Raw genomic sequence first — 60,948 nt, 5'->3', positions numbered from 1 at the left:
TATAGAATACTTCACTACCAATAGCAGAATACACATTTCTCTCAAGAGCACATGAAGCATTCCTCAGGATAAAACATATGTGAGAGTGTAAACAAGTCTCAATAAATTTAAAAGGACTGAAATAATAAAAATTATGTTTTCTGACCACAATGTAATGAAATTAGAAATTAACGAGGGAATTTAGAAAATTTACACATATATGGAAATTAAACAATACATTCAAAATAGCCATTGGATTAAAAAAAATCTCATGAGAAATTAGAGCAAAATTGTTTGAAAATAGCATCCCTGGGGGACACACTGCCTAGAAAACCCTGCTGTCAGGGGTCAAGGAGCAGGGGCTTTGCTAAAGTGAGCTTCAAGACAATTCAAGACCTGAGTCCGACACGGAGGCTTCCTCTTTTTATTTTGTGAGGTTTTCTAAGCAGGACCCCAGTGTTGGGGTCCACACACCCCAATAAAGTACCAGCTGCTCAATCATTGTTGTCCACTGGCTAATCAGAGATTGATTTCCTCCCTCACCACATGTATCTCACCTGCCTGGTTCATTTCCCAAATGGAGATGGTGTGGCAGCTTCAGCTTTCAGAGACCTTGCTACTTTATAGGATGAGGGTGGGATTGGAGTAATGCCTAGAGGCTGAGTGAAGGGATAGGGCTCTAGGAAGAGAAGGGATTGGATTACAGGTCCCTTGTTTTCTCTGTGGCAATCCCTTTTCTGTGGTGTGTCTGAAATCCTGACTGCAAATGTCCTCTTGCTTCCTGGATTCTTCTGCTGGTGGTGGTAGTTGTGTGTTTCACATGAGCTCTCTCAGCTCTTAGAAATCTAAGAATTTCAAAATTTGTCTTTATTTAGGTATAAAAAAAATACAGTACATCTCATGCACCAGTGTGGCCAGTATATAGCCATTATCAGTAGAGCAATTACTACAATGATAGGAAATACAAGGTAATAGGAATTTGTTTATCCAACTAAAAAACCTGAATTAAAAGTTAATCTAAATAGCAACCTGCTTACTACACAAAAACCCTTATTCTATGTTTGTGAGAGCTAGAAATGTGTAAGTAGTATTAGTAAAAAAATTATGAAAAACTAGATATTGGTTAAAAAAGTGTTATCTACAATCCCTTGAAGTGTGAAGGGCCTTGCCCAGAGTTGGGAACCTCAGCCCACGACCAAGGGTGAGTTGGAGAGTTTCCTCCTTCCCTGCCCCTTCCTGTTGGGTGATGTCACTTCCCCAAGGTGTGCTGCAGTGCAGCTTTCCATTTGTGGCTGAAGGTGGGAGATGCACAGATGACAGCCGGGGATGTGCTTGGGCAGGGCAGGGGTCTTGTCTTTTGCAGGGTGTGCCCAAGGGATGGGGCCCTGCTGGGGTTCCCTGAGATGTGGCAACAATGAGGTGTAAAGGCACGGCTCTGTTGTGCAGTCAGCTGTTTGGACTTTAGCCAGAGTTGCCTCTAAGTCAAGAGATGAGGAGATGGAGAGAGAGAGAGAAAATAAAGAGAGAAAAGAGGGCATAAATGAATGACCAGACCGGACAGAGATGGGGCGTGGTCTTCTGCTCCAGGAGCATCTGTCCCTCTTCCCTGGCAAAACTGAAGGGGTAAGGATGGGTCTCAAACTGGGGTCTCAGCTACTCTAGGCCCTCTCTGGAGGGTGAGGGTGTGGAGATGGCCCTCACCCTATGATCTGTCACACTTGGTCTCCACTGTCCCTCCAGGATGGATTCACAGTTGCTTCAGAGTTCAACAAGCCATCTCCCTGACTTTGGTTGTTTTCAGTGTTCAGTACAGCACAGTTATCAGCATGGCAGGCCCATGAAGTCACCTCAGGACCCAAGATCTGGTGCTGTCAAGGGGTCCCTTCCTCCCTCTTGACAGGCCTGGGCAGAGGCTGGAGAGTGGTGGGGGATTTCAGACTTCAGAGGGCATGAGGAAGTTGAAGCAGGGCAGGTGTGATGGACCGTCCAGGCTCCCATGGGCCTGGCTGCAGAGAGTCTTGCCCCAGGGGCATGCCAGCCAGCCCCTTGCCTCCAGAACAGACGTACACCTGGACCTCACCAGCTTCACCAGGTGGTGTAGAGACCTCAGCAGAAGCCCTCCTCCCCAAGCTGAACAAAAGCTCTTTTGATGAGCCAGAGAAAGTCTTCCAGCTGGACCCATGGTCCTAGGCCTCAAGGTTTTGGATGTCCAAGCCTAGAGAGAACACTAGCCAGACTCTTCCAGCGTTTAGGAGGCAGCTGTCACTGATATATGTTCCTGGACATTTCAGTGACCTGGAGTTTGCTACCCAAGGTGGTGGGAGGTTGGTCTCTGGGACCTGGGACCCGTGAGGAAGGGTTGCTGGGCTTGGGTGGCAGTGCTACAATTCCAGGGCTCAGTGCCTGGTGTCTGACTGGCCTGAGCTGCAGTGGTTCGGGTCCCCCAGGCCCAGAGGCCCGCGGCCCCTAATACACCAGCTCCTCCCTGGGGTCCGAGCCGTACAGCTCGGCCAGCATCTTGAACCTGGGCCCCCAGTCATTGAGGAAGTCGTAGTCGATGTCCGAGTCAGACGAGTCGGTGCCCAGGGAGCTGAGGGACTCTGCGATGGACTCGGAGCCCTCGTAGCCGTAGATGCGCAGCGTGTCGTAGGGCGGGCCGCCGCCATCGTGGTCCGCCTCATCCTTCTTCACCTCGATCATGGCCGCCATCTCCCCGGGTCCGCCGTGCGCCTGCCGCGGCGGCTTCTGCACATGCGCGTACACAGCCGGCCGCGCTTCTGGCGGGAGCCGCGGGGGCTTGGCCGCGCCGCCGCGCGCGGAGTTGAGCACTGACACGTCGTAGCTGGTGGTGTCCATCTCGCCGCCGCCCTCCTCGTCGTAGGTGACCAGCTGCTCGTGGATCTCGGGCACGCTTTTGCCGTGGGCACGGGCCTGCTTCCGGAGCCGCCGCCTCAGGAAGATGAGCAGGGTGATCACTGCGGGCGAGCAGAGCTGGTCAGACAGGGCCTGCGGCCAGCGCCCCGCCACGAGCTATGGTGCGGGAACTGCTCGGCGGTGGTGCCCGTTCAATAGCTCTTACTGTATATGCGCGAGCACGCTATTGGGCACATTCTTACCTCACTCAAGGTAGGTGGTAGTATCCCCATTTTCCCGTTATGCGAGCTGAGCGCAGACAGGCTGTGTGACTTGCCCAGAGTCACACAGGCCGCGGTGTAGATGCTGACCCCGCCCGCAGCTCCGAGGGCTGTGACTGTGACGGTCTCCAGCCCAGGAGGAGGGTGGACCGTGGGGTGCAGAGAACTCCTAAAACCAGGTTTAGGGCACCCCCCAGGCTCTGTCTTTCTAGATCTGAGTTGCTTAAGCTATTACTAAGATAATAAGAAAAGCCGGGATGCCCTCTACAAGCCTGTGTGCTTTCTTCTTTGTAAAATGGAAATGATAACTTCTCTGCTGTGTTTGTATTTGGTAAGGTAGTTATGAGGTTAAGTGCAAGTCTGTGCGTGGTGGCAAGGTCATTATCATTATTATTACTGATTATTATCAAAAGGAGAATCTGAGTCTGGATTGCCTGCCGCAGAAGCCCCAGGAGGGGAGCACACTCAGGGGTCTCTTAGGGGAGCCACTGGCAGGAAACTCCTGGAGCAGAAAATGTGGGTACCCCACAGTATCCCTGGGTCCTGTCACCGCAGAGCACAGGGTGATCTCTAAGCACCTGAGGGCTTCCTCTGGAGGCCTGGCCGCTGCCCCATCTTATGGTGGGTAAAATGGGAGAACTCAGGATCTGGGAGGAGCCCTCGACTATCAGCTGATGGGAGCTGGTACATCAGCATCAGCTGTGAAGGCCATACCACTTTCTGCTCTCCAGTGGCAGGAACCTTCAGTGACCCACAGGGGTGACTTGCACGACAACGTGCCCTTCTTGGCTGCCTCCCTTCCCTGCCTCACTCTCCTCTCTTCCTTTTGGGGCTTCATGGGAGCACCTGCCGAATAGACCACTGGGACCCCCGTCTTTGTCCCAGGGGCTGGCTCCCGGGGAACCCAAACTTGAAGGCAAGGCCTAAAATGCTCTGAAAATTTCTGAGGCCCAAACAAGAAAAAAAAAAGAGATCAAGGCTTGAGGAGGCCTAAAAAAAGGAAAGAAAGCCCCTAGAGATAATTTAAGTAGAAGTTTTTTAACTTTCCATTGCTTTTCAAAGAACTGGATCCTCTTTTTTCAAAATAGGTTTTATGTCAATAAATGCCTAAAATAGTGCTGGCACATAGTAAATGCTCACAATATGTAAGTTGAATGAGGGAATGTCCTATATAAAATATTTTAAGGTAGGGGAGGGTCCTCGAGCCCCATTTTCCTTGCCCACTGCTTCCCTTAGGCACTCAGGAAGCTTGCCCCACTAGGGACGGTGAGGCCCAGGGTGGGGCTGTTGGCCCACAACTGACCTGTGGGATGGAGGCAGGGTTGGACCTGGATCCCTGACCTCTTCCTCCTCCTGTGCAGTCCCCTCAGTATCCCTTCCCCGACCTCCCAGACACTGACCTGTGATGGTGAGGATGCAGAGAAAGATGGCTACCAGTGCCTGGATGCTGACGCCCACCTGGGGGGCCGCCTCTTCACAGAAGGTGAACTCGCCACGCTCATTGCACTTGCACACGGTCACAGCCAGCGTGTTGGTGCCTGTGAGGCTCGGCCTCCCATTGTCCGAGATGAGCACAGGCAGGTGGTGAACTTTGGCCCGCTCTCGATCAAATTGCCCATACTTGACCGTGATGTTGGCCGTGTTATCTGGAAACACCAAGGCAGCAGAATCAGGCTGTGCTGCCCAGAGTGCCTGTCCCCTTGTCCACACTGATGGTGTGGCCTGCCTCCTCCAGGGAGTCCTCATTGACTGTTTCCTTTGTATCCCCTTTCCTCATGTTTCAGCCATTTGAGCTCTGGTCTGTTACTCTAGAGAGGGGATGTTTTTGGCAGCTGCTCTGACCTAACCTCTAAGAATAGCTTGCCCAAAATTAAAATCTGTGCTTTCTGTTTCTGTGGGCAACTGATATGCCTGGCCCCCACCCCTTTTTATTCCCTAACCCCATTCCAATAACAGGTGACTCTTTTGGCTTAATTAATCAATATATTATTTCAACCTTTGACAAGCAATTAGAGGAAAAATAAAATAAAAAAAATCTTCTAGCATTGGTCTGACTTCTAATGCTGTTTTTACCATCCCTGATAAGGCATTAACAATGTACATGGTCCCTGGGGTACTGGGGGAATGATTACATTCCCTCAGTGTAATTGAGGCTGGAATTGGGAATGTGCGTTGATCCAAATATTGGCTTTACCCTCCCAGCTTCAATCAATGGTTTCCTGTATAGAAGAATCCCCCAGGGAGCTTTTTAAACATGCTGATTTTTCTGACACACCCCTTTCTCTCCCCCATACTCCCATCCTTCCTTTACATATTTCTAATTCAGTGTGGTTCTGGGCAGAGGCCAGATAATTTTCCTTTTGTAGGCTCCTGGGAGGTTGTGATGCGATGATCAGAGGGTCCAGTGACTCCCTGCTCCAGAATTTGCCTAGCCACTCAGGGCTGGCCCACTCAGGAAGCTGGCCAAAGCAAAGGTCATCTTTTAGATTTCAAATGAGAGCCAACCGCATTTCATTATTAAGTAGCCATATCTGTTATAATTAAAAATAATGATGATATGGCCACTGATACTTTATGGGAGAATTAGCGATTTCTCACTAATGTAACATTACAGGAGGACATTGATGCTACCAGTGAATCTGAGACCAACAGGGTTGTCTCCTGGTTGCACATGGGGTGTCTTTGGGGCAGCACTTAAGCTTTCTACCCCATTGCGGATCCCTCTGAGGTGCAGTCGAGGTGGACATGGGGGATGGGGTGACAGATATTTTTGCCACATTATTTACTACTAAAGACAGCTGAGCACTGACTGCCAGTGCGTCACGGCTGCCTTTCCAGTCCCCTAGGAGGCTCCTTGAGGATGGGGTCTGTGGCTCATCCTCTGGGTCTGCCCTCACTCTTTGGGACCCTGCTCTCTGACCTTCTAAAGGTGGCAATGGCTCTATATGTGATCCACATTAACCACAGTTCTGCCAGTCAGGGACAGGCAGGGATTCCACCCTGTGCTGGGTGAAAGATTGCTCTATTTAGACCCAATGGGAATTTTCTCTATTTCCTCAGGAAGCTGCTGAAGCCATGGAAACCCGTCTACTTTTGGCTGGAATTCAGTCAACTTAGCATCATCACTCTCAGAAGCACATTCTCATCTGATTGGCCATTACTGACATCACAGGACTCTCTGGGCTGTGATGGGTGGGCCAGATCCTGTCCTGGCCTGCCTGGTGGTAAGCAGTCACTGTAGATGAACTAAAACAAAGTTCAGTGTATCCTTGGCATTTCTGATTTCTTATTTTCAGTTTTGACTCTGGGAGTGACCTCAAAGTTCCATGTCATAAAGCAGTTTACACTTGTGCTGATCATAGAGATGGGGTGTGAGAAGTAATCCCTTGGCTGGTTCCCGAACTGAGCTGACTACCTGTGCCCCTTGTCTGTTCTGCATTCCTCACTGACCTGAGCATCTTACAGGGAATGTGGACTTGGCAGTTTATCCAGGGCAGCTCTGACCATTCCACAGACCAATAGGGTATGTGGTGGTACTTGTACAAAATATCCATAACTTGAAAACCCCAGGGAGGGTCTGTCCCCAGTATTGTGACTTGGTCTTGACCCTGGCACTTCAGAACTCCAAATAACCCTGCCCCCAGCCCCTGCTAAGAGCCAGGCTGACTGCTGTGATGCGTACCATGATTATCCCTGAGGGTGAAGTTGCTGTCATCAGAGCTCAGGGAGAATTTGAACTTCACATCTCGTGGCATTATATCCTTGTCTGTTGCTGAAATTCGCACGACCAGCTGGAGGGTGGAAAATGGGGAATGGTCATTGGTGGTGTTGGGATGGCCTGGGGTTCAGTGAGGGAGACTTTGGGGTTAGACCTGACCATGGCTGCCTCTCACCTGCAACAGTAATCTAAATGGTTGCCACAAAGCCTCTCTTCGTGCTACCCCTCTCTGTCAATCTATTCTCCCGACATTTCTTTCTGAGCCTCAGTTTCCCATCTGTAAAGTGTGGATAATGTTACCTTTCCTCAAGGCTATTGTGCAGGTTATATTAATCTCAGCATAATGCTGCTTAGCCTGCCTCCAGTGGGCACTGCCTCCCCTCCCACTTAAGCCAGACTCACCTTTCCCTGGGCAGCATTCTCGCATACTTTGGGCTCATAGGGTTCGGCAAACTCCGGAGCATTGTCATTTTCATCCAGAATTTCGATGTGGACCTGCACAATGGATTCTTTGCCTGTGGGGGTTCCTGCAGGGGGAAAGGACTTGTGACCACGGTGGGCTCAGCTCCTGGTGGCCCAGGGTAGACGGTGTGTGGATGGGGAGTTGTGGAGGGGTACCCTTTTGGCAGTAAGAGGCTATGGACCTCTGGGAGAGAAGTCAGGGAGGGTGTTCTGGATGAAAGGAGTACAAGAGGAAGGCAGTCAAGCTTTATTCACAAAGGTGTTGATGAAAGAATTATTTGTGAGAACCAAAAAGGAAAACAATGTAAGTGAATTTAAAAAGGCTTTGATTAAATTAGTTAAATTAAGTAATTAGATCAATTAAGTGATTATATTCAATTAATTAATTAAACTAATTTAAATAAATAGGACTTACTTAAGTAAATTGTATTAATTACAAAATTATTGAAAAGGTGAACAATTGAGGTGAGATTGGGTTAACAAATTAAGCCACTTTAAGTGAATGAAATATGTGGCCATTTACAATGTCTATGTAAATTACATTAAAAATTAATTTAAAAAGGGACATTTCAGTATGATGAGAAAATAGTTTTGGAATAAAGTTAAGTAAAGATGGAGGATGTGATTTTTATATAAATACTACAGTCTCCCTTATATATAAAAATATGTATAGAAATAAAGACCAGAGAAAGTACCCTAAAAAGTACTAACAGTAATTATTTCTGTAGGATGGGATTATGGGGGATAATCTTCTCCTTTTCTGTATTGCACATATTTTAAAGTGAACAAACGATTACTTTTAAAGTTTAAAAATTGTATGAATGAGATTAGACGTGAGAAAAAAGGGCAAAGGCTGATCTGAAGCACGCTGGAGTCCATGGCGGTGGGGCTTGGCTGCCATGTTGGGGATGTGGGAGTCTGGAGCACCCATCTCCCCCTGGGAGAGAAGCCAGGGAGGGTGCCCTCTAACAAGGTCTCGGGCTGTGGATGCTGCTAGTCCAGCCACACTTTGACAATGGAGGAACTATAGCATCCCAGCCAAGTGGTGCTTCAGCAGGAGCTTGTGATACCTCTAGAGACCCGAAATGAGAGATTTTGCCAATTTTGAAAGAATGAGGGAAAGGAGAAAAGCCCGGGTCCCCTGGCAGATGGGGGCCACTCACCACTAGAATCCAGCTCTTTGGCCTCCACTGTCAAGTTATACCAGGGGTAGATTTCTCTGTCCAGTTCTTTCTCATTGTAAATGTTCCCCTGCTTGGTTATTCGGAAGAACTGGCCCTTGTCACTTGTCCTGCGGATGAAGTATCTGCCAAGGGAGAGAGTTTCACAGCTTTCCAGTGTTCTTTGCTGAGTCCAAACTCCTCAGCATGACAGACGGGGCCCTTTGGGATCTACCCCTGCGCCCCCTCTGTCCGCGCTGAGCATTGCGCTCTACTACCCCGAGGGTTTCTGAGCAGGGACATAATCCCCTTGATTTCAGGAGTGCTGCCATCGCTGGGCGGAAGGCGGTGCCTTGGGATCCCATCAGCTGCACTTTCAGAGTTTAGGCGGGTGGCACTATAGCCAACTACACCTTGGCTGGGGTTGGTGTTTGTGACTAATGAAAAGACAGTTTGGCAAGAGTCAGGAAGAAATACTAGAGCTGGAAGGGATAAGAAGTGATTGAAAGGAAATTAAATTAATTCAGTCAAAATTAGAAAGTTCTTCCAGAAGTCAAGAAAAAAATATATGGAGATGAAGAGAGATGAGTATATGTATTTGCTACTATTGAGGAAAATTCCAGAGCAAATAGGACAGAAGAAATAACAAAATAAATAATAAAAGTTTCCTGATATGAGGAAGGACCCAAGTCTACAGATTAAAAGAGGTCATTGATATTGGCGTAATTTTTAGAAGAGATCAATATTTAGGTACATCCTGATACACTTTTGGATTCCAAGGCTATATGAGGGAACTGAGGAGAGTACAGACAGAAAAAATTCATTTTTATAAAGAAAAAGAAATCAGACTCACCCCAGGTATCCCCACAGAGTTAAATGCTAGAACACATTGATAGTAGTTTTGAAGGGAAGTGTCTATAATCTGAGGATTGTATGAGCGTATCTGGTGTTATTGATGTAAAAAGGCAAAAGAACTAAGGGATTTGTAAATATGCAAGAACTCAGGAAGCTTATCACAAAGATGGGTCCTGAAAAATTTTTTTTGAGAACTTCATCTAACTAAGAAGTCTCTATGTAACATAAAGTAAAAACCTGGTTTAGAAGGAATTAAAATGATACTGTTGATTTCTTTATCATATAGGAGAGCAATGGTGTGTGTGTAGTATTTTTAAGTAGAAAATACAGGTCCAGGAATATTTTTAATTTTAAAGAGAGAAGTAAATCTCACTGGTAGAAGTAAAAATCGATGTCATCTATCCAGTATCTAGGAGGGAAAAAAAAGAAAAAATGGGATCTATAGTAAAGATGGGGGGAAAAGAAAAAGCCATTAAGTTTGTGAAATGGGAAATGTATAACAAGATAAGAGTAAGATGAAACATTTATGATGAAAGATGTAATAGATAAGTCAAACACAAAGCATCTCAGTATAGATTAAAAGGCAAAGACAACTGTATTCTATTTTTGAGAGAGAAATGCCAAATGACCTAGAAAAGTTAAAAGTAAAGGTTGGAAAATTTATATCAGGCAAACACGAATACTGTGAAAATAGGACTGACAAACTAAACATCAGGCATCATGGAATTGAAGGCAAAATATTTAGCAGGACAAGTTGGGTAATTTCATAGGGATAAAAATTGCAAGCCATAGTGAACATAAAAAAAACCTTTATGTAAAAAACCTTTCAACATAGTTCTAAACCTTTATTAATTGAATAAAAAAATTAAAATGCACAAAGCTAAAGTTTAGATATTCTAGGGAAAAAATGGATACATATAACAATTGTATTACATTACAGAATAAGTTAAAGCAAAAATTAAAAATACCCTACCACTTGTAAATGAAAAGAAAAAAATCAAATCAATCTCTTAAATCTTGGATCAATAAAGAAATAAAAAATGTCATTACAGAGTATTTAGACTAGAATGGCCATGAAAACAGTAGTCCCAAAACTTATGAGATGTGACCAAAATGGTGAGAAATATTTTGACTTTAATAAGAAGCCCTGATAGCATAGAAACATTAACTCTCCCTTTGATATGTCAACACCAATTGATAGGTCAACCCAGTTCTCACTAGAATGAAAATGTTTGTTAAAAAGCTACCTGAAAGAATTTTATAGTTCATCTGAAATAATGAATGTTTGAGAATACAGGAAAGTTATATAAAATGAAAGAAAACAGTGAGGAAGGGACTTGGCTTATGCACACTAAGTTTTAATATAAAGCTGCTACAGTAAAGGAGAATGTCTTCATCACAGAAGAGTAGTAGATAGGATAGAGGATTTGTAAAGAGATTCAGGTATGTACAGGAACATAGTATATAACAAAGGTGGAACCGTGATTTATTTCATAAATGATGCTGGCACAATTGGCTATCCCTCTGGAATAAAATGAGGTTGGATTAAATTCATACTATCAAAGTGTGGCCCTAGAAAGTATGAATTAGAACTGTATTTTTGTCCCAGAGGGTAGAGGAGAGGAGTCTAGCTGAGACAGAAGTAGTGATGAAATGGCATGGCATGGTCCAGAAAATTTAGAAAACAATCATAACCCTCAAACAAACAAACAAACACCAAACCCACCATAAATGTACGTGGATGTTTGTGTGGTCAAGAAGAAAGGCGTGGTAGGACCACATCACACTACGAACATGAATCATCTGGGAGTGGGGGTTACTGATGTTTTCTTTACAGATCTTTGTGTTGTTTGACCATGTGAAATGAACAGTTTTTCCTTTTGTGGTTTTGGGAAGACACACTTAATAAGACATTGAGTGAAAGGGCTTCCGGTTCTAGTTGGTTGCCCTCTTGACTGCGAGATCTCCCTAGATGGGAGTTGTGGGGACCGTGGTCCAAAGAACAGCCCCTTCAAGGTAGAAGAGATGACAGGCAGCTCTGATGGCTATGCGCAGGCTAGGAGGGGTGCCTGGATGGGACGAGAACCCCCCCAGCCAGGTGCTCAGCAGAAGAGCTTGCTTGGCCATCTAGTCCTGCCTCTGCCACTTCCCACGTGCGTGCTGGGGGAAACCATTGTCCCCCCTGAGGCCCGGTCTCAGTCCAGCAGGCATAAGAACCTCAGTGCCAGGACTGCGCTGATCATCACCACCCTCATGCCCTCCTCCTGCTTACCCAATGCTCCTCCGAGTGGCATCGGGGTCCATGGCCAGCACTGAGCCGATCAGAGGTTTCTTCTGGTTCTCCCACAGCTGGAAGTGGTAGAAGGGCTGCTGGAAGTTGGGGGGCTCGTCCACATCTGTGACATTGATGATGACTCGGGCAGTTTTTCTGAGGGAGGTGCTGCTCAGGTAGTGGAGGTTGATGGTGGGGTCTGTTGCCTCGATAGTGAAGCTGTACTGCTGGATACGTTCATAGTCCAGGGGCTGCAGGAGGGACGAGCATGGTGAGCACCTGCTCTGAGCCAAACTTGTGGCCTGTGAGCCTCACAGTGAGCCTGCAAAGTGGTATTGGGATGACACCCATTTTATAGCTGGGGGGCCTGTGGCCCAGAGAAGCAATACTTCCACTGCCAATGGCCACACCTATCCCCTCGCATGCGCGGTTTCCTCACATGCTGATGCCTTCTGCCACAGGCACCTGTGACACCACCAGAGCCCTACTGGCTGGTGCCCCTGGTAGGCCAGGGGGTGCCAGGAGGTGAAGCCTCCAGGACACCCCCAGCCTCAGCTCCTGCATCTCCAAGGCATATTCCACAGTGACCCCTAGATGTCCCCAGTGGGACTGGGCCCCACCTGCCCACAGTGATAACCTGCTCGTTAAGGACTAGCTGCCTTCATTTTGTGTGTCTTTGGTCCTGGAACTTCCTGGGATCACCTTCCAAATTAACTGTTTACACCCAAACCCTTGCGTCAAGTTCTGCTTCCGCGGTAGCCCAGCCTAAGGCATGACCCTCCTCTCCTGGCTCCCTGTCCCAGATTCAGGGTCACCATCTGTACCAGTGCATGGCCAACTCTGAGCTGACCAAAGAACATGACCCTCTGGTGGCCTCTGACCTGGGAGTAGCCCCTGGGTGAGTCCTGGGGATGCCAGGAGCCCCAAACCCCTCATCTGATGTCATTGCTACAGGCTCACAAACCTTCATGGCCTTGATGATGCCCTCGTTGCGGGTGGGGTCCGTCTCGATGGTGAAGGTGTCCCGGTACTCTCCCTGCACGATGCTGTACTTGGTCATCCGGTTCTGGGGCTCGTCTGCGTCCTCAACAAACAGAGAGCCCAGGGGGCTGCCCACACGGATGTCTTCGGGCACAGTGAATGTGTACTTGGCTGATGAAAATAGGGTGCCCCAAAGGACACTGGGTTAGTGAGATAGAAAAGGTGATTGTCCCTCATACTATCTTAACACATTTTGATACAGGAAATGGGCATGATCAAATAATTAATAATAATAATAACAATATTATTAATTTTATTCCTAGAATTTTGGACCCTGAGGCAAAGAGGTCCTGCTCTGTTCTTCCATCCCTCTAGCCAATAAATAGTTATTAAGCACCTACTGTATGCCAGGTGCTTTGCTAGGGGACCTAACTATTGATAAGAGAGACAAGTCTTGCTTTCAGGGAGCTTATGCTGTATACATTGGGGCTACTTCAGAGAAACTGAGCTGTTTTTGGACTGGGCCTCCGAATTGTGCCTCAGCATTGGAGGGTACAAGATGAGCCATCAGACTTCCCTTCCCAGTCCCACCAGGGCATGTAAAAAGCTTTTGTTGGACGTCTTTTGGGGGTGGTGGTGGAGAATCCGTCTGTGGGAGGGGCCAGGGGTCAGCTGGGTTCTGGATGCAGAGCTTTGCCATACCGCAGCTCACCAGCTCGTGGGGATTTTCTAGCTGGGGCCTGGATTTTCTTGAGTCCATGGGATCTGGGTGGAACTGCCCCTGTCTGGAAGTGGGACTCTGGGTGCCCGGGTGGCACACTGCAGGGAGTGTGATTTCCCTTTGGCCTGTGAGGACACTGTGGCAGGGGGCAGCTGGACAGCCCTGGGAATGTGTTCAGGGATGGGGGGCAAGGCCCCTACCTGCACCAAAATGAATTCCTGGGCCTTGGGTTCCCCCTGGGGCTCGGGGAGAGGTAGAGGAACTTGATTTCTTCCTGAGAGCTCCCAGGTCTCCAGATCTGGGGTATCCCAACCCTCCCCACTCCAGGGCCTAGGGGAGAGGCTTACTCTGGGTGAAGACGGGGAAGTTGTCGTTGACATCCTGCAGAGTGACCAACACAGTGGCTGTGCTTGAGTACCCCCGGAGGCCCTGGGCGTCCCGTGCTTCCACCACGATCTTGTACTTGGCCTGTGTCTCTCGGTCCAAGTGTTTGGTTGTTGTGAAAATGAGTCCTGCAAAAAGTGTCCCAGCAGGAGCCACGTTACCTCGGGAACCCTACCCAGAAAGCACCTGAGTTAAAAGCCAGGTGATTCCACTGTGCAGCCAGGGCTGAGAACTACTGGTCTACCATCTGTACCTCGGTGCCCTACCCTGTTAGACGAAAGCTGCCCAGTGTGGTGCAGTGTTGGTCCTTGCTGCCTGTAGCACTGTGTTGACAAAGAGCAGGAGGGCAAATGTAGGCTCAGAGCGGAATGTAATACAGATAATACAGGCTGTGATGGATTAGTGATGCCTGCCTTAGTGCATTATAGATTTTGGGGGTGTCTGCGGTGTATTTGCCATCCTCTGAAAGACAGTGTGCCCTTGGCCTGAACAGCTAGACTTATGTCTTGCTTCCAAAACCCAGTCCTTAACAGTTTTTTAAGTCATATTGAGCGGTTAATTACGATGGGCCACGCGCTGTCTACACATTACCTAATTCGAGCGTCACAGCTACCATGCAGAGGTTAGTTGATTTGCCTAAGGTCTTCAGAGGGGCTGAGTAGTAAAGCTGGGTTTGGAAAACAGGTATGTCTGAACCCATATGCAGACCTGCTATCCAGCCTTCTCTTCCACCTCTTCTGTCACTGTTTGGATCCTGACTTTGTTCCCTGAACATCTTGGGACATCTCGGGCATCTGTCTGCTGTCTTCTGCCCTCAGCAGCCACCTTGTCTGAGTGTGTGGTACTGACCATCTCCATAGGACAGTGTGGTTCAGTGGTGGGTGACACCTGTCAGACTGGACTCCCCCTGGAGTACCCACCCCCTTGCCCTTTAAGCTGCTGCCTGCCCGGGAGGGCTGGTCATACAGACCAGAATTATCCATGGCGAAGTATTTCTCTCCCTCCAGGACTTGGTACATGATGGAGGCGTGGTCTGCCACAGTGGGGTCATCTGCATCCACTGCTGTCACACGCATGACCGAGGTCCCTGTGGAGGGAGAATCTGGAGGTTGCTGCCTGTGGCTGATGCCCCCTTACCTCATTCCCAGATGGGACGCAGGCTATTCCGGGAACCCACCTCCCCAGGTCCTGAGGGACAAAGGGCTGCCTTTTTTTTCCTGAGGAGCCAGTGTGGGGACAAAGTTCTGGTAGTGGTGGAGGCCCAGCCTGTCACCCTTGAAGGGGCAAAAAGAACAGGTGTTTTTTATTTATAGGGGAAATGAGGAGGGAGTGGCTAGCTTGGGGGATCGTGAGAAGATCAGAGGAGAGGAGAGGCTGCTGCTTCCCTTTCCTAGAAGGCTGAGAATAAGGACATGGGAAGGTGCCCCCAAAGGGGTGGAGAGTCACACATCTTTTTCCCTTGAACTCCAGGATTCCCATCTTTAACAGGGAGGACTGTTAAGGCCCCCCAGGGTCTTGGCCAGGGACCCTGGACTAAAGGGTGGTTTCTTGGCACCTCCTGGAGGCTGGGGGTAGAACTGAGGAAGAAGTAAAGACTTCTGGAGGCCTGGGCTCACCCTGCAGGGACCCTGGAGATGACGCCTCTTGTCTGGATGGCAGAGCTGGTGCTCTTCATGCGCAAAGGCTATGCTCTTGGTCTGCCGCCCTGAGCGTCAGAGCAGTGGGTGGGGTCTACTCCAGAGTAAGGAGACGTGTGTCTCTTATGGTTAGGGCTAGGGTCAGGGTTTGGTCTGGGACCGGATCGGAGCTTGCTCTTTAGGGACCAGAGTTTCTTTCAAGCCATATAAAATGGTAATACGGGCATTATAATCCCTGCTCCGAACTCCCTGAATCCTGACCCCAGGCAGTGGAGTTGCTGATGGGAGAGACATCTTCTGGCTGGTGATGAGGGAGAGAGGAGGGAGAGGGACAGATTGGGTACGTACCCACAGCTGACATCTCTGGCACAGATGCGTTGAACAACCGGTGTGTGAACACAGGCCAGTTGTCATTCACATCATGTACTTTAATGGTAAAGCTGGAAGGAGACTCCAGGTCCTTCTCGGTGTCCTTGTCCACCACAAGGGCAATGAGGTGGTACTCGGAGGTCTTCTCCCTGTCCAGCCTCTCAAAGGCGTACACGTCCCCTGTGTCTGCATTGACACGGAAGACCTTGCCGGCCGACTCTCCTTTGAGCAGGTACTTGGCATTCTGGCGGTTCACACTTGATTTGATCTAGGGAAGAAGAGGCCCATGAGCTGGAAATGGGCAGTGATGGCTGTGTGTGTGTGTGCACATGCAAGTGTGCAAGTGTTTGTATACATGTGTGTGTTTGTATACATGTGTGTGCTTGTGTGCACATGTGCATGTTTGTGTTGTGTGTGTGGTGCTGGCCAGGGAACCTAAGTTTGACACTGATTTTTAGCAAGAATCTCTGATGGTTGTTTTTAGCTAGGTCACTGTGAATGCCACATTAATGTGACTTGCCTAGCACACTGCCCCAGTTTGCCTAGAACAGTGCTTGCAACATAGTAGATACTAGCAAAACACTTTTTGAGTGAAAGAGTATACCTGGTGCCATTGGAAGGTAAGTGGGCATTTGCCCCTTAGAAGTCACTAAACCTCTCTGAGCCGTGGTGACGTCATCTGTAAAATGGCGATAATATTGCTTCTGATGTTGAGTTGCTCTAATGAACAAAACAGCACTTTTGAAAGTTAATTTCAGGAAACACTTGTCTCTTTCGCTGCTCCACACAAAAATGTGTCCACCACGTGCTGGAGCTGGCTTGGACTGGCTTGGCTTTTCAGAGCCAACTTAATTTTCAGGAATGTTTATGAGCCGGTTGGTAATACAGCCATTATTAAAAATTCAATTATATAAGCGTAAATGAAATGAATCATGTTAAAAACAAAGGTAAACACTCAAAATCATTTCTTTCTAATAATTTTCCTACATTTTACTGTGCTCTTGAGGTTATTTATATCTGTTGTGTCAAATGATGGAAATAATGAAATAATGCTGTATTAATGCACATCTTTTCCCACTTCTCTCTTCAGTGACATCAAATTGGTGGCTTGAAACAGAGACATGGTGAGATTATTTACATCATGGAAATTAGCAGATGCTCCACATCAGGACCTTTTTCCTTGGAGAGCCAGTTGTCAAATATTTAGCAGCATACCACTGGTCCTGGTCAAATTATTTTTGGAATAGTACATAAAATGTTCTCTTCTTAGAGATTTACAGTGTACAGTCCTACAGAAAAGAACTCCAGTGAGCTTTATTTAACTCAGAATTCCCATACTTATTTATTTGACCACTGAGCCCTTTCTTTTTGTAAAATACGCTATTAGTGTTGTAAGGAATAAGAATTGGAAAATAATGTATGTAAAGCAACTTACACAGGCTCTCAATAAATGCTAGTTATTATTCATGATAGATCCATGTGTTGAAGGATATTAGGTTACAATTGCTGAACATTTTCATTTACAGAACTTAGAAACAGAGACTATTAGGAATATAAGGGAATCATATTTCATGCACATACACTGGTATTCTCATAGATGGTTAGAATGTTAAAAAATATATAGTTCAGTTCAATTTTTAAAAATGTAAATTGGAGACCTACAAGGTGCCAGGCAGCATGCTGGGAGCACAGAGGTAACCCAGACCCTGTTCTTGCTCTCAGGGCCTGGGTTAAAGCCCCAGGGCTGAGACTCTGAGGAAGGGCGGCATTGAAGGGTCAGATGAAACAAGAGCCTTGGGTGCAGGAGAACCAAGAAAGAATGGGTCTCAAGACAGGAGGGAGCATCAAGAAGGGTGTGGTCAAATCCCATGAGGTCTGGAAAGTGTCCCTGGTGTCTACCAGCAGAGCAGCCCCTGGAACCCTTGGTGGGAGAAGCACCTAGAGGGTAGTGGGGTAGGAAGCCAGATGACAGAGCGTGGAGAAGACTCTGTAAGGTGAGGAAGTGGAGACAGGGAGTGAGGACCCCTGGCCATAGGTGGGCAGGCAGGGAGAGAGGTGGGGCCCCCGGGCCCCAGCTGGAAGTGGTAAAGCATCCAGGAGCAGGGCTGCGGTGTGCAGGGGCACGTGGGCTCAGGAGGCAGTCCCAAGGCCCCGGCGCAGCTAGGGCAGTCTGGAGCCCTGTGTGAGTTGCTCTGGGCTGGGATAAGCGGTGTTTCCAAAGCGGGCTCTAGGTGGGTGCGTCAGGACCCACACGGCCAGGGTTAGCTGTGGGGACTGAGTCCGTTTCGATCTATTTTATTGAAATTCTGTGTAAGATTTCATTTGAGTATCATTTCTTTTTTCATTCCCTCCAACTTTTCTTACATCGGTTTTATTTTTTAGAAGAGTTTTAGATTTATGGAAAAATTGAGAAGGGAGTACTGAGTTCTCATACATCCGCTCCCAGGTTCCCCTGTTACTACCATCCTACATCGGCATGGTGCCTTTGTTAGAATTAATGGATCAATATGGATACAGTATTATTAGCTAAAGTCCATGCTTCATGTAGGTTTCCCTAGTTTTCACTGTTCAGGATCCCGTCTAGGACACATTACAGCTAGTTATCGCCCTTCTTTAAGCTCCTCTTGGTTGTGAGAGTGTTTCAGACTTACAAAGTTTTGATGATCCTGATGGTTTAGAGGAGGACTGGCTGGGTATTTTATAGGGTACCCCTTTACTAGGATTTGTCTGATATTTTTCTCATGATTAGACTGAGGTTATGGCCTTTGGGAGCCCTCCTTTTGAAAAAGTTATCACTATATTTGGATATAACATCTTAGTGCCAAAAGCCAGGCTTCCCATTCAGGGGGCCTCTCAGGGTTTGTTCCCATTGTCCACTCAGTCTGTAAACACAGGCTCTGGGCTCTGGCCGCTGTAAACAGGGCCTTCCTGGCCTCAGATGACATCTTTGGGAGCCAGAAGATCCTTGCAGTCTTTTGCAGTCTTTTCCTTGCCTCTCCCAGGCACACTTGTTTCTTCCCAGGGTGGGGGTTGCATGTGGGTCCTCTGTCCCCCTCCCCATGCCAGATGCCAAGCAAATGCTGATGGCAGATGACGGCAGGCCTGACGTACTTCCTGCTGCTCAGAGACCCTTGGGCGAGCCTTCCAAAGGCCGCTGCGTTAGGCATGTGCGTGATGCTGACTCCCCCTGACTCACCCTGCAGTTTTCCTTGGAGCTGGCCACTCTCCTCAGTTGCTGATTCATGGCACAGTTATCCCACTGGGCAGGATGGAGGTGGGTTGACATTTTCCTTTATGACACAGAGCTCACATTTGTATTGGGGATCAGGAACCCTGTGCTTTCCTAGGGCTAGATTCTTGTAGGGCTCTGCCTGGTTTCACTCTGACCCTAGGCAAGCATCTTCCCTTCTGAGTAGCCATAAAGGAGGATTTAAATTTCTGAGAGGAGCCGGAGGAGCCCAGGAATGCAGTCAGCTGGCTGTGGGCAGAGCCTCTTCCGCTGGCCCCAACTCCACTGTTGTGGCATTTCTGGTGCTGAGGCCAGACGGGCCCTCCCCAGTCAAAGGGTCCTCCTAGCCTGTTTCTCTATGACTGTAGGGCTCCCCCATCACCACAGGTTGTGGGGCTCTTTGTCTGATGTATGCTCTAGATGTCTGATGTCCCCTCTAGACTAGGGTGGGCAAACTGATTCTGTACAGGGCCAAATAGTAAATATTTTTTGTGTGTCATGATCTTTGTCACAACCACCCAGCACTGCCACTGTAGCATGAAAGCCACCCTGACAGTTGGTAGTGCTTAGGCATGGCTCTGTTCCAATAAAAGCTTATTCATAAAGCCAGGTGGTGGGTTGGTTCTGCTGGCTCCTCCTTTAGACCACAGGCTCCACAAAGGTGGGGACCGAGTCTGTCTTTTCCCAGCACTGTCTTCCCAGGACCCAGGCCCGTACTTGGCCCCGTGCTCCCACTCACTGGCACACGGGTCTGTTCTTTCCTCAGCTGACCATGTTTAGATTCCAAGAAACTGACATAGTGAGGTTTTATGCGCCTAAAAGAAATTTTTGTCCTCACTGGAAACTCTCAAAATACATAGTCCTTCTACTTGTCATCATATGGGAAATTCTACAACTAGAGCCATACCTTTGGATCAGAATGGATGGTTTTGACATCAGAAGTACTTTGAAATAGTAAGGCAGTTCAGTACTTGACCACTTAGCTCCCAGTTCTGGGAAGGTGTCTAGGGATGTGGACAAGTCTTAAAGGGGGGGAAGTGCGGTTGGGAGTGTCAGGCACTGCCCTGGAGGTCAGGCTTGGGTCAGGCACCTTACTATGGGTGTCCTAGAATGTGGGGAGCTATTTTTGAGGAGGTTTGAAAGCCTAAACCAGGGTTGGTAAACTGGCCTGAATAATCTACTTCGTCATGAGCACCATGTTGTAGAAGGCTGCTCAGGTCTTCCAGGCCCCTCAGATGGGAAAACTTGATGGCAGCCTAGACTACTTTTGCCCTCAGCCCTGAACCCCTAGGCCAGGCTCTCCTCCTCAGTCTGTGCAGTGGGTGGCCCATCCAACAGAGATATTTAGTCCACAGACCAAGGTCTGGGAGAAAGTGAACCTTGGCATTCACCATCACCTCCACCACTAGCATCACCTCTGTGATCACCATCACCACCATGATCACCATCACCATCACCATCACCACCATCACCATGATCACCACCACCACCACCATCACCACCATGATCATCACCACCATTACCACCATGATCACCACCATCACCATCACCACCATGATCACCAACATCACCATCACCACCATCACCAGCATGATCATCACCACCATCACCACTATCACCATCACCACTATCACCATCATGATCACCATCACCACCATCACCACCTTGATCGCCATCACCACTTTCACCATTATCACCTCCACTGCCATCACCACCTTCCTCCTTACCATAACCATCACCACCGTTACCACCATCACCGCCATTGTTACCGTCATTATCATCGTCACCACCACATTTGCCATCTTCACCTTTAGCATTGCCCTGATAGCCTTCATCCCCACCCCTATGACCACCACCACATCTGTCGCCATCTTTGCCACCGTCACTGTGGGCCTCCTGTTGCTGAGGCCCCTCCTCCTCTGGGGCCTGAGCCTTACCTTGCCCACATAATGGGGTAGCGAGGTGTTTTTCTCTTCATCAATGTGCATCTGGTTCCAAATCCAGTCTCTCTTCTGGCGCCGGTGGGCAGGCAGCATGCTGGGAGCATCCGGCCGGGCAGGGTTTGTGGGTGTTGTGGCCGCCGCCAGTGGGGTGCCCACCATGGTGAGCAGCAGCACGAGCCTCTGCATCTTCCCAGGAAGGCAGGTCTGGGAAGGAGAGGAGCCACACTCAGGGCATGGGGGTCACCACTGCAAGGTGTGAGCAGCTCCCCAGGGACAGCTGGGCCCCCCACCTTATCTGTTCCCTCCACCTTATCTGTTCCCTCCTCATCCTTCACTCTCTGTTGTGCCAGCAGAACCAGACTGTGTTCCTGCCCCCAAAGAGCTCCCAGTCTGGGAGGAGAAGGCAGACACAGGAACAGTTCCTACGAAAGTGTCACGGGGGGTAGGGGAGTGCAGAGCAGGGCTGTAGGGAAGGTTTCTGGGAGGAGAGGGTAACGCTGATGCTGATGTCAGCTCCCAAAGCCCTGTGCAGGGAGCACCCAGGTTATCCTCATTTTATACATGAGAAAATGGGGGCACAGAGAGGTGGTTCGCGCTGGGGAAGTTGTGGGGGCTGGGAGTGGAAGCCAGGTGTCTAGCATCAACAGCTAACATTTATTAGGCACTTACTGTATGCCTGACTCTGCTCCAAGCCTGCCACGTGTGTTACCTCGTTTAATCCTTCCAATACCCTTCAGGTAGCTGTAACTGTAATCCTCATTTTACAGGTAAATTGAGGAACAGAGAGGTTTAGTGACATTCCTGAGATCACCAGACTGTAAGCAGCAGAGCCAGTCTTGAACCAAGTCTGCCTGGCTCAGGAGTTCATGCCTTTTCCTGTTGCACTGTCTTGTCCTAGCGGCTGCTATGGGATGGGATTTAGAGCTCCTCTGAACAAACATGCCCCCCACCCCCAACCTGCCTGGAGCCCTCGAGGCAACTTAGCTTTGATGCTGTCTTCAGAAGGCTCTTAGGAAACCTGAATGATTTACCCCAGCGGGTCAGGCCATCACCAGACCCAGAACTCACATCGGTGATCAGCTTGGGAGCTGTCACCAGGGCAGGGGTGGAGCGGGGGCGGGAATTCAGACCGGGTTCCTAGGCCTGGCTTCACTGTGGGGCCCAGTGCAGAATGGAAATGCGAGATTCTTTGCTTAGAAGTTATGAAGAATTGCAAGGCAGAGAAAGAAGAACATGAAACTAAGCACGGGGTCTTTTAAGTGTGATTGCATGGGCTGCCCACCCTTGAAGGCAGCCCTCAGGGTCACCTAGAGATCTGGACTTTACTCATCCTGAATTCCAGGAGGAGGGATTTTCCCCTCTGCCCCATGCTGGGTGGAGGCTGTGACCTTGGCTATCACCCTGCCCTCTCATCCCTGACCCCATCAGCCCACCCATGCTGGGTCCCTGTGTCACTGACCTGTAGCCCTGGGATGGCAAGGGAAGAAGTGCTGGTGAGTGGGAGTGGGAATCAGAGCTCCTGCCTGGAGAGCGACAAGGACCTACTGGATGCTGGACGGAGGGCCTCCTCCTTGGCTGTGCCCAGCCCTAACCCCAGGGAGAGGCTGGGCTCGGCATGTCACGAGAGGTCTCTGAACTCTAGTAGCATTTCCTCTGAGACACTGGCGCCAGGCTGTCCTCAGTGTCCACACCAAGGGTGTCTGGGCTGGGCCAGCCTAGCCTCTGGGTCTGCTGAGTTTAGCATCTAAGGCCTCACCCTCTGGCCCCTGCCACCAGCCCAGGAGGAAGTGGGCACCCTGGGTTGGTGGTACAGAGTGGAGGAGCAGGCCCCAGAGTGCAAGGGCCACGGGCCTGGGGGAGGCTCTGGGTCCCAGTTTCCTTGGTCATGAGGAGGCAGTGACTCTCTGAGGCCAGGTGTGGCAAGGGCAGCCATTCCAGGCAGGAGGAAGGCAGTGAGCAAAGGCGTAGGAAGGTGGGAGTCCCGGCCAGGAAGCTGATCCTGACTTAGGAGGCCGCACGCCTGACTCCTGCTCCAGCCTCACTGGGCCCAGGCCTGTTGGGTCATTTCCTCCTTTGCCTAGAAAGGAACTGTGAGTCTTGGGTCTTCCTTCCTCCCTCAAGTGAGAAGTGACTTGAAAATGAAAAAGTAAAACCAACAGAAGTGAAATCGAGAAACAAGGAGAGAGAGTTCTCAGAACTTGAGGCAGGACAGAATGAGAGTCCAGGCACTGAGCGGATAGGCATTGAGCCCCTACTCTATGCCAGGCTCCATGCCAAGCATTGGGGTACAGCAGTGGGCAAGGCAGATGGGGCCTGTACTTAGGGAGCACATACTGTAGTTGAGACACCAGGAAAATAAGTAAGGAGGAAAAACATCAGCTAATCATCACAAGTGCTCAGGGAATTACAAGGAGGGATGCAACCAAGAGTGAGGGGGCGGCCAGCTGAGACTGAGAGGCTGGGGACGGCTTCTTGGAGAGGCGACACTTAAACCAGCATCTGAATGTCAGCCCTAGGAATGCCAGGGGATGGGAGGACATTCCAGGCAGAAGTACCAGCAAGTGCAAGGGTCCTGAGGTGGAAAAATGGTTAGTGTGTTTGAAGACCAAAAGAAGGCCACCAGGTTAGAGAGAAATGAGCAGTTGGGGGGTGGGCTCAGGAAGAGGTGACCAGGTCAGTGTGGTAGACTGAATGATGGTCCCCCAAAGATGCCCACTTGCTAATCCCTGGAACATCTGAATATGTTACTTTCCATGGCAACAGGATCTTCAGCAGGTCCGATTAAGTTAAGGGTCTTGCGATGGGAGGTTATCCTAGAGCATGTGAGACCCAGTGTAATCCCGGTATCCATAGAAGATGAAGGCAAGAGAATGAGAATCAGGAAAAGGGAGATGTGATGATGGAAACAGGTTGGAGCAACGCAGGGCCATGGGCCAAGGAATGGGGGTGGCCTGCAAAAGCCAGAAAAGGCAAGGAAATGGCTTCCTCCTGGAGCCTTCAGAAGGACTGTAGCCCATTGAAACCCATTTCAGATTTCTGACCTCCAAAACCATGGGATATCCAATCAACAAACTGGTGTTGCCTCAGGCCCCACGTGTGTGTACTTCGTTGTAGCTGCCCTAGGAAACCAATGTGTTCAGGTTGCACGGGGCCCTGCAGGGCCGCCTAGGGAGAGTGATGCGATCAGATTGGAAGAGGTATCCAGTTTTGGAGAAATCAGGCTACAGCTGGGTGTATTTGGGGTATGACAGACATGCAGAGGGTCTGAGAATTTTGGAAGTGATTTCTGTGCTCAGATATGCCTAGCTGGGCAGTCCTGGGACTTGCCTGGCAACAGCCATGAGGGTAGGGGGATTTGCTTGGCAGCTCATGTGCGTGCAGGGCATGCAGAGGCCAGGTGCCTACTTGTGTCCCTGTCACCCAGATTCGTGAGGATGCCCTATGCCTGGCACCATGTTAGAGGCTTTTGGGGGCAGCTCCAAATGCAGTGGTGGATGAGGGCAGGCCCTGTGTACCCTCAGCCAGATTGGAAGAGGGATCAGGAGACTGGCAGGGCCCAAGAGGTGGTCCCTGCCCAGGAAAGAGTTGGTGGCCCAAACTGGGGTCACCAGGAGGGGACAGCCATGGTACATGTTTTTGAGGCAGAGTTAAGAGGACTTGCAGGTGAAGGGGACAGAGTGGGTGAGGGACAGAGGGAATCAAAGATACCTCTCCAGTCTGGCCTGAGCAGTTGGGGGACAGCAGGGCCTGCACTGAGATTTGGAAGCCTGGGGTGGGGACATGTTTAGTGGGGAGAAACCCACAAGTTGTGTGTGGCCTTTGTCAGGATGGAGTTGCCTAGTAAATGTCTCTTTGGCCATGGCCAGCAGCTCCTGGAGACCTGGCCTGGGGCCTGGGCCAAAAGCAGGCCTGGAGCCGCTTGCATATGGCTGCTGTGTGTGGGTGGCGCTTAAACTGTGAGGCTGGAACACTAAGAAGAGCAGGCAGCTGGAGGACAGAAGTGGCCCAGGACTGCCACCTGGGTTGTCCTGCTTTCTCTGGTGAACTTGGCCTTCAGAGTGGAGCCTAACCACTCACCCCTGGGGGAGATGTCCCTTGTCCCTGCCTCATAGCCCTGTGCATCCCTGGTCATTGTCCACTGTAGCACAGCTGGGGGCTGGTCACGGGGTTGATGCCCAGACCCCACTGCAGGGCTCAGATCACAGCTTCCTCTCCTTGGAGAGCGTCATTCTGTCTTGCCCATCTATGGCTTCCCCACTCCCATAGCCCATCCTCAAGTCACATATGGATCTTTCCTCTTTGGGCTCACACAGCACAGGGTGATGTCTAGGATCACAGGCTCTCTGATATGCCACCCCTCAGGTATACTGCTTTGTTGCTGTGTGACTGTGCACAAGATACTTCACCTCTCTGAGCCTCAATTTCATCATCTGTATAATGGGAACACCAGTGTCTGCCTCTCAGGGTTGTTTTCAGGCCTGCATTATAAAGTATTTGCAAGGTGGCCAAAAACTAGTAGCTAATAGTGAAACCAAACTTGTGTGAATCCTGCCTGACACTCTGGTTTGTTGTGCTGAGTAGTCAGTTTACCATTCTTGTTCCTTAGCACCCAGCCATTTGGTTGGAGGAATTGCAAGTCCCCACCCTGACAGATGCACTGCCCCCACACCTTCCCTGACCTCTGCTCTCTGTCGGGGGGACTGGCCCCTGGGCCTCCTGGCCTAGCTTCTGGTGTTTGGCCAATGGGGGCTCCAGCAGGAGCTCTGAGCATGGGTGGACAGAAGTGGGGGCATGTTTGTCTGGCTGCTCTCTTCTCTGGTTTGTATTTCCTTGGCCGCTGCATCTCTCCGTAATGACATGACTGCCCCCCTGCCCCCCATGGTCTGTCCCTCACTGGGTTCCTGCAGCACCTTTCCCTCCTCTGTGCCTTCAGCTCCAGGCTTGCCACAGATTCCTCTTCTTGCTGGTCTCTGCGTGCCTCAGTGTCCCATCTGTGCTCTGACCCAAGCTCACAGCTCTGTAAATATTTCCTTCTGAAAGTCTCTTCATTGGAGCTCCCTGGGGTAAATTCTGTTCCCTGTCAGAACCTTGTCTAAACCAGTGAACGGGAGCACAGCTTTTCTTTGCTAGGCCTCACCACAGGTGTGTGGTCCAGCAGCCATCAGCCAAATGAAGAAATAACCACACTGGACTTAAATAAAACCGAGGCCGCCAGTCACAGGCTGTGGCCACATGGCTCATGTGGGCTATTAACTTTTTGGCCTTTGGCTGGCTCTACACACAAAGTGTTCTCTGAACATGCAGAGAAGCCCCTTGGATTCTCTCCTGTGTCTGCCAGAGGCCCTGCTGTGAACCCAGAGATTCCTGGGCACACAGGACTGGCACCCGCTCCTGCAGGGTTGCCCCACATCAGCAGAGTGTCACTTGCTGGGGCAGGGGAAGTGGTTTTCATGCTCAGCTCCCTGTCAGTGAGTGGTTAGTGAGGGGGGCAGGACTGTGGAGATGGGGCCATTGGAAGATGAGGATCACATCATCCCATCCCCAACTGCCATGCTGGACCCTTGTGTGCCCTCCCGACAGCCCCTTCTCGCCAGGGGCAGTGGAAGGGTGCTGATGTTCCTGAGCACCTCCTCAGTGGCACACATTTCATTTAAACCTTGCAGTCGATGAGGTAGTTGTCAGGATTCCCATTTTGCAGCTGAGCTCAGAGGAGTGAGTCATCCTGGGTCACACAACAGCAAAAGGTGGAGCCAGAATTTGAACTTAGGCTGCCTTTCACTCCAAAGTGTGCTTTCTCCATCATGTCACCCTCTCTCTATCTCTGTGGTGACATCACATGTAGTAATAATAATAATAATAATAATAATGAACTGTTCTCCATGCTTGGCTTTCATAGATACCATCTCATTTAGCTTTCATGCTATTTCCAGGATGTAGGAAGTATCATTCCAATGTCACAGAGGAAGAAACTGAGGCTCAGAGACAGCTCATAAATGGTAGATCTGGAGCCCTTAGATCTATTGCATTCTAAATTCTGGGCTCCTTCTGCACCCAATCTCAGAGGGGCCTGAGGGACTTTACTATCTGAAAAGCCATGTTATTTGTATCTTTTGCCTTCCATGTCAGAAACTTAGCCACCAGAATGGGGGCCTCTGGGAAAGGTTTTGTCAAACAATTGTTCCTCCTCCTACTGCAGGTGGAGAGGAAGTCAGCCAGCAGCATTTGCTGTGCCCACAGCTGGAAACATAATTTCCCTTGGCTGAACCTCTGGAGATGCGGCCCGAGCCACCGCTGGGGTCAAGCTGACTCCAGTCCTTTTCCTTCCTGCAAACAGGAGTTGCATCTCTTGGTTGCTCTCACCAAGGTTTTGGAGAAATCAGGCTACAGCTGGGTGTATTTGGGGTATGACAGACATGCAGAGGGTCTGAGAATTTTGGAAGTGATTTCTGTGCTCAGATATGCCTAGCTGGGCAGTCCTGGGACTTGCCTGGCAATAGCCATGAGGGTAGGGGGATTTGCTTGGCAGCTCATGTGCGTGCAGGGCATGCAGAGGCCAGGTGCCTACTTGTGTCCCTGTCACCCAGATTCGTGAGGATGCCCTATGCCTGGCACCATGTTAGAGGCTTTTGGGGGCAGCTCCAAATGCAGTGGTGGATGAGGGCAGGCCCTGTGTACCCTCAGCCAGGGAGGGTCTAGGGGGCCCAAAAGGAGAGGACTAGAGTGTGTGGGCCAAAGCCCCTGTGAGAGGGCATGGCGCCCAGGAGAGGGGGCAGAGGAGCCTCAGAGTCCAGGAATGGCTGGGCTCCCCCATGCCTGAATGGGAGGTCTGGGCCTCAGAGAGCTCTGGGTCCAGGTCTGTGTCCACAGTGAGTGAGACCACTGAGGTCACAACCTAGAGGCTTGGGCCTGGCCTGATGACTGATGGGTAGCTCTGAAGGCCGAGCAAACTGTATGGCCCTGTGTCTGTATCTGCTCCTCTCCATTTATCTGTCTGGGTCTCAAGGGTGTCCGGTGAGTCTTCAAGAGTGGCCCTAGCTTATAGGACATTTAACATCCACCAGGCTTGGTCACACCTGGCCTTTGCACTTGTCTTCTCTCTCCTCTTGCTGGAGTTAGGTCACATGTCACCACTTCCCTGAAGCCCTCTCTGGAGCTCTGGGGTTATATAGTCACTCAACAAACACTTACCAAGCACTTACTATGTGTCAAGCACTGAAATACACACGGGGAGCAAACACGGGCTGCATCCCATTGGGGAGATGGACACTGACCACTTGATAAAAAACAGTTTCAAGTTCTGATGGGTACTTTAATGGAGAATAGGGAGCTGGGGGTGGGGGAACAGAGCCCCGAGTAGTCTGAGGGTCTCAGTCTGGGAGGGAGTCCTGCCTCTGTCTGACTGGTTGTGGGACATCAGGCAGATGTCCCGTTGGGTCCCCATCTGTCCTTGGGGTTTGGCCTTGAAGGACCTGTGAGGTCCATTCAGCTCTGTGCTCTTTTTAAAAAGAAAGATGAGAGGGGCACAGAGGCAGGGGTGGAGATGAGTTGCAGCTCCTCCATTTGTAGTTAGATTGGCCATAGGAAGCCTGGACGCAACTAGGGGCCCCTCTGTGGGGCAGCCTGGCATGTGTCCTTGGGCTGGTCCTGCCCCTGACCATGGGGTCCTGCTCAAGCCTTAGGTTTCAGGGGCCAAGTCTGGGCCTTGGGGGTTTATTGAGCAGGGTGCAGGGCCCTTGTGGGTAGGATAGAGTAAGACTGCAGGTAAGGGATACACTCATGTATTCCTCAGGCCACATGGACAAGCAACACCCTCGTTGTGTCTGTACAAGTACACACCCCTCCCAGGCGTCTGCACACACCAGCTCTCAAGGGTCTCTGCTATGTAGGGTGGTCCTTTCGCTTCTGCCCAGCACACCCACCATCTGCCAGGACAAAATCTGGCAGCTGAGGCAGCCCCAGAAGGTGGAAAGGATGCTTAGCCTGGCGCAGCCTCCCGCAGGCTCTGGACTCCAGCCCAGAGGCCTTGGGTCAGGGAGTAGGGGCTGGCAGCGAGAGGAGAGGCCTGGAACATGCAGGGGATGGGCCTGCGGGAGGAGGAGGTGCTGGAGCCCGACGCTGGGTGGTCTCCCCCCCCACCTCAGTCTAGGACACAGGTTAGAGCCAGTGACCTCCAAACTCCTTCAGGGACTCCCAAATCCCTGGAGCCCCAGCGTTTACAGCTGGGCCTTGGCAGCCCAGACAAAGGGAGGGTGAGGCCGTGGGAGCCTCAGGAATGGGGTGTGTAGGGGGTGGGGCTGGACGGCTACACGCTGGCCCCTTGGAGCTTTCTGCAGGTTTGTGGCTTAGTTTGGCCATGGGACCTGCCCCTGTGAGTCCCAGACCCGATCCCTTCTCCCTGGGGTTCTGCCAACAGCCTCCTTGTATCGACTCCCCTTAGAGCCGACCATGTCGACCACTCCTCCCTGGCTGCCCATCCCCCGCAGATGAAGCCCAGCTCCAGAGCCAGCACGCAGGGCCCCGCGGGGCCTGTCCCTGCCCACTCCTCTGGCTCTCCTCTCCCCTACCTCCCTAACCCTTCCAGGCATGAGGAGAACTAGACGTTTCTGAGTACAGTACTTTGCTTCTCTCTAGCAAGCTTTTGGCCCAGAATGCCCTTCTTGGCTGTGTCCTCTGGGTGAATACTCTGCTTCTTTCCAAGCCCCAGGCAGCCTCCCTGACAGGGTCTTCTGGTCAGCTCCTGCTCCTGGCACAGGAGTGTCCTACCTCCTGGTCTGAGTGTCCCAGATCAGGCCAGTTCTGAGACGTCGACCCACTTCGTCTCAGCCCATTCAGATGCATGAACTCGAAGCCCTGGACCTTGAGGTGCCAGTTTCCCCACTCCTGTGTCTCAGCCTGCCTCAGTCTCCAGTTCTAGTCTTGTCACTGCTTCCCTCCCCACTCACAGAATTTAGAACTGATCTGAATATTTGCAGACAACCCTTTGGGTGTCAGAGGAGGTTCAGTAGTTGGTGTAACTCAGAGAAGCTCCTTTCTGTCCCCAGACAGCATCTCTAATGGCCTGTCATTGTCAGACATGCCGCCATTAGGATTTTCATCCTTTGAGGACAATAAGATCACCCTTCTTATGGGCCCCCAACAAACACACACCTACCCCTATGTGGGGGAACTCTTATGACAGGGCTGACAAAACAGCTCACGGTTTGCCCCTCATCCTTTCTTATACCCATGGCAGACATCACTAATCAATTCGTGTTCACTCCCACCGAACTTGAACTTAGCCCTGAATCCTCAATATAATGTTTGAAGCAGGTAATAGCAATTAACTAGATCTAGTTTGTGATTTGAAGCAAATTAGGTTTCTGGGCTCCAGGGTCATCTGGTCTGTGACCTTATCTCCTAATGGGGCAGCTCTAGGCTTCAAGGAGAGAACACCCACCCTAGGGAGCTTCCTCTGGGCTTCGACTTTGACTGGGGCTCTGAGGCAGTCAGTGGGGACAACAGAATGAGCCCCCATGCACCTACCTGTTTGAACCTGCCCAGCCACTCGTGAGCTGTGCATGAGGGGCCTTAGGCCCCTCCCTTGTGCTCCTGAAGCCCCAGCGTCCTCATCTATAATGGAGGCAACAGTAGCTGCCTCCCTGGTCAGGAGGGTTCAATGAGATCATGGGTGCAAAGCCTGGCGCACAGTAGGTGCTCAGTAAGTGTGTGAGTCTATCCACCCATTCTGGCCTGGCGGTTCAGGCTTGCCTGGCCAACTCACACCTGACCTCATTTCCTGGTTCTGACCTGGATCCAACTCGTGCTCCTCTCTGTTCCTCTCCAGAAGGAAATCTCATTCACTGCCTGCCCAGCCAGGCCCTGTGGGCTTTACTTCCCCCTCCTCCAAGTATCTGCACTTGCCAGGATCTGACTATTTTGCTGTGGCCCAAGAAAGACAGTCTGGATATCCCTGAATGAGTTTAGGGCCCATTTTATCCATCTCTGCCCTAGAGAGATTAGCAGACTGAGGCTCAGAAAATAGACCCAAGACTTCCCAGCATCCTCTGGGATTCCTGCTCTTCTTCCAGGAAGTCTTCTGTGATTTCTCCACCCAGCATCAGCTTGGACTCCAGTTAGGATGGGCTTTTCAGTATCTCTCCAGCCAGAAGTCAAGCTCCTCAGCTCAAGACCTCTCTCCTAGAACATTCTGTCCCCAGGTCATTGGGCTCCTGGCTCATCCTGATGCCTGCTTCTGTGGCTTGAACTGTCAGGTACCAGCCTGACTTCTCCCCACTCTGAGCTTCACTATGGAGTGTGGCAAGGGTCAAAGGGGTTGGCCTTGCTCATATCCTGCTTCCACCTCTACTAACTATGTAAACTTGGATGGGTTGCTTAGCCTCTCTTGGCATCTGTGTTCCCATCTGTGGGATGGGCATTCTTTTAGTAACTTAGAGAATGCCAAGGGGGTGCAGAGAGGTGATGGAAGGAGCAGGGATAGGTCCCCCTGGGCAAGTGGCCCAAGATTTTCGCCAAGCTAGTGGCCACCATGTTCCATCTCGCATCCCCAAGGCAGCAGTAGAGCTGTGAGTCACGCAACTTTGGGATAAAGTAAGTGTGGCTCCTCTGGTTTCCTGTCCCCATGTCCGGCCCTTGTTCAGCAGCACAATTGCTCAGGTTGAGACTGCAGGGCAGGCAGCTTAACCCTTTCAAGGCCTTGAGCGCCTTCCTCACCCCCTCACCACCGTGAACCAAAATGGCAGGGCTGGCTGCCTCAGGCTTCAGCAGCTCCTGGTCCCTTTGGAGGTCACTTGCTGGGGTCCAAAGATGGCTGGTCTCAGGCGCTGCTCCCTACTGCCTGAAGATGGACCACAGCCTTGGTCCAGGCCCCCAGGCCCCCAGTGTCACTAGCCCTCCTGGCACCCCCTGCTCCTTCCAGCCACACCAGCTCCTTAATCCTCCATGCTGCCAGGTTTCCTGCCTCCCCCAGAACGTCCCTCATCTCCTGTCAGGGTCCTGCCTGCCCACCCCACACAGCAAAAGCTTCCAGGGAGGTGTGGGAGGATGAGCAAAGCTCCTGGCGTGGAGTAGCTGCCTGGAGTGCTTGTCAGAGGAAGAGCTGAGTCACTCGCTCTCACTTGCACACCCCCACCTGCTGGGGATCGCCTTACCTCGGGGTCCAAACCCTCAGGACGTTCACAGCACAAAAAGCTGGTAAGCTCTGGCATAGCAGGTAAGGCAGCTGTGATTTCTTGAGGCTCCCCTGCTGTGAGCCGTTCCTGATGCCAAGCGTGTACATAGCCTCCTTTAATTGACTCATGAAAAGCCCATTTCCTCCATTTCACTGATGAGAAGTCTGAGACATGGAGAAGCTATGTAGTCCTGGAAACAGCCTTGGCCTTGGGGGATGAGACCCTGGTTCGAATCCCCACTCCAGCTCTTACTTAACATCTCCAAATCTCAGTTGGTTCCACTAAGAAATGGAGAAAGGCTCTGTCTAACTCAATGGCTTGTTGGTCACAGTAAAACCATGAGCTCTACTGTTAAAGAGCCTTTTAAGATCATCATTTCCAGTTCTGACAATGAATTGTCAAAAGAATCACTGTCTCTGTTGCTCAGACAAGCAGACTGAGGTTTGGAGATGTTGAGGAATTTTTCCCAACATAGCACGGGAAGCGAGTGGTAGAGCTGGGATTTGCGCCCAGGACTACTGTGTCTATGCTGGGCTCTCGCCCTAGACTGCCTGCCTTCAGGCCTTTTGGAAGGGCACTTCCCTAAAATATGAGGGCCGTGGGGTCCCAACCTTAGGGTATCTGGGTTTTGGGGGAGAAAGGGTGGGCTGCTTTCCCTACCACAGCTCCCCCAGCTCTTGGTCAATCCTGCAGTGTCTGGGGAGGCCATAGGCAGGGCCTCAAGTGCCCAGAGCTTAGCCTCAGCTTGCCTATTCTGAAAATGGGAGTGCTGGCTGACAGAGAGGGGCTGAGGCTCAGTGTGCCCCTTGCAGGGCTCCCCTCCCAATCCCAGCACAGAGCCTTGGCAGGAGGGATGATGTCAGGCCTTAGGAAATTGTCTTCTATAGGGCAAGGGGCACTGAAAGGGAGCCTAGGCTTGGGTACCAGTCCCTGCTCCTGGTGTGCTGGGCAACTCAGGCAGAATCCTGCCCTCTCTGAGCCTGGCACTGGTGGAAGCCAGTGGGCCCTCAAGTCACACTGAGTGGGAGAGTCTGTGTGTGGGAGCGCCAAACCCTGACAGGCTCCCTCAGCCCTGAGAACGCCCTTTTGTGCCTGCATAACACCACTGGGGGCAGCTTTCCAGCCCTGCTCTGAGTCAGGAGGAGACCCAGTCTGCCCTGGGGGATGTCTTTTTCCTGGGACCCCGATAATGACTGTTCTACAGATGGGAGGCCAGGACCCTCCTGTCTCTGGCCGTGGTGATGGGTCTAGAGGGGAGTGGGGTATGGGGAGCCTCACTCACCGTGCCTGTGGGTGGAGGGGTGTCTCTGTTCTGTCTGGCGGTTGGTCCGGGGCCGAGGTTGCCGAGGAACTGTGCGGAGCTCAGCCGACAGCCTCTCGAGGGGAGCCGCACCCGGCCAGCGAGGGAGGCCTGGCTGCCGCCCCTTCAGGTTTTCCAGCTGACGCTGGCCTTCTCCCCCCAGGGTGGTTTCCTGTTATTGTTCCTTTGTGAGGGCTGGGCTGGCTGCAGATAGGCAGGCCCCTCAGTGGGCTGCCTCAGCCCAGCCGGGCTGTCCCCACAGAGGCCTAGCCCTGGTCCTGGCCTGGGATGCTTCACTTACAGCCCAACCCCAGCCTCTGCTTGGAGCTTTGAGACCAACCCCTGCCAAGGCCTTGTAACCCTGAGGGCAGGTGTCAGCTCCCCCATTTTGTAGCTCAGGACACTGAGTCTCAGTAAGTTTAAGGCGCTTGTCCACCTAGGTGGCTTTGGAGCAGGGCCAGAAATCCAGCCTGGATCAACCTTGGCCTAGAGCCAGATTTCCCCAGGTGACTGCGTGACATGCTGGGGGAGGGGCAGAGTTTGCATGATGGGGGGGCTTCACGGGCCTCGGGAGTGGAGTGGGTGGATGATGGGAAGTAGACAACAGCTCTTGGCTCTGGAGGGCCAGGTTGGCTTCTCCCTGTGGGGGTGGGCACGGGCTCCAGCTCTAGGTACCAGCCTGGGCTTGGGGGTGCCATTTGGGTCTGGGAATATTAGGTGTCCTGATACTTAGGTCAATTGTCCTTGCTCTGCTTTCAGTCAGTCATGTCCCACCAGCCTCAGTTTCCTCATCTGTAAAATGGGAATAGTAACAGCCTCAACTTCACATGGCTGCTGAGATACACAAGAGTCAAAGGGGTATGGAAGGTAGTGAGACTAAAGGCAGGACAGAGCCCATCAGAACCAAGAAGCTGGGGGCAGGAGGGCTCAGATTCTGTTAACTTAGTCAGTTACGGGGCTTTTACAAACTGCAAATGCTGGCGCCTTTCCTAGGGTGGGCAGTTGGAATCTTCTTTGAATAGTTGCCCGTGTTTTTCCATGGGTGAATGGTTGGGAAGTCCCCAACTTATTCCATGCTGGGCAAACAGAGACCTGGGAGGAAGTGGGCCTTGCCCAGGGGCACTCAGTCAGTCAGTGGACACTTGTATGGGGATGGGAAATGGGTGGAAGAATTTTTCTGGGAGAGGGAGATGAAGATTTCTCTGTTTCAGGCATGTTGAGCTTGAGATGGCCCTTAGACACCCAAGTGGGGAAGTCAGGGTGGCCGCTGGAGATGAGGGTGCATCCAGGGGCCTGAGGTGAGGCGTGGAAGCTGTGAGCTTGTTTAGGGCTGGAACCCGAGGCCACGGGAGTGGACGAGCTTGTGGAGGGAGGCTTGGGCCGCCCAGATCTGTCGCTCTTCTAGGGAAGAGAGCTCTGTGAGGAGGAGGGAAAGGCGGGAGAGGGCGGGACGTGTCGGCTGGGTCAGCCTGGGCGAGGTGAGGCTGGGTGTGGGAGGCCGAGGCTGTCGTTGACCGACCAGAGCAGGTTAAATGCAAAGGGGTAGGCAAGACAGGAGGCTAGTGGGGAGGCGGTGAGGGAGGGGGCATGCGTGTGATCGCAGCTCCTTCCTCCTGACTTGCTTTGAATGGGAGTAGAGAAATGGGAGGGTTTTGTTGTTTTAAAGCTATGGTGGCATGTTTGTGTGCCAAGGGGTGTCCAGCAGATGGGGGAGCCAGGTGATGCTGGAGCAGAAGAGACCTGCTGGAAGGAGACCAGTCCTGAGGCAGGCCTCTGAGCAGGATCCAGCACTTCCAGTCACTTAGCGTTTGTGGAATGAGCAAAGGCTCAGCGTTTCCTTTTCAGCAGGATTACTGCTTTCTTCTGCTGGAGGGTCGGGGTGGGGGCACAGACGGCCCAGGCCAGGCTGGGGCTCTGTCTCTGGTGCCCCAGCCTAGTTCCCCCTCACCCCAGCCTTTGCCAACAGGTCTACGTGCCCACAGGGACAGGCTGGGCCCTGCATCACTTCCTGCTGGGTCTCAGACTTGGCACTGGTGGCAGACGGAGATGGGGTCTGTCCTGGCACCATCTGCCAATTCCCTTTGTACTCCCGGTCCATGAGGAAGTTGACTCTGCCCTGAAGCCTGTTGTCCCTGCTATCTGTAAACAGGGGACGGCATCCAGGCCTGTGTCCCTCGGGTGGGGATGGGGTTGCCATGCGAGGTAGTGCAGACCATGGAAGGGAGGCTAGTGCCCCTAGGCACCCCTGACCATCTCATGCCCAATTTATGCCACTGCCCAGTGCCTGTTCTAACCCTTCTGGAGGCAGAGTAGGTAATGGGAGGGCATCAGGCCAGGAAGTGCCATCAGAAGCAAAGAAGGCAGCTGGTGGGCCAACAGGAAATGGGATGGTCTGCAGGACCTGATTAGCAGCTGGGAAGGAAGCAACAGTGGGGGTGGTAGGCTGGTCTGGGAGTGTAACAGCGAGGCCTGGGGAAACCCACCCAGTCTCCGCCAGGATGAAAGCTGAGCAGAGGGGCGGCCTTGTTGATACCCTGCTTGGAGAGGTTCGGGCCTGTGGGTTGGCAGACCTCGTTCAGATCCTACCCTGACCTTTGCTGGCTGTGTGACCCAGGGCGGCTGACTTGCCTCTCTAAACCTCTTTCCTCACCTGTGTAATAGGTTACTGCTCAGACTCAGCAGGGCTGTCCAGAGCAACAAATGGGACAGTGAAGTAATGACTGCCCCAAGCATTTATTGAGTAGGTACTTCTCCAAGTATGATCTTCACCTGCCTCAGCATCACCTGGGGAGTATGTGTTGAAAATGCAGATTCCTGGGCCTCCCCAGGCTGATGGAATCAGAATGGCTGGCAGTGGAACCCTGAGACCTTCCTGTCTGTAGATCCCCAGGTGACATGTTTGCAGCTCATGCTTGAGGACCACAGCCTGTGTGTGCTGCCAAAGCCCTGAGCTCTCTCCAGGGACTCCTCTTTCTGTCCTTGGCATAGCCCTGGGGGTTGCTACTATTGCTACCCCATTATGCGGAGGGGGAAACAAAGTGTAAGTGTGCCCCAAGATCAGAGCTGTTAGTGGTGGAACCGAAATTCTGCTGTGCCCAGAGACCATCTCCTCACACCCAAAGCTTTTCTGCCCCACCGTGTCTGAGTGCCCCATAACTGTGGACTTGAACCATGGCTCATTAGAATGGCAGTCAGCCCACTGAGGGCCAGATCTGTGGCTTCCACAGGGATCGCATGGGTGCGTAGGGCTCTTCAGCCCTCCACTGAGTGCCTGTGGGCTCCAACGCAAGACCCAAAGTCAGCAGCTTGATTTGGCTGCTGAAGCATTTTTCATTTTCTTTTTCTCTTCTCCAGATAAGTGCTCCAGACATCCATGGTGGCTGAGGAGGTCAGACTTTCCCTGAGTTGGGGGACAGAGGGTCAGACTCTCCTGGAGCCAGGGGACAGAGGAGACAGTGGCGTGTGGCGGGCTCACAGGAGCTTCCCCTGTTCCGTGGAGCTGCAGTTGAGGGTGAGCCCTTCCCAGGCTCCTCCTCCCTCCCCTTGCTCCCTCCTGAACGCCACCTCGTACTGGTCCCCCTTCTGTTTCAGGGTCCGACTCTCCAGAGCTGGGGGACAGAGGAGTGTGTTGAGTGTGTTGGGCTCACAGGCTGTCCACTGGGGTCCTGCCTGCGTGGGAAGGAGGGCAACATGGTCTGTGAGCTGTGGGTGCACAGGGCCACCCTGCTGAGTTGTGGGCAAGGGAAGAACGCCTTCGCCCAGCAGAATTTGGGGAAGGCTCCCTGGCTGTGGTGAGGGGAGACAGACAAAACATTTTCTCATGTAATGCTTCCTCAGACAGCCTTCAGAGGTATAAATACTATTTTTTTTATTTTGGTATCATTAATCTACAATTACATGAGCAACATTGTGGTTACTAGACTTCCCCCATCATTAAGTCCCCACAACATACCCCATTACAGTTACTGCCTAAATACCGTTTTTATTCCCATTTCCATGATGAGGGTGCTGAGGCTCAGAGAGGCTAACTAATTTACTCAGGGCCACACAGTTCCTGAGTAGCAGAGCCAGGGTTCCAGCCCTTATCTTCCAGTTCCCAGTTCAGTGCTCACTCTGCATCATCTGATTCCTGACAGCCTGTCATTGTTTAGCAATGTTTTATGTTCATTTATTGTTTAAAAATTCTCTTAATGATGCCCAGGTTTTGCCTAGCTCCATGCTGGCACAGAGGATGCAGAGGTGACCGAGGCTGGGTCCCTGCCTGTGATGTGTCAGCCCAGCGTGAGCCATACTGGGTAGGGCCAGGTTGGTGACAGAAGTGTGAACTGTGCTGGGGGTGTTTGGAGGAGGTGACCTGGGAGCTGCTGGAGGGCAGGGTCCACCGCTGCTGTGAAAGGAATGGGTATGTGCTCACGAAGAACGGGGCAGGTGGAAGGGCTGGCCAGGCAGAGGATGGCAAGGTCAGAGGCCTGTTTGTAAAGGGGAAGCCATTCCCGGGGGAACTGTGGGTGCTGGAAGGGGAACTGGGATTGGCTGGGAGGAAGCCCGGCAGCAGAGTCTCCTCATGCCACACTGAAGAGCTCAGGCAGAGGACACTGAGGGCCTCATGCCAGGCAGGGGCCCAAGCAGCCCTGGGTTTGAGGAGAATTGCCCCAGTCAGTCTGGTGTCCTGTGGGCAGAACAGGGAGAAGCCCCAGCTGGGGAACCACAGGCCATCACTGTGAGCCGGCAGTGGCTGGGCTGGATAAAGGCCTCCTCTTGGCCAGGAAAAGACTTGTGGAGCAGAGATTGCATTCCCAGCAGTGAGAACAATACCTTATCTGCAGAGCACTTTCCCAGATGTTCCTCAGTTTTTTCTCACAACATCCGGGGAAGGCTGTTAAGAAACTGTATGCCGGTGTGTGGGGCCAATGGGGCCCACGAAGGAGCAGCCATGAGGGTTCAGAGGGTGCCTGCGGCTATGTCCTGGGCACCTCTGCTTCTCACAGTCCTGCCAATCCCGGGCAAGCTGCGAGCAGTGGCACCTTGGTTTCGCCTTCTGTAAAGTGTGAAAGGGCAGCCATTGCGTGCTATCCTCATAGGGCTGCTGGATGGATCAATGGAGAGGATGCAGCTAAAGTGCATAGAGCGGTCTCGGGCATACAGCCTTGTGCAATTAATGCTAGTCATGACAGTGGTGTCGCACGGTGGCTAAGGGTGTGTGTGTGTGTGTGTTTATGGGGCATAAGTGGGCGGGGGGTACTGCTGGGCCACTGGAGGGCCAGTCCTTGGGGCAGCACCTTCCTCCTCCATCATCTGGAGTCACCTGTCTTTGTGACCTCATTGACCAAGCCTTCTGCATTCTCATCTCCTGAAGAAGTCCAGAGAGGTTGAGGCCCTGCTCCAGGTTGGCCCAGCGATCTGGAAGGGGCAGAATGGGACAGAGAGCCCCGCCTCCCTGTCTGGAGGGTAGGCCTGAGTCTGGCAGAGGGCTCGCCCTGCGGAAGCTAGGACTTCCTGTCTCCAGGCCCCTCATTCCTTGCCTCCTGTCAAAGTGTCCTGGAGAACAATGGGTCAGAGGCTTTGCCATCTGTGGGACAGGAAGGCAGGTCGGGGGCTAGTTGGGTCTGCTCGACTGGGGAAACAGACAGGGCTCCAGCCCCAGCCCTAGGTGGGCAGTGTGGCAGCAGGACCAGAACCCGGCAAGCCTGGAACGTCTGCCTCCTGCCTGCGCTGCACAGGTCCGGACGCCTCTGTACACGCTGCCTCCTGGTCCCTGTCTGCCCACTGTGGCCTGAAGCAGATCTGGGCCCAGCCCAACTGGGGGAGGGAGACTCTGAGCTGGTGCTGGGGAAGGAAGCTGCCAGGGGGAACCTGAGGCAGATTGGATGGAACTGGCACTCAGGCTGGTGGAGGTCTTGGGGATCCCCCAACCTTACCCACCTGCCATGCCACTGATAACCCAGAGGGGAACAAGGGAGACTGACTGCCAGGAGTCCCCCCAGCCCCTGGGTGGGAGCTCATACTCTCCGGGTGGCTCCGAGCCCCTGAACTCCCAGTTTCCTATGGTAGCTGGTGGCAGGGCAGGCCAGGGCAGGGCCTCTCTGCAGGGGGAGGGGGGAGGAGCCACACCTGCAGAGGCGGGGCGCTGAGGGCCTTTTGTCTGAATGGAAGGCCCTTCAGAGTCTTGGTCTGTTTCTGTATCCCTGTGTCTGAGAATCTGGCAGCCCCTGGGGGCTCCCCTGCCTTGGACTAAGGGACCATGTCTGAGATTAGTTCCCTCAGGTCCGTGTGTACTTTTGGGAGTTTCCTTCCGCTGCTGAGTCCCGGCTTGGGCCATGCACGGGAAACACATGGTGGTCCTTGGCGGGAGAGAGGGGGCACTGAGGTCAGAGTGGCGGGGTTCAGGGGTTGGTTCTAGAGACCTGGAGCCTGGGGAGGCTCACGGGGGGCGGGGGTGGTTTGTCCCCTTCCTGCCCCATAGGCTAGCCCTGCAGGGCCTTCATTCTGGGAACCCAGCTGTAGCCCTCCCTCACCCTGGCAGGTCATGCACAGTTTCACTCAATCCTACATCTCTTCTTTATTTTTATTTTTATTTTGGTATCATTAATGTACAATTACATGAGCAACATTGTCGTTACTAGATTCCCCCCATTATCAAGTTCCCACTGCATACCCCATTACAGTCACTGTCCATTAGCCCTACATCTCTTCTTAGCCATCTGTATTTTGGTGCCAGTTACTGCATGACAGCCACCGTTTTTCGCTCTGTGGCATAAGATTCAAGCTCCTCAGCCTGGAATTCAATGCCCTGCTGCTCCCTGCAGCCCCCTCCCCGTCGTCCAGCTCCTGCTGTGTTGGGGGACTGAGTTCCCTACAAACACAGTGCTCTGTTGGGCCATAGGGCCTTTGCATGTGCCATCTCCTCTACTTGGAATTCCATCTCCCCCAGAACCTCTAGCTTCTCTAACTCCTTGAAATTCAATCCAAATATCTTCTCCATGACAAACAGTAACACTAAAGAATACACATACTCCCCTTTGTAAAAGAGGATCTTTATGGAGATCCAATTCATAGATTGTAAAGCTCACCCTTTTAAAGTATATCAGTCACCACTGTCTGATCCCAGAACATTTGCATCATCCCCAAAAGAAACCCAGTGCCCATAAGTGTTCACTCCCCTTTCCATTTCTCCCCAGTCCCTGGCAACCTGCTAATCTACTTCCTGTCTTTATGGATTTGCCTGTTCTGAACATTTCATACAAATGAAATCAGACAATCTGTAACCTTTTGTGCCTGGCTTCTTTCACTTAGCACAACGGTTTCAAGTATTATCCATGTTGTAGTATATATCAGAACTTCATTCCTTTTTTATGGCTGAATAATATTCTAATGTGTAGCTATAGCACAGTTGTTTATCCAAATATCAGTTGATGGACATTTGGGTTGTTTCTGCTTTTTGGCTATTATGAATAGGGCTTCCATGAATACTTGTGTACTTTATTTTGTGAACATGTTTTAAATTCTTTTGCGGTATATATTTAGGATTGGAATTGCTGGATCATATGATAACTCTAAATTAATCTTTGAGGAATTACCAAGTTGTTTTCCAAAGCAGCTGTACCACTTTATATTTCCACCAGCAATAAATGAGGGCTCCATTTTCTCTACATCCTTACCCAACACTTGTTAATATCTGTGTTTTTGATTATAGGCATCCTAGTGAGTGTGCAGTGGTATCTCATTGTGGATTTGACTTGCATTCCCAAGTGACTAATGCTGTTAGGCATCTTTATTGCTTATTGCTGTTTATTTTCTTTGGAAAAATGTCCATTTTTAATTGGATTATCTTTTTGTTGTTGTGTTGGAAGAGTTTTTTATATGGATATCCTGGATATATGTCCCTCATCAATATGGTTTGCAAACGTTTTCTCCCATTCTCTGGGTTGTCATTGTTTTCTTGATTGTGTCCTTTGAAATACAAAAGCTTTTAGTTTAATGAAGTCATACATATTTATATATTCTTTCGCCTAAGTATTAAACCTAAGAAACTATTCTCTAATCCAAGGTCATAAAGATTAACTGCCCCTACTTAAGACCTACCCTGTACCAGGTCCTTTTACATTTATCATCTTTTCTCATCAGATCCTGGCAAGGTAGGAGCTTTTACTCCCATTTTACAGATGTGAAATCGAGGGCCAAAGATTCATTCCTGCCTGTACAGCTAGTAAATGGCAGAGGGTGTAGCTTCAAAGCTGAGCTCAGATGGGTGCCAGGGTGACCCACATATAGTCTGGAAGCATGGGGGTGGGTTAAGGAAAAGAGGAGCCAACGTTCACTGAGCATGCCCTTGAAGCCGGCATGGTGCTCAGTGCTTTATATGCACCAGCTCACTTTCTCTCCCTCCTTGGCGGCGGCTCTCAGAGTGGGCCCCCGACCAGCAGCAGCAGCCCGTTCTTGGGCCCCACCCTAGACCTGCTAAATCAGAAACTCTGAGGGCAGGGACCAGAAATCTTAAATCTTAATTTAAGAGCTTCAAGTGCTTCTGATGCTCTCAAGCTTGAGAAGTACTGCCCTAGAGCAGTGTTTCCCCCTCCAGGCTGCATGCTGCAATTATCCGGGGAGCTTTTTGTTTTTGTATTGCATGGAGGGAAGGCACACCTAGAGATTCTGATTTAATTGTTCTGGGTAGGGGCTGGACTTCTTTATTTTTTAAAGCTCCTCAGGAGATCCTAATGTGCACCCAGGGCTTTAATCACTGCCTTAAGGAGTAAGTACCACCACTGGCTCCTTTTTATAGGTACAGAAGCTCTGGGAGAGCAAAGGACATGTCCAAGCTTATAAAGCCACTTAGAAAGAGGGGGAACTGGGAGTCTCTGCCTTTCCACTTCCTATGCTTCCTCCCATTCATTACTTTTGCTTTTAATAGACATCCTGTGTTGGTTCTCCGCCATGAAAGTAACTGATGCATGATGTCGCCATCTCGTGGCTGTTAGTGAGAACTGACAAGCATCTTCAGGACTCCCAGTGACTGCGTTCTCAGGGCACACATGGGAAGAGGACACAATTGCTTAGACATGTTTTTGGGCAACTTGGGCCCATTTTTCTAAAATGTGTCTTTTTAAAATTAAAGTATCATTGATATACAGTCTTCTGAAGGTTTCACATGAAGAACATTGTGGTTTCAACATTCACCCATATTATTAAGTTCTTACCTCCACCTCCCTTGTAGTCACTGTCTATCAGTGTAGTAAGATGCTGTTGAGTCATTACTTGTGTTTTCCATGCTGTATTCTTCCCAGTGAAGGAATGTATTGTGTCTGTGTCTCACCTGTATTGTGACTGTGATCTCAATCCCCTTCTCCCTCCCACTTGCCCTCCCCAGCCCCTCCCCTTTGGTAACCGCTAGTCCCTTCTTGGGTTCTGTGAATCTGCTGCTGTTTTGTTCCTTCAGTTTTGCTTTGTTGTTATACTGAACAAATGAGGGAAATCATTTGGTACTTGTCTTTCTCCACCTGGCTTATTTCACTGAGCATAATACCCTCTAGCTCTATCCATGTTGTTGCAAATGGTAGGATTTGTTTTCTTCTTATGGCTGAATAATATTCCATTGTGTATATGTACATCTTCTTTATCCATTCATCTACTGATGGACACTTAGGTTGCTTCCATTTCTTGGCTATTGTAAATAATGCTGCAATAAACATAGGGGTGCATAGGTGCATATGTATTTTTGAATTAAGGGTATTGTTTTCTTTGGGTAAGTTCCTAGGAGTGGAATTCCTGGGTGAAATGGTATTTCTATTTTTATTTTTTTCAGGCACCTCCATATTGCTTTCCACAATGGTTGAACTAATTTACATTCCCACCAGCTGTGTAGGAGGGTGAGGGTTCCCCTTTCTCTGCATCCTCGCCAGCATTTGTTGTTGTTTGTCTTTTGGATGTTGGCCATCCTAACTGGTGTGAGGTGATACCTCATTGTGGTTTTGATTTGCATTTCTCTGATAATTAGTGATGTGGAGCATCTTTTCATGTGCCTCTTGGACATCCAAATTTCTTCTTTGGAGAAGTGTCTGTTCAGATCCTCTGCCCATTTTTTAATCAGGTTATTTGTTTTTTTTCAGTGTTGAGGCATGTGAGCTCTTTATTTATTTTGGATGTTAACTCCTATCAGATAATTTGTTTATGAATATATTCTCCCATACTGTAGGATGCCTTTTTGTTCTGCCGATGGTGTCCTTTGCTGTGCAGAAGCTTTTTAGTTTGATGTGGTCTCACTTGTTATTTTGTTTCACTTGCTCAAGGAGATGTGTTCAGGAAAAAGTTGCTCATGTTTATATTCAAGAGATTTTTGCCTATGTTTTCTTCTGTGAGTTCTATGGTTTCATGACTTAAGTTCATGATCCATTTCAAGTTTACTTTTGTGTATGGAGTTAGACAATAATCCAGTTTCATTCTCTTACATGTAGCTGTCCAGTTTTGACAACACCATTGTTGAAGAGGCTGTCATTCCTCCATTGTATATTTATGGCTCCTTTATCTTATATTAATTGGCCATATATGTGGGTTTATATCTGGGCTCTCCATTCTCCTTTGATCTATGGGTCTGTTCTTGTGCCAGTACCAAGTTGTTTGATTTCTGTGGCTTTGTAGTAGAGCTTGAAGTTAGGGAGCAAAATTCCTCCAGCTTTGTTCTTCTTTCTCAGGATTGTTTTGTCTATTCAGGGTCTTTTGTGGTTCCATATGAATTTTGGAACTATTTGTTCTAGTTTGTTGAAGAATGCTGTTAGTATTTTGTTAGGGATTGCATTGAATCTGTAAATTACTTTGGGCAGGATGGCCATTTTGACAATATTAATTCTTCCTAACCATGAGCATGGGATAGATTTCCATTTATTGGTGTCTTCTTTAATTTCTCTCATGAATGTCTTGTAGTTTTCAGTGTATAGGTCTTTCATCTCCTTGGTTAGGTTTATTCCTAGGTTTTTATTCTTTTTGATGTGGTTGTAAATGGAGTTGTTTTCCTGATTTCTCTTTCTGCTAATTCATTGTTAGTATATAGGAATGCAAATTTCTGTATATTTTCATATCCTGTAACTTTGCTGAATTCAGTTATTCGAATATTTTGTTGGTGGAGTCTTTAGGGTTTTCTATGTATAATAGCATGTTGTCTGCAAACAGTGACAGTTTAACTTCTTCCTCACCAGTTTGAATGCCTTTTATTTCTTTGTGTTGTCTGATTGCCATGGCTAGGACCTCCAGTACTATTTTGAATAAAAATGAGAGTGGGTATCCTTGTCTTGTTCTTGATCTTAGAGGAAAAGCTTTGAGCTTTTTGCTGTTAAGTATGATGTTGGCTGTGGGTTTGTCATATGGCCTTTATTATGTTGAGGTACTTGCCCTTTATGCCCATTTATCATGAATGGATGTTGAATTTTGTCAAATGCTTTTTCAGCATCTGTTGAGATGATCATGTGATTTTTGTCCTTTCTGTTGATGTGGTGTACGATGTTGATGGATTCCTTGCATCCCTGGAATAAATCTCACTTGGTCATGATGGATGATATTTTTGATGTATTTTTGAATTTGGTCTCTTAATATTTTTTTTGAGTACCTTTGCATCTGTGTTGATCAGGGATATTGGCCTGTAATTTTCTTTTTTTGTGGTGTCTTTGCCTGGTTTTGGTATTAGAGTGATGCTGGCTTCATAGAATGAGTTTGAAAGTATTCCTCCTCTTCTACTTTTTGGAATACTTTAAGGAGGATGGGTGTTAGCTCTTCTGTAAATGTTCGATAAAATTCAGCAATGAAGCCGTCTGGGATAGGAATTTTGTTCTTAGGTGGTATTTTGGTTACAAGTTTGATTTCATTGCTGGTAATTGGTCTGTTCAGATTCTATGTTTCTTCTGGGTCAGCCTTGGAAGGTTGTATTTTTCTAGGAAGTTGTCCATTTCTTCTAGGTTATCCAATTTGTTAGCATATAATTTTTCATAGTATTCTCTAATAATTCTTTGTACTTTCATGGTGTTTGTTGTGATTTTTCCTTCCTCTTCTTGGATTCTGTTTATATGTGTGCACTCTCTTTTTTTCTTGGTAGGTGTCGCTAGGGGTTTATCTATTTTGTTTATTTTCTTGAAGAACCAGCTCCTGCTTTCACTGATTCTTTCTATTGTTTTATTCTTCTTAATTTTATTTATTTCTGCTCTAATCTATATTATGTCCCTCCTTCTACTGACTTTGAGCCTCATTTTTTTTTAGTTTCATTAATTGTGTTCATTTGGGATTGTTCTTCTTTCTTGAGGCAAGCCTGTGTTTCTGTATTCAGAACTGCCTTCACTGTGTCCCACAGGTTTTGGGCTGTGGAGTTGTTGTTTTCATTTATATCCATATATTGCTTAATCTTTGTTTTGGTCACTGATCCACTGACTATTTAGGAGCATGTTGTTAAGTCTCCGGGTGTTTGTGGGCTTTTTTGTTTTCTTTGCACAGTGTATTTCTAGTTTCATACCTTTGTGGTCTGAGAACCTGGTTGGTACAATTTCATCTTTTTGAGTCATTGAGCCTCTTTTGATGGCCTAGTATGTGATCTGTTCTGGAAAATGTTCCATGTGCACTTGAGAAGAATGTGTATCCTGCTGCTTTTGGGTGGAGTGTTCTGTAGATGTCTGTTAGGTCCATCTCTTCTAATGCATTGTTCAGGGCGTCTGTCTCCTTACTTATTTTCTGTCTGGTTGATCTGTCTTTTGGAGTGAGTGGTGTGTTGAAGTCTCCTAAAATGAATGCATTGCATTCTGTTTCCCCATTTAATTCTGTTAGTATTTGTTTCACATATTTAGGTGCTCCCATATTGGGTACATAGATATTTATAATGGTTATATCCTCGTGTTGGACTGACCCCTTTATCATTTTGTATTGTCTGTCTTTGTCTCTTGTTACTTTCTTTGTTTTGAAATCTATTTTGTCTGCTACAAGTACTGCTACTCTTACTTTTTTCTCCTTATTATTTGCATGAAATGTCTTTTTCCATCCCTTCACTTTTAGTCTGTGTGTATCTTTGGGTTTGAAATGAGTCTCTTGTAAATAGCATATAGATAGGTCTTGTTTTTTATCCATTCTGCAACTCTGTATCTTTTGATTGGTGCATTTCAGTTCATCTAAATTTAGTGTGATTATTGATAGGTATTTACTTATTGCCTCTGTAGACTTTAAATTTGTGGTTACCAAAGGTTCAAGGATAACTTCCTTACTATCCAACAGTCTGTCTTAACTCACTTATTATGCTATTTCAAATATAATCTAAAGGTTCTTTTTTTCCCTCCCCTTTTTCTTCCTCCTCCTCCACTTTTTATATATTAGGTGTCATATTCTATACTCTTTGTGTATCCCTTGGCTAACTTTGTGAGTAGTTGATTTAATTTTTTATTTACTTAGTAATTAATTGGTCTACTACCTTTACTGTAGGTTTATTTTCTCTGGTGATAGTTATTTAGTTAAGGAGTATTTCCGTCTAGAGCAGTCTCTTTAAGATACCTTGCAGAAATGGTTTGGTGGTGATGAATTCCCTTAACTTTTGATTATCTGGAAATCTCTGCTTCAAATTTTAATGACAATCATGTCAGATATACTTGGTTGTAGGCCCTTCCGTTTTCATTGTATTAAATATATCATCCCACTCCCTTCTGGCTTGCAAGGTTTCTGCTGAGAAGTCTGCTGATAGTCTGATGCAATTTCCTTTATATGTGATCTTTTTTTTCCTCTCTGGCTGCTTTCAATACTATCTCCTTGTCCTTGATCTTTGCTATTTAAATTATTATATGTCCTGGTGTTATCTTCCTGGGGTCCCTTGTGTTGGGAGATCTCTGCACTTCCATGACCCAAGCGACTATTTCCTTTTGGGGAAGTTTTCAACAATTATTTCCTCGAGACTTTCTGTCCCTTTATCTCTCTTTCCTTCTTCTGGCACCCCTATAATGTGAATGTTATTCTGTTTGGATTGGTCATACTGTTCTCTTATTATTATTTCATTCCTAGAGGTACTTTTTTCTCTCCATTCCTCAGCTTCTTTGTTTTCCTGTTCTCTAATTTCTATTTCACTTACCGACTCCTCTATCTTATCTAATCTACTTTTAAGTCCTTCCATTGAGTGTTTCATTTCAGATATTGTTCTTTAAAAAATTTCTGTCTCTTTGTTGAAGTCCTCCCTGAGATCTTGAATACTTTTCTGTAGCTCTGTGAGTATGTTTATAACTTTTATTTTGAAGTCTTTATTGGTAAAATTGGTGATTTCAGTTTCACTAAGCCCCCTTTCTGGTGCTTTTTCTTGAATTTTTGTTTAGACCACATTACTTTGTCTCTTCATTTTTTTTTTTTTTAGCATTTGCTATCAGATAATAGATATGTAGGAGGCATCCTGTACTGCCCAGAAGGTCAGTTTCTTGTGTGGGAGCCCCACCTTGTGCCTGGGCTTAAAAACAAATTAAGAACAGCTGCGCCAAAGACAGGGGAGACACGTGTGAGAAACTTGAGGACACTTGATCAATGGTTGGGATAATAATATTAAAAATAATAACTAACATGGATTACCTTGTTTGGCCCTCACAACAAGGTATGGTGTAGATACTATTATTAATGCCCATTCAAGATATGGGGAAATTGAGGCTAATAGAGGTGAAGTAACTTACCGAGGGTAACATAGCTAGTAGGCGACAGAGCATTAATCAAGGACAGGACCTCCCCCAGGCCTGCTGGCTGTGCCCTGGCCAGACCCTGATTGGGGTGCTGTGTTCATCCCTTTCAAGCCACCATAGGAAGTATGGGGAACATTTAACCTAAACTTTGAGGTAGTAAGCTCCCCATCCTTGGGGGTGTTCAAGTGAAAGCTGGAAGCCTCTGACAGTGCTGTGGTGGTGAGGATCTCAGCGTTGGATGCAGACTATGATAAATAAAATTTAAGGTCCCTTCCTCCTCTGCAATTCTGTAATTCTGCTACAGCACCTTATTAGTTACAAGTCAAGTTTATGATAAGAGAGAACTCCATTTTTTACACATTGAATGTATGCATTATTTATAATATTTTGGGGTTTCTCCTATGACATATGCATACTATATTTATTCCCCAGTTCTCAGACTTGTGAGAAATTTTATATGACCATTTAAGGTTTACGTTTCAGCTGCTTATTAAGACATTTATTGTTACTGTACATTTGTATTTTTAATACAGGGTTAGTTATATTTATGAGGTACTAGATGCTCAGTCATTGATCAGGAACCCAAGCTGAATGTCTTACATTGTTTCTGCAGGAAATTGTATCTGCTTTATTGCAATTCATTTTATGATGTGATTTCAGAAACTCAGCAAATTTACTTTGGGGGAAAAAAATCCCACAGTCACTAGGTTCAGGGGAGTCTCATCTATTTAGAACTCGACAAACCTAGTTTGCTATGTGGCTGGGGTGAGTCTCTCAACATCTCTGTGCCTCAGTGTCCTCACTTAGGCAGTGGGTGGGACTGCGGCGGGTATGACAGCGCCCTGCGGGGACGCAGCTTCTGCCACTTTGTCCTCGTGTTAGTCGTGCTGCCTTGGGAGCCCTGAACCAGGAGGGCTGGCAGCTTGCCCAGAGGGGCTCCAGCTTTTGGGAATCTTCCCAGGAATCCTCTTGCCAAGCAGTGTCTTTCCAGCAAATGGTAGGATTTTGCTCACTGGTTCAAATTAAACTCGTTTCACCTTAAATAAAAGAAATGAATCCTTGCAGCAAAGCTGTCGCTACGACATTGATTTGGCATAAATTTTGAGACAGCTTGCCTAATAAATAAGTAGACGAGCAATGCACATTAGGGAAAATTATCTGTGAGGGGATCCGCCACCTCCCTCACCTGCTTCCCTCCTGCTCTCAGCCCGAGACCCTTGTCAGTGGGAGGCAGGCAGCTGCAGCAAGACCCAGGCAGGCTGCCTGGTGTGTGCCGTGGGTTTGGGGAAGCGGGGGAGGGCCTGGGGGCCTCTCTGGGACTTCTGGTTGCTCAGACCAGGCTGGCAGAGCAAGGAGAGCCTGGGCTTCTCTTGCCCTTGGTGCCCATCTCTTAAGTTTGAGTCTCTGCCCCTAAGTTCTTGAGCAAGGGTGGGTGAATTAACCTCTCTGCACCTTGGTATTCTCATCTGGCAAAAACTGGGGCTGCTCCTGGCAGGCATTGTGTGAGACGTAGGGACAGTGCCACCCACAGTCAGCATGCCAGTGCATGTTAGCTATGGCCGCACACCTCGAGGGCTGAAGGAGCTGCCTGCCAGGTGCCAGCACACAGCAGGCACTCCGCAAACAGCAGGCATCACTGCTCTGGGGGTGCACTAATGAGCTTTTGGGCTCCCACTGTCAAGTCCCAGACCCTTCCTCTTCTTCAGGCTTGTGTCCTGCTGCCAGGATGATCCATTGTCACCTTCTCTGGTGCCCCTTGAATCCCCCAGTTCCCAGTCTCAGGGTTCAGGGTCCTTGACTTTTGTACAACAATCCCCTCCTCCAAACCACCTCCACTGTTGGCCTCTCTGGGCTCACTGGGTCCAGTCTCTGTGTTGCAGAGCCATAGTGGGGTCTCCAGCTAATTCTGCATCTAGCTTGTTTGTCCTGAAGAGGAGGTTGTCACCTGCATAATTGCATTTTTCATAATGTGTTAGCAGCTTAATTATCAGTTAATAGGTATCTTAAATAAATAACTATTACCTGCATCTGCTTACTGGTAGGTGATAAGGAAGAAATAAATGTGCATTTGAAAAGTAATAAATTTCCCCCAACATGATTTCTGTCTCCAGTCATAAATGTCAGAGATAAATGAATCTGTTTTATTAAGAATTGGCATATTTGTGCAGGCAGACATCTGCTGGGCCATGAATCATGAAGCCCCCAGCACACCCTTAGCCCCTGCATTGTCAGTGACTGTAAGTACTGCCTTCCTGCTTGAGTACTAGGAGCTTTGGAGGGCTGGTCAGCATCCCCCAGTTGAGCCCATTTCTCCTCCCCACTAAATGCAGGCCCTTTCAGGTGGCGTCCCTGTTGGTGCAGATGGCTTTGGTGCCCCAGCGTGACCTTCCCCAGGATCCTGCCAACACATGGGCACCTTGTCCCTGACTTCTGAGGCTGGCATGGCTGAGCTGGTGTCTCAGCTCTATGCTGTGCAGCCTATAGTGAATTGCTCGCACTCTCTGAGCCTCAGTTTTCTCAGCTATAAAGTGGAACGGTAATGCTCAGGGATGATTTACCCATGAGGCACGCAGGCACAGTGCCTAGCCTAGGCTGTGGTAGGCACAATGATGGCCTCCCAAAAAGGTTCACGTCTTAATCCCTGCAAGCTGGATGTGCCATGCTGCATGGCAAAGGGGCATTAAGGTTGCAGGTGATTTAGCGTTGCTAACCAGCTGACCCCCTTAAAATCTAGAGATTATCCTGGATTATCCGTTTGGGATCAATGTGATCACAAAGGTCCTTAAATGTGGGAGAGGGAAGCAGAGTGAGCATCAGAATGATACCATTTGAGAAGGACTTTCTCACATTGCTAGCTTTAAAGGTGGGGGAAGGGCCACAAGCCAAGGATGCAGGCTGCCTCTTGAGAAGTCAGGGGGATGGGTGCTCCCATAAAGCCTCCTGGAGAGGAGTGCCGCCCTGCCCACACCTTGATTTTAGCCCACTGAGACCCATTCTGGACTTCCGGCCTCCAGAACTGTTAAGACAATGCATTGGTGGTGTTCCAAGCCACTGGATTCTTGGTAGCTTGTTACGGCGGCAGTCAGAAACGAATGCAAGGGCCCACAAAAATGTCTTAATTTCTTTTAAAATGAGGAGAGTAATAAATGTGATAGTCTAGTCTAGATTGTATTTGTTTTTATACCAACGCCTTCATAAAATACAGTTTTTAATTTCTTGTTTTCTAGAGGAAGGTGCCCAGAAAGGCAGAAGCAGTGAGGGCCCATCAACGTCAGAATGCAGCCCCAGTGCTCCTTGGCACGCAGCCTGCAGCGGGCATATATGAGGCAATGTTGGCGAAGGCCCTTGTCGGGTGTGCGGGTCTCACAGTGGGAGTCAGACGTTGGCAGTATACAAAAAATCATGCTGTGAAGCCCCACACCGGGGGCTGCAGTGTCCTGAAGCCTCGCACCCTGCTGCTGGGACCCATTTCTCCTGTCTGGAACTTCATTGACCTAAGAGGCCTGAGGATGCCTAGCCCTCGCTTGCTTTATACCTAGTGGGGTGGGGGGGTCCTTCCTCCTGATTCCCCCAGGTCTGGATCCATTGCTGAGTTTCTTGCCATAACACAAATGCCTGAGCACCTCCTCTGTGTTGGACCTGAGCGTGGGAAACTGAAAGATCATTTGCATACCCCCTGGAATAGTAATGTGGCTGGTACCATCATTCTGACCCAGCTTCCCACCAGGAGTCTGTGACTCCATCCTGCTCAGCAGTTTCCCTGACATCTGATGTGAGAGTCACTGGGGAACTTGTGAAAACCATAGTCCCCAGCCCCACTGAACCCCAGCCTCCTGGGAGGCCCTGGGAGGCCACTGCATGGTTGACAGGGGCTGGCTCGGGTGATTCCATCCTTGGTCCCGGAGACACTGCCGCGTGGTCACATACTTAGCCTGCAGCAGCGAGAGAAGGGAGCAAACTGGAGGGGACGCACATCTGGACTTGGGTGCGTTCTGTGTGCCAGGCGCTGGGCTAGGCCTGGCCCCGTTGTGTCCCCATAGCAAACTTGAAAGGTGATAATCCTATCCTAGAAATGGGAAAAACCGAGGCTCAGGGAGGCAGCATGAGAACTCTGGAGTGATGGAGGTTGAGGCCGGGGGCAGGTAGAACATGAAGTCTCAGAGCTGCTGCTACTGCACTGGATGTGAGCCACACACACACTGCAGGGCCCCTGCCTTGAGGTGGAGGCAGGAGGCTGTGTTTCTCTTTCTGACCCTTATGCTCGGCGTGACTGAGCCCATCCTCTCCTTCTCTCCCTTCTCCAGACCACAGTCCCCTGTGTGGGCCCTGCCTGGGCCCTGCAGTTCAGCCCCCTCAGGGTGTGTGTGACTGAGAGCCCCCTCTCAGCTGGGGCGGGTCCATCCTGAGTTAGAAAGGTTCCTACAAGCTCCGCTTCGTGAGGCCTGCTGGGGCTCAGGTTCACTCATCACAGGAAGAGGGCATGGCAGGACAAGGTGGGCAGGAAGAGCGCCCCCTGCAGGGGCCAGCCCAGCAGGTGCAACACCTGCCCTCACCTGCAGGGATACCTCTGCTTCTTGGCTCCAAGTGACTCACCTGTTGGCCTGCGTGTTCCCTCTCTCTTTAAAAAAAATTATTGAAGTGTAACATGCATACAGTAAAGGCCACACATCATAATCATACAGCTTGCCTAGCTTAATGAAGAAAAAGATAATTCCAGTAGCCCAGAAATTCCTTTTATGTCTCTGCTAAATCCATACCCAACTCCCTTCCCACCAGAGGTAACCACTATTCTGTCTTCTAACAGAGACTAATGTTGCTGGTCATTGCGTTTTATGGAAAGAGAGTCATGCAGTACATTCTCTGTGTCTAGGTTCTGTCACTCTGTGATAATTGGTCCTGTTGGGTACTTAACGGCTGAGAAATATTCCATTGTATACTACATGGAATATACCACATCCCTTTCCCTTTTTTCACAGATGGATATTTGGGTTCTTCCTGTTTGGGACCATTATGGAAAGAAAATCAGAGCATTTCCTTGGCCTGGGTATTTTTGCAAATGTTCATGATCTTTAGCAACTCCTGTTTGACACCCATCCCTGGCCATCTCCCCACCTCTCTTCTCCCTGGGGCACTTGTTTAGTTACTGTTGATTAGGAGGCTTTAATTACGTTCATGGACACGTTGTGAGGACTCATGCTGTACCTGGGGAGGCCCAGTGCATGGCAGCTCTGACATCTGCTTTGTCTGGTCAGGGCACTGGACAGACTGGTGTGTTTGTTACCCTGTGTCCTGTCATTGCCGTCTCCCACCCAGACTATCACCTGTAGGCCCCTTTTAGCACCTGGATACTCCTATCCTCTCACTTTACCCGAACCCCAAATTTCTGACTTTTAACCAATCTGTAAGACTGTTTATGTACTTCTGAACAGCCTTCATGGGTGCTTGCCTTCAGAACTTGGAGAGCTACCAAAGGTAAAACTAGAAGGCCACTGCCTTCGGAGAAATGTCATGCCCAGGTATAGCAGTGGGAAACTGCTGGGCAGTGCTGTCCAATAGAACTTTCTGTGATGGTGGAGATGTTCTGTCTCCAAGCTGTCCAGTATAGTGGCTGCTACTCACATGTGCCTACTGAGCACTTGAATTGTGGCTGGTGCAACTGAGGACGGAAATTTTAGTTTTATTTAATTTTAATTACTTTAAATTCAAATAGCCGCCTGGGACTAATGGCTACTATATCGTATCTACCACTAGAGGGCAGCACTAGAGGCCTTCAAGCGGTGGAAGTGGCACAATTCAGTTTCGCATAAACAATAAAGCACCTGCAACTTCTTTGCTCCCCCTATTCCTTTTTTTTTTTTTTTTTTTGAATTTCTTTCCTTTTGGCCCATGAATTCCAAGCCTGGAAGCTACTGACTTTCTACACAGGGCACTGGAGGGCAGCAGTGTGCGTGGTGGCTTCATGAATCCCCTGCCTAAGTTTTCTTGTGGTTAATGCCCAGCCAGCCTCTGGGGAATGGGCAGAAGAACCGTCTCTGCTGAGCTTTGTCTTTGCCTAAGCTGAGGAAAGAGGGGGAGGAGGGGGTTCATGGCTGCTCTGTAAGCACACCTGAGTCCCAGGCAAAAATCTCTACTTGGTCTCTGCAGAAGTTGGATCCCGGGCTGCCCAGCCTGCTTTGCTCGGAAATTAAATTTGTGAGAAATAGAGGAGAAAAGAAGAGCTTTGAACTTGGAGTCATGAGACTTGAGTCTGAAGTGCTGCCCAGCTGCCTGCCTGCCATTAGGTCTTGGGCAAATTGCTTGGCATCTCTGGGCTCGTTTCCTCACGCGTGACATGCCATCACAGTGATGACCATATGCTGTCTCTACCGTCCTGGCAAGGAGTTTTGTCCCAGGAGTTTTGTCCATACAGCCTTGTCATCTTTTGGCTTCTCCATGGGGCTAGGATGACAATACTCACCAATTTTCAGTTGAGATTACTGAGGCCCTGCCAAGATACGGTGAGTTACCTAGATCACAAAGCTGGTGAGTGGCAGAGTCAGGATTCAAACCCAGGTCTGTCTTACTCTACCTCCTGTGCTCCTTCTGCCCTATCACTCCAGCTTGTGTGGACCCTTTACCTCCCAGATGGTGGGGATGGAGACTGATGGTAGTGAGCAGGAACACACAACTTGAGTCTGATGCAGCCACAGTGAACTGCTTGTGGTCTCTGCCCAGGGACCTGAACCCCCTGGGCCTCAATGTCCTTGTCTGAAAAGTGAGAATAATGCTGCAGTCAGACTCAAAAGCTTGTCATGAGGATTAGACAGGATTTGGAGTGTGCATATGTCTTGCACATGGGCAGGTGGTTGGTATTTAAAAAGCAATAACATCCAGAAAAAGGAGGCCTGGGAGGTGAGGGAAGCATCACGGACAAGGCAGTACTGTAGCCTGTGAAGGCCCCAAAGACCCCAGAGGAATCTCGTAGAGAGGACAGGGAGGGGACAGGTAGGGGGATGGGGTGGGAAGACACCAGATGAGAAGTCTCTGGAATATGGCAGAGGACCCAGGTGAGGCAGCGTATGGTGGTGCTCAGTAAATATTTTGTGCTGTGTCCTCCAGGCACTGGCCCTTACTGAGAAAGGGAGGGGTGGAGCCCAGCACGCAAAACATTGTTAAGAATGAACATCACCTAGAATTATCATGTATATAAATGTTGAATCACTATGTTGTACACCTGAAACTAATGTAATGTAATACTGTGTGTCAACTACCCTTCAATAAAAAATAATTATCTACCAAAAAATAAAAAATAAAAATAAATAAAAATTAAAAAAAAAAAGAATGAACATCATCCTTTTTCCACTCCAGTTTCGGGGACACCACCCAGTGATCCTCACACACTGCTTGGGTGACCTCTCTGGTTCCTAAGGCATCTCCCGGGCTCTGTTCTTGAGCATGGGCCTCTGTCCTCTCCTGAGCTTGGCCTCAGTCCTTCCATCATGTTGTCCCCTCCATGCCCTCTTCCCAAGGTCCCACTTTCCCCTGAGTTGAGCCCCAGGTGGGGTTTTCTGTTGGTCTCCTGCTGGTGGCAGTGGGGAAGCCTTCATTCTGAAGGTGGAGGCAGGCAGTTGGTGGGGGAGAACCTCTTAGGTTCTCCTGCTTCAGGCACAATATCCAAAACCAACAGATCTCACACTAGGTGATTAATGCCTTGCGAGCATTTCCACAAACCTTGTTATGCTAAAGAGGCTCTGTTCCCTCTTACCTTGAGTTATGGTAAAAAGTGTTTTTGCTATTATGTGAGTCTGAGGAGTGGAGGGCAGGCTGGGCAGTGCCAGGCTACAGGAAGGGGAATAGGGACAACCTCCTGCCACCACATATGTCCACTTCCTAATGGAGGATGGGGGAGAGGCCTCTTCTGACTGCCTGTGGGGAACGGGGTCTCAGTAGCCTCACAGGAGCCCTCATCCACTCTGAGAGGGGCAGCTGCAACTTGCTGCCCTCTCCTGGGCTTTAGATACGTGGGATATTCTGATGTCTGCCTCATCTGGCACCTGCTCCACAGAGAGCTTGGCGCTTGGCCTAGTTGTATGTTTGTGGACAATTCCATCATCCCCTTCTAGTAGGGGAAATGTGGATCAATGAGTTAGGGACCCGGCACAGTTGCACACCTGAATTGGGACAGAGCCAGGGGGCTCCTGCCTGCAATCCTTCTCCCCTGGCCTGTCATCAGTGCATCTGTGGGATCTAACAGCTTACGCCAGGGCATCCTAAGTGCTGCCCGCTGGTGCAGGGTGAGCCCAGAGAGGCTGTGCAGACTTGCCTGGGATCACACAGCCTGGAACGCATCCACTGTGGGCTCAGTGTTGGGGTCCTGAGACAGTACCCTACCCCATTCCCTGTCCCACCCCCAGGTAGTATCTGTCCCCTTCTTGCTGGGTGGGCCTCTTTCTCCTCTTGTTTCCACCCAGCACCCACTCCCCAGCTGCTGGAGGTTCTCTTTGCGCAGAAAAGAGAGGAGACAAATTGTTTGGGGGACATTTGTGCTGGGTTTTATGCCTTTAATATTTCTTCTGAATAACATATTCTTGATTAAGAATTTGAAGAAGGAAAACAGCCAGAATGGTTTATTTATTTATTTATTTATTTATTTTATTTATTTTTTATTATTTATTTTTTTTTGTAGATAATTATTTTTTATTGAAGGGTAGTTGACACACAGTATTACATTACATTAGTTTCAGGTGTACAACATAGAGATTCAACATTTATATACATGATAATTCTAGGTACCAGCTATCACCATACCAAGTTGTTACAATATTTTGACTATATTCCTTATGCTATACATTACATCCCGGTTACTTATTTATTTTACCATTGGAAGTCTGTCCTTTTTTTTTTGTTTGTTTGTTTGTGAGGGCATCTCTCATATTTATTGATCAAATGGTTGTTAACAACAATAAAATTCTGTATAGGGGAGTCAATGCTCAATGCACAATCATTAATCCACCCCAAGCCTAATTTTCGTCAGTCTCCAATCTTCTGAGGCATAACAAACAAGTTCTTACAAGGAGAACAAATTCTTACATAGTGAATAAGTTCTTACATGGTGAACAGTACAAGGGCAGTCATCACAGAAACTTTCGGTTTTGCTCATGCATTATGAACTCTAAACAGTCCGTTCAAATATGAATACTCATTTGATTTTTATACTTGATTTATATGTGGATACCACATTTCTCTCTTTATTATTATTATTTCTAATAAAATGCTGAAGTGGTAGGTAGATACAAGATAAAGGTAGAAAACATAGTCTAGTGTTGTAAGAGAGCAAATGTAGATGATCAGGTGTGTGCCTGTAGACTATGTGTTAATCCAAGCTAGACAAGGGCAATAAAACATCCACGTATGCAGAAGATTTCTCTCAGAACAGGGGGGGTGAGGTTCTAAGCCTCACCTCTGTTGATCCCCAATTTCTCACCTGATGGCCCCCCTGCGACTGTGCCTGTCTTAGGTTGTTCCTCCCTTGAGGAATCTTACCTGTCTCTGGCTAACCAGTCATCTTCCGGGGCCATACAGGGAAATGTAAAGTTGGTAAGTGAGAGAGAAGCCTTATTGTTTGAAAAGGTTAGCTTTTTATTTCTTTACATATTTATGCCCTGTAGCTTCTATGCCCAGCATTTGTCTTGAGGTATCTTTACCACTTGGAAGAATTAGGATACTCGGTAAATTTGATATGAGGCACGGATTCTATTTAAGGGTTGTAATTAGGAAGGAAGAAGAAAAGCTATAGAAGTATCAGGCGGCAGAAAACCTGGGAAGATTGATTATTTCTTTGACATATCTTCTTGTAGAGTAACTTCAGCATGTATAGATTTTAAGCTACTACTTCAATTGTGCACACACATTAACATAATAGGAGTATAGTTACATAACCAAAGCATACCTGTAATTACCAGCCATCTCCAGTGAAACCAAGAAAACCAGTTAGGCACCTTAGGCATTTGTGAAAACTTATCTATGATATGGTGGATATTGTCCAACTGAACTTGAACAGTCTGAGAGAAATCAGACAAATTAAAACAACCCATTCCTGGGGAATGTTCACATCCCTTATGTTATTTTAACAGTAAATAGTCTGTAGTTGTAAGATTTTGGAGCGCTACAGTTTGCACTTCTCCTAATTCTTGGTTGAGTTCCAACAGTATAGATCCAGTCAAATTTGTTGTTTTACTGTATGCACAGGCCAGCTTAGATATCTCCTTCCTCATTCCCATGGCAAGTTCAGGAACTGGTGGGATGAGTGCATCTACAGCTGTAGCAGTGTGTGGATCTTTGTTGGGGTTTTTTGATGATCATCTTCTGGCATGAGTCTTCCAGAGAGTGCAGATGTTGGAAGTTCTTTTTCATATCGTATCTTAGTTCATTTTCAGGGTAGCCCAATTAGGCTTTGATCCTCTGTATAAACACAAACAGACCCTTTGCCTACACTTTTATATGCCCTCTATACCCTTGTGTAGAACTCACTGGAGGTTATCACATAGGAACTGCCTTTTTTTTTTTTTTGGTGTCACTAATCTACACTTACATGACGAATATTATGTTTACTAGGCTCTCCCCTATACCAGGTCCCCTCTATAAACCCCTTTACAGTCACTGTCCATCAGCATAGCAAAATGTTGTAGAATCACTACTTGCCTTCTCTGTGTTGTACAGCCCTCCCTTTTCTCCTACCCCCCCATGCATGCTAATCTTAATACCCCCCTACTTCTCCCCCCACTTATCCCTCCCTACCCACCCATCCTCCCCAGTCCCTTTCCCTTTGGTACCTGTTAGTCCACTCTTGAGTTCTGTGATTCTGCTGCTGTTTTGTTCCTCAGTTTTTCCTTTGTTCTTATATTCCACAGGTAAGTGAAATCATTTGGTATTTCTCTTTCTCCGCTTGGCTTGTTTCACTGAGCATAATACCCTCCAGCTCCATCCATGTTGCTGCAAATGGTTGGATTTGCCCTTTTCTTATGGCTGAGTAGTATTCCATTGTGTATATGTACCACATCTTCTTTATCCATTCATCTATTGATGGACATTTAGGTTGCTTCCAATTCTTGGCTTTTGTAAATAGTGCTGCGATAAACACAGGGGTGCACTGATCTTTCTCATATTTGATTGCTGCATTCTTAGGGTAAATTCCTAGGAGTGCAATTCCTGGGTCAAATGGTAAGTCTGTTTTGAGCATTTTGATGTACCTCCATACTGCTTTCCACAATGGTTGAACTAACTTACATTCCCACCAGCAGTGTAGGAGGGTTCCCCTTTCTCCACAGCCTCGCCAACATTTGTTGTTGTTTGTCTTTTGGATGGCAGCCATCCTTACTGGTGTGAGGTGATACCTCATTGTAGTTTTAATTTGCATTTCTCTGATAATTAGCGATGTGGAGCATCTTTTCATGTGTCTGTTGGCCATCTGTATTTCTTTTTTGGAGAACTGTCTGTTCAGTTCCTCTGCCCATTTTTTAATTGGGTTATTTGTTTTTTGTTTGTTGAGGCGTGTGAGCTCTTTATATATTCTGGACATCAAGCCTTTATTGGATGTGTCATTTTCAAATATATTCTCCCATACTGTAGGGTTCCTTTTTGTTCTATTGATGGTGTCTTTTGCTGTACAGAAGCTTTTCAGCTTAATGTAGTCCCACTTATTCATTTTTGCTGTTGTTTTCCTTGCCCGGGGAGATATGTTCAAGAAGAGGTCACTCATGTTTATGTCTAAGAGGTTTTTGTCTATGTTTTCTTCCAAGAGTTTAATGGTTTCATGACTTACATTCAGGTCTTTGATCCATTTTGAGTTTACTTTTGTATATGGGGTTAGACAATGGTCCCATTTCATTCTCCTACATGTAGCTGTCCAGTTTTGCCAGCACCATCTGTTGAAGAGACTGTCATTTCGCCATTGTATGTCCATGGCTCCTTTATCAAATATTAATTGACCATATATGTCTGGGTTAATGTCTGGATTCTCTAGTCTCTTCCATTGGTCTGTGACTCTGCTCTTGTGCCAGTACCAAATTGTCTAGATTACTATGGCTTTATAGTAGAGCTTGAAGTGGGGAGTGAGATCCCCCCTACTTTATTCTTCTTTCTCAGGATTGCTTTGGCTATTCGGGGTCTTTGGTGTTTCCATATGAATTTTTGAATTATTTGTTCCAGTTCATTGAAGAATGTTGCTGGTAGTTTCATAGGGATTGCATCAAATCTGTATATTGCTTTGGGCAGGATGGCCATTTTGATGATATTAATTCTTCCTAGCCATGAGCATGGGATGAGTTTCCATCTGTTAGTGTCCCCTTTAATTTCTCTTAAGAGTGACTTGTAGTTTTCAGAGTATAAGTCTTTCACTTCCTTGGTTAGGTTTATTCCTAGGTATTTTATTTTTTTTGATGCAATTGTGAATGGAGTTGTTTTCCTGATTTCTCTTTCTGTTGGTTCATTGTTAGTGTATAGGAAAGCCACAGATTTCTGTGTGTTGATTTTGTATCCTGCAACTTTGCTGTATTCCGATATCAGTTCTAGTAGTTTTGGGGTGGAATCTTTAGGGTTTTTTATGTACAGTATCATGTCATCTGCAAATAGTGACAGTTTAACTTCTTCTTTACCAATCTGGATTCCTTGTATTTCTTTGTTTTGTCTGATTGCTGTGGCTAGGACCTCCAGTACTATGTTAAATAACAGTGGAGAGAGTGGGCATCCCTGTCTAGTTCCCGATCTCAGCGGAAATGCTTTCAGCTTCTCGCTGTTCAATGTAATGTTGGCTGTGGGTTTATCATAGATGGCCTTTATTATGTTGAGGTACTTGCCCTCTATTCCCATTTTGCTGAGAGTTTTTATCATGAATGGATGTTGAACTTTGTCAAATGCTTTTTCAGCATCTATGGAGATGATCATGTGGTTTTTGTCTTTCTTTTTGTTGATGTGGTGGATGATGTTGATGGAC

General features: G+C 48.8%; 1 protein-coding gene across 1 annotated transcript; it reads right to left on the bottom strand.

The window, feature by feature from the left end:
- Nucleotides 1–380: 380 nt before the first annotated feature.
- On the bottom strand, nt 381–33,453 carry CDH5 (cadherin 5). The gene is made up of 12 exons (XM_036897586.2): nt 33,295–33,453; nt 20,839–21,048; nt 15,652–15,940; nt 14,637–14,753; nt 13,630–13,794; nt 12,545–12,732; nt 11,581–11,831; nt 8,457–8,599; nt 7,234–7,358; nt 6,796–6,904; nt 4,514–4,759; nt 381–2,954 (listed from the first exon to the last, which is right to left on the bottom strand). Exons 2-12 carry the CDS (start codon nt 21,028–21,030, stop codon nt 2,446–2,448), a joined length of 2,334 nt encoding a protein of 777 aa, XP_036753481.2. The 5' UTR covers nt 21,031–21,048; nt 33,295–33,453; the 3' UTR covers nt 381–2,445.
- Nucleotides 33,454–60,948: the final 27,495 nt, after the last annotated feature.

The sequence above is a fragment of the Manis pentadactyla genome, chromosome 15 (assembly GCF_030020395.1).
Source record: "Manis pentadactyla isolate mManPen7 chromosome 15, mManPen7.hap1, whole genome shotgun sequence".
Taxonomy (NCBI): domain Eukaryota; kingdom Metazoa; phylum Chordata; class Mammalia; order Pholidota; family Manidae; genus Manis; species Manis pentadactyla.
Note: the sequence above shows the minus strand (reverse complement) of the source record. Positions and strands in the feature narration are given on the sequence as shown.

Coding starts and splice junctions, on each gene's coding strand:
- CDH5 (XM_036897586.2), bottom strand. CDS start 21,030: ATGCAGAGGCTCGTGCTGCTGCTCACCATGGTGGGCACCCCACTGGCG. Junction 12,733..13,629: donor CTTCCCCGTCTTCACCCAGA/GTAAGCCTCTCC, acceptor TATTTTCATCAG/CCAAGTACACATTCACTGTG. Junction 2,955..4,513: donor CTGCATCCTCACCATCACAG/GTCAGTGTCTGG, acceptor GCTCGCCCGCAG/TGATCACCCTGCTCATCTTC.